The sequence below is a fragment of the Bubalus bubalis genome, chromosome 1 (assembly GCF_019923935.1).
Source record: "Bubalus bubalis isolate 160015118507 breed Murrah chromosome 1, NDDB_SH_1, whole genome shotgun sequence".
Taxonomy (NCBI): Eukaryota; Metazoa; Chordata; class Mammalia; order Artiodactyla; family Bovidae; genus Bubalus; species Bubalus bubalis.
This window is the reverse complement of record NC_059157.1, coordinates 85,426,527-85,498,615: the sequence shown is the minus strand read 5'-3', so window position 1 is coordinate 85,498,615 and position 72,089 is coordinate 85,426,527.

Sequence of the window (72,089 nt, the reverse complement as noted above, 5' to 3'; positions counted from 1 at the left end):
ATATTGTTTTCCATTTTTTCTGTTTTATTCTATAGCAGTACACATATTCTTTCATCACACCATTTTTTTCCGTATAATTTTGCTGAGGATCTGCCTCACTTTATCTCTCTTATCATGGCAAACCAATTAATAATAAACTTCCTGTAATTCAAAGAGGAAGACATTATTAATTTGAAATTTGACCTAATTGATACAGATGTGCTTTTTTAACATCTTCTGAAGGCTGCTAATATTTGTCTTGTGGTCCATGTTAGCCAGAATATAACATTGGTTCACGACAGAGCAATTGGACACTAGTGAATGAGAAGCTGAAGAAATAGAAGGAGGAAGAGGGTAAAGAGAGGAAAAAAGGAGAGAGAAGGAGAGGGGAAGTAGTAGGAGAGAGAGAGGGAAGGGGGAGAGGAAGAAAAGAAACAATGAGGATATTGTCAAGTTCTTGAATAGAAGAGAAGAGATGTCATTTCATTTTAAAAGTTTTGTTTTGTTCCTAAATGAAAGCCATCATAAAACTTTATATAAAGCATAATTTTTACATAATAACTGCGTGTCACAAGATTCCCCCCCCCTTTACAAAAGCAAAAAACTTCAAAGCCCCTTAAACTTGATAAGAAATTTAATTATATTTTGCCATCAGTAATTTATGGTTCCAAATTATACTAAATTGGCAGCTGCTGATGTGAAGTACAAATGAAATCAGACCAATTCTAACCAAATCAGGCATAAAATTATATTTTAATAAACTTTGATTCCACTTCCTGTTACCTTTTTCTCTTTATCATGATAAAGAGAGCTCCATATGTAGTGTACACAGATGTTGCATTTTATTGCTTGGATAATTTAGAAACCTGACTGTTAAAAGGAAGATATTCACATATGGAAGCAGACACCAATGGAAGTTAAAACATACACACACAATGGTGATGCAAATCAACTGCTTAAAAAATAAAAAGCCACTGTAGAAGAAACAATATATTTCTCAACTGTGTTGTATTTCTTTTGTAGGATTAAAAATTTGGCTTATTGGCTAGTTTTGGCATTATTCATATAACAGGAGGAATTATTATGACATAATGGAGACTGTATACTTTTGGGGGAAAAAGCACAATAAATTCAGGGTATCTATTTTTATAAAAAATGGGAATCCAGAAATGCTGACTAGAAATGTTGATCTGAAATAAATAGATTATCAGGTATCTCTCCAGCAAAGACAGGTTTGTTCAGGATTAGCAGAGAATTGCATCTTGGGGTCTGTCACCATGGCAAACCACATGCAAGTCTCCACAAAGCAAGGGAAGGAAAACACTTTTCTGGAGAGGAAAAGGAAGTTGGGAGGACCATACTAAACAGAGTCCATGGCTTTTCCTTGACTGAGTCCTTGCCAGGAAAGTAAATGAGTCTTTCTTCTCCCTATTGGTTTCTGCTACCATCACAGGCAGAGAGAGCCACCCCTTCAGTTCTTCTGGACTCTATTTAACTGAGGTTTCTGTTTATTATTATTATTTTACAATTTTTGCTCATTTTGATCAAATTCTTTCTGTGAAAGCATAGTTGATCGAGTCATGTGTTCTAGTCTCAGTGAACTTTTGTCTCTCCATGCCAAGAAGGATCCTTTCCAGATGAAATGTTTCAAGTTAGAGGGAAAGTACACAGATTGGAAACCTATTGGACTCACAAGAAGGAGTAGCGCTTTTTATCTAATGTCCATATGTTGGGGATTATCTGAATTATTACATTATCATTAAGATTTGGTGAGGAACTTCAAGTAGGACTGGTCCAGATATCTTGAGAAATTAGATGTCATCTGCTTCAATTCCGGGAAATCTTTGTTTTCAGATGATATGCAGATGTAGTCAGTGTTCAGTGTTTCCTTTAGGTTTGTTATGGGAATCCAAGAGACTTGCTTTGAGTTGGGTGGCACAAGGGTTGATTAATAGAACTGAATGGGACCTCTCCAGTGAGGGTGAAGGTATTGCATCTGGAGATGCCTTATCCACTAGAGGAAATCTCCAGGCTGCAAGGTGGGATGATTAAGGACTTTTTCTCCAGAAAGTACACTGTGAAAAGACTGCACAATTAAACTATAGTTATTTTTAATAGAAAAAAATTGGGCCTCTGAAATATTAGAATGTCTCTCCTCAGTTGTAGGTCAAAAGAAGCAGAAGCCAAGTACACTGGGGATTCTGTGACTATCTCAAAAGATGAGAATTGATAAATGTTGCAAGTATGATATTTAGAAGGAAAAATGGCAATGCTTTTGACCAAGGTATTTGGAGGATCCCTACAAAATTTGAAAGTTAAGACTTTTAAATTTTATTTATTTTTAGTGAAGAACAACTGATCTATAGTAGTGACTTCATTTCAGCTATAGAGCAGAGTGATGCAGTTATGTGTGTGTGTTTGTGTGTGTTGCTGCTGTTGTTCAATCACTAAGTCCTGTCCAACTCTTTGCAACCCAGTGAACTGCAGTACACCAGGCTTCCCTGTCCTTCACTATCTCCCTGAGTTTGCTCAAACTCATATTCACTGAGTCAGTGATGCCATCCAACCATCTCATCCTCTGTTGCCCCCTTCTCCTCTTGCCCTCAACCTTTCCCAGAATCAGGGTGGGTCTGTTAAAATAAGTTGACTGTTCACATCAGGTGATCAAGTTACTGGAGCTTCAGCTTCAGCACCGGTCTTTCCAATGAATATCAGGGTTGATTTCCTTTAGGACTGACTAGTTTGATCTCCTTGCTGGCCAAGGGACTCAAGAGTCTTCTCCAGCACCAAGGTTCAAAAACATTATTTTTTTTGGCATTCAACCTTGTTTATGGTCTGACTCTCACATCCATACCTGCATGACAAGTCGCTTCAGGGTGTCTGACTCTTCGCAACCCCATGGACTATAGTTGGTCAGGCTCCTCTGCCCGTGGGATTCTCCAGGCAAGTACACTGGAGTGGGCTTCCATCCCCTTTTTCCTTCTGCAGGGGATCTTCCTGACCCAGGGGTCCCCATCCATACATGACTACTGGGAAAACCAGAGCTTTGACTAGATGGACCTTTGTTGGCAAAGTGATATCTCTGATTTTTAATACAAACTCCAGGAAACAACAGTTAGAACTGGACATGGAACAACAGACTGGTTCCAAATAGGAAAAGGAGTACGTCAAGGCTCTCTATTGTCACCCTGCTTATTTAACTTCTATGCAGAGTACATCATGAGAAACGCTGGTCTGGAAGAAGCACAAGCTGGAATCAAGATTGCCGGGAGAAATATCAATAACCTCAGATATGCAGATGACACCACCCTTATGGCAGAAAGTGAAGAAGAACTAAAGAGCCTCTTGATGAAAGTGAAAGAGGAGAGTGAAAAAGTTGGCTTAAAGCTCAACATTCAGAAAACGAAGATCATGGCATTTGGCTCCATCGCTTAATGATGACTAGATGGGGAAACAGTGAAAACAGTGGCTGACTTTATTTTTCTGAGCTCCAAAATCACTGCAGATGGTGATAGCAGCCATGAAATTAAAAGATCCTTACTCCTTGGAAGGGAAGTTATGACCAACTTAGAAAACATATTAAAAAGCAGAGGCATTACTTTGCCAACAAAGGTCCATCTAGTCAAGGCTATGGTTTTTCCTGTGGTCATGTATGGATGTGAGAGTTGGACTATAAGGAAAGCTGAGCACCAAAGAATTGATGCTTTTGAACTGTGGTGTTGGAGAAGACTCTTGAGAGTCCCTTAGACTGCAAGGAGATCCAACCAGTCCATCCTAAAGGAGATCAGTCCTGAATATTCATTGGAAGGACTGATGTTGAAGTTGAAACTCCAATACTTTGGCCACCTGATGCGAAGAACTGACTCCTTTGAAAGGACCCTGATGTTGGACAAGATTGAAAGCAAGAGGAGAAGGGCACAACAGAAGATGAGATGGTTTGATGGCATCACCAACTCAATGGACATGGGTTTGGGTAAGCTCCAGGAATTGGTGATGGACAGAGAAGCCTGGTGTGTTACAGTCCATGGGGTCACAAAGAGTCAGACATGACTGAGCAACTGAACTGAACTAACTGAACTGAACATACAGAACTTTTGCCACAACAGAAATACTTGGAATCTAATTTCAGCAATAACTAAGTAGCCTGCAAAATCCTCACAGTCAGTACTTAGTTTGGCTTTTGGGAAGCTTAGGACACTGTGGAGCCTATCCAGAGGTAGGTGCAGCCCTTGTTCTGATATTGGCGTTCATAAATATTAAACCTAGATTGGGCAAACTTCAATTTTTCTGTGTCCCTTTAAGGATAAAAGCTTTAGCAAGTAGATGCTGTCTTCCTAGAGAAAGCTCGGGAATGATACAAATTATCCTCATATTGTAACAATAGGGCCCCTAGGAACTTTCTCTCATCCAGAAGAGACTTCATGATTTGCAAAAAAATGAGACTTTTGATCAAACCCTGAAGCATTGCTGTCCAGGTGATTTGTTTTTCTTCCCAAATAAAGGCAAAAAGTTATTGGCTAACTTCATCAACTGGAATATAAATTATGTACTACATAAATTATATTAAATGATTTACTTCTGATGGGAATGGATGCTAATAATTATGAGGTCTAGGAACAATTGGGTATCAAGGGATAACAATATTGTTTATTGTTTGAAAGTCCTGAGAGTACCTTGGACAGCCAGATCAAACCAGTCAATCCTAAAGGAAATCAATCCTGAATATTCATTGGAAGGACTGATGCTGAAGTGCCAATACTTTGGCCAACTGATGCAAAGAGTCAACTCATTGGAAAAGACTCTGATGATGAGAAAGATTGAAGGTGGGAGGAGAAGGGGGCGACAGAGAATGAGATCGTTGGATGACATCATCAACTCAATGGATATGAGTTGGACCAAACTTAGAGACATAGTGAAGTACAGGGAAGCCTGGTGTGCTGCATGCAGTCCATGAGGTCATAAAGAGTTGGAGATGACTCAGTGACTGAACAACCTAATCCTTAGATTTTCTCACCAGTAAAAGGCAAGTGTTACAGGGCCTAGTACAAGGCATAATGAAGCCTTGAGTCTTGCAATCTTTTATTATGGGCTTAAAGAGCATCTTTCAGGGTATTGCTTAATTCTGAGAAGAGTTTTTGAGAGATCTATTTGAATCTTGATGGGATGTACAATGTGAACATTATTGTAAACAGCTGGAGATTTTTTCAATAGGAAGGATACTAGCTAATTCAACAGGGACAAATAAACGGTTTATTCTTCTCCTTTTTCAATGAATCAGCTCTAATACCATCAGAAGCAGAACAAATGGAATATATCAAAGGATCATTTAGTTTAACTAGTTGGTTACTTGGCTGACTACTCTCAAATTAAAAAACTATTTCACCTTTTTCGGAGAAAGGAATTCTGGCATGATACTTCTCTAAGAAGTCTCAGCCTAATAAATGGATAAAGAATTAGATAAGGGAAATAAAAGTTTTCATCTCTCAGAGGGCCTAAACAAAAGGAGATAGGTTCAGAGACATGAACCTCTTGAGGTTCATTAGTGATCTCCACTGTTGGAACTATTTTAGTATACGAAGTCAGGGGTTGTTTATAGTACTGTAGTGGGGTTGAGCACTGAAAGTGTGGCTCCAGTGTCAACTAGGGGTGAAAAAGTATCATCCCCAGTCTGGAGAAATGTTTCTGCAAGCTGATTATGAAGGACGACTGGAGAGAACTCCTATAGTTCCTCAGATTCTCATCTTTGAAAATTTGGAGAATCCTGAAAAGGCTAGTTAGAGGGTTCAGTTCAGTTCAGTTGCTCAGTCGTGTCTGACTCTTTGTGACCCCATGAATCGCAGCACACCAGGCTTCCCTGTCCATCACCAACTCCAGGAGTTCACTCAAACTCATGTCCATCGAATTGGTGATGCCATCCAGCCATCTCATCCTCTGTTGTCCCCTTTTCCTCCTGCCACCAATCCCTCCCAGCATCAGAGTCTTTTCCAATGAGTCAACTCTTCATATGAGGTGGCCAAAGTACTGGAGGCTGATCTGCTTCAGAATGGACTGGTTGGATCTCCTAGCAGTCCAGGGCACTCTCAAGAGTCTTCTCTAGCATCACAGTTCAAAAGCATCAGTTCTTTGGTGCTCAGCTGTCTTCACAGTCCAGCTCTTGCATCCATACATGACCACTGGAAAAAACATAGCCTTGACTAGACAGACCTTTGTTGGCAAAGTAATGTCTCTGCTTTTATATGCTATCTAAGTTGTTCATAACTTTCCTTCCAAGGAGTAAGTGTCTTTTAATTTCATGGCTGCAGTCTCCATCTGCAGTGATTCTGGAGCCCAGAAAAATAAAGTCAGCCACTGTTTCCACTGTTTCCCCATCTATTTGCCATGCAGTGATGGGATCAGATGCCATGATCTTCATTTTCTGAATGTTGAGCTTTAAGCCAACTTTTTCACTCTCCTCTTTCACTTTCATCAAGAGGCTTTTTAGCTCCTTCACTTTCTGCCATAAGGGTGGTGTCATCTGTATATCTGAGGTTATTGATATTTCTCCCAGCAATCTTGATTCCAGCTTGTGTTTAGAGGGTGGACTACATCTAAAGCTTTCAAATTATAACAACCTTTTTCCAGTGTTCCAGCTCTTTGCAATAATAACAGCAACTAAGAGGGTTTCGATTTTGTTTGCTGCTGTTTAGTCATTTCAGTTGTGTCTGACTCTGTGTGACCCTATGGACTGCAGCCTGCCAGGCTCCTCTGTCCATGGGATTCTCTAGGCAAGAATACTAGAGTGGGTTGCCATGCCCTCCTCCAGGTGATCTTCCCAACTCAGGGATCAAACCCAGGTCTCCTGCGTTCCAGGCAGATTCTTTACCACTGAGTTTAGGAAAGTTCATTTGCTAAAGCTGAAGATTAAACATTTTGATAGTCTTCCTTTTATGGGACTCTTCTAGAATATGAGAGAACTGGTTTGCCAGATTGACTCAATCTAGAATGAACATAGCTTACCATTTTATTCTGGTTCTTTTTACTAGAAGGGAAAGGTCCCAGTTCTGTCCATTAATAAACATAGTTAATACCTTTGTGACTCAGGGAACTCAACTGAGGCCCTGTGACAACTTAGAGGGGTGGGAGGTGGGAATGAGGTTCAAGAGGGAGGGGGCATATGTATACTTATGGCTGATTCATGTTGATGTATGGCAGAAACCAACACAATATTGTAAAGCAATTATCGTTCAATTAAAAATAATTTAATATTTTTTTAAAAAGGTATTAGGATGGATACCACATCTGAAGGCCAGAATTTTCTTTAAAAACAATCTGGAGTTGATTGTAATAGTCATGAAAAAGTTCATCAGATTTTTATATGAAAGCTTGAATTGTTTTCCAATCAACAGGCTTTGAAAAAGCCCTAGGAATTTGCTCAGTGAAGTCGCTCAGCGATTGTCCAAGCCTAATCATATAATATGTAAGCAGGCTTATCTCCCAGAGAAGGCAATGGCAACCCACTCCAGTACTTTTGCCTGGCAAATCCCATGGACGGAGAAGCCTGGTAAGCTGCAGTCCATGGAGTCGCTAGGAGTCAGACGCGACTGAATGACTTCACTTTCACTTTTCCCTTTCAAGCATTGGAGAAGGAAATGGCAACCCACTCCAGTGTTCTTTCCTGGAGAATCCTAGGGACAGGGGAGCCTGGTGGGCTGCCGTCTCTGGGGTCGCACAGAGTTGGACACGACTGAAGCGACTTAGCAGCAGCAGCAGGCTTGTCTCCTAGTTGCAATTCAAGAGAGCTTTCAGGATTTCCCAATAGTATTTTTTATCTGATGGTGGGCCTGGCCTTCATTTACAAGCATATGAACTAGCTGATAAAAGTCAGAGAAACTAGGCTGATAAGAGTTTGAATGTCTATATTAAATTTCTCAGCAAATCTGTGAGGAACTAGATTACTTTGAGAAAAATCTTCAACTTTCTCACAGTTCATATTCAGGAAATATGGGAAAGTAAAGGTTTAGTTTCTGTATCCTCACAAGGCTTAATTTTAAAAGGATAGATTCTGACAAATCCAGAGGAAAGAGTAGTAAGGAGAATCTCAGGAAAAAAGGTAAGATTGGTGAGAGAATTATCATGGGGGTATTGAGTATATAAAGGAAGTGTAGGTGGTATAGTTGTTGTTTTAGTCACTAAGACATGTCTGACCCTTTTGTTACCTCATGGACTGTAGCCTGCTAGACTCCTCTGTCCATGGGATTTGCCAGGCAGGAATACTGGAGTGGTTGCCATTTACTTCTCCAGGGGATCTTCCCCACCCAGGGAATGAATTCTCATCTCTTGAATTGCAGGTGGATTCTTTAGCACAGAACCACCTGGAAGCTATAGACAGTGTAGGGGAGGAGAAAGATGATGCCATAAGTGGAATCTGACCTTGGGGAACCAAGTAAGAGAGACAAAATGGTGCCAGATATGCAGTCTGAGACAAAGAAGTCAAGGTCATTGCTATTCTAAAATGCCTTTGGTCAGGTTGGTTCATTTAGTTAGAAATCTCTGTGAGGAAGGACCACAGCTTTTAAGTGTAAAATAAGCCAGGGTCACTGTAAAGAGGGTGCCCTTAAAATATTTAGAAAGCTAGGATCCCATTTATCAGTGTTTTTTTTTGTTGTTGTTGTTGTTGTTTTCCTCTAAAGTGAAGGAAAATTTTCAGAGAACTCAACAACTCAATTCAAATAATGTAAAAGCTAAAACCAGCCAATTCTTAGAAAACAGCTTGGCCCTAGAGGAGCAAGGCCAAAGACTTTTTCAGCCACTTTCCAGAGAATAGACCCATCCCAAAGGAACAGGTTGATGGCTGAACCAGCACAATTCAGCAAAGCATCCTCTGTTCCTGAAGGAATGGGCTGCTGATTTCTCAGCCAGTTTGGTTGAAATAGTACATCCACCAGATCAAACCAAAGTGACAAGTGAGTAATCGCATATAGAACCAGGCTTTAACCAAAAACTTGAACCTTAAAATAAATCTCACATAAAGCCTGGAGAACTTCAGATCCAAAAGGGATGTAAGCTCACATCCAGGAGAAAGAATTACCTCAATTTCCAGGGATATCAAGAAAAGAAATTTCAATGAGGTCAACTGTGGGTACCACATCTATTTACTCAAAGACCTGAACCATTTAGAGATATTCTGTTGTCCACATATGGGTCACCAAATGTTGATCTAATTATAGACTGCCAGTTATTTTCTCCAGCAAAAATGAGTTTATTTGGGATAGGCCAAAAATTAGAGTCTGTAGCCATGGTGAGTCATGTGTAAGTCCCTTCACAGAAAGGGAAGAGGAATGTTATTATAGCAAGGAAAAGAAAGTCAGCAGGGCTGTAGTGAACAAAGAGTTCATAACTTTTCATTGGCTGAGTCTTCATTAAGAAAGAAGAGGAGTCATTCTTCTTTCTGTTGGGCCCTGCAATGGTCATAAGGCATGATGACCATAGTTCCCTCTTTTTATCTCCAAATCTGTTTAATTGAGGTTTCTACTTATTAATTTTTTTATAGAACTAATGTCAGAGAACTGTAAAGCCATCTTTTAAAAATGTGCATACTGTTTGCTTTTTTATTGAAGTATAGTTTATTTTCAATGTTGTGTTAGTTTCAAGTGTACAGCAAAATGACTCACAAACATATACTTTTCTTTAATTATTTTTAATTGAAGGATAATTGCTTTACAGTATTGTATTGGTTTCCAACAAATATCAATGTGAATCAGTCATAGGTTTACCCATGTCCCCACCCACTTGAGCATCCCTCCCACCTCCTTCCCTATCCCACCCCTCTAGGTTGTTACTGAGCCTCGGTTTGAGTTCCCTGAGTCATACATCAAATTCCCATTGGCTATCTATTTTGCACATGGTAATGTATATTTCATGTTACTCTCTCCATACCTCCCACCCTCTCCTTCCTCCCCCCAGCCAGCTGTGCCCATAAGTCTGTTCTCAATGTCTGTGTCTCCACTGATGCTCTGCAGATAGTTGTTTCATCAATACCATCTTTGTAGATTCCATATATATGAGTTAGTATATAATATTTATTTTTCTCTTTCTGACTTGCTTCACTCTGTATAATAGGATCTATGTTCATCCACCTGATTCAAATGCATTACTTTTTATGACTGAGTAATATTCCATTGTATATATGTATCACAGCTTCTTTATCCATTAATCTCTCAATGGACATCTAGGCTGCTTCAACATCCTAATTATTATAAATAGAGCTGAAATTAAAATTGGGGTACATGTATGTTTTTCAATTTTGGTTTCATCAGGGTATATGCCTAGTAGTGGGATTGCTAGGTCATATGGTGGTTTTATTCCTAGTCTTTTTAAGGAATCTCCATACTATACTCTATAGTGGCTCTCTCAATTTACATTCCCATCAACAGTGCAAGAGAGTTCCTTTTTCTCCATGCGCTCTCCAGCATTTATTGTTTATAGAGTTTTTGATGATGGTCATTCTGACTGGTATGAAGTGATATCTCATTGTACTTTTGATTTGTATTTCTCTAAAAATGAGTGATGTTGAGCATCTTTTCATGTCATACACATATATATTCTTTTTCAGATTTTTTCTATTATAGGTTATTACAATATATTGGATATAGTTCCCTGTGTTTTCCAACAGGCCCTTGCTGTTTATCTATTTTTTGTGTCATAGCATATATTTGTTCATCCCCAAATCTTAATTTATCCCCTATGACTTTTTTACATTCCATATATAAGTGATATCATATGATAGTCTACTCTTTACATCATTTACATTCACTAGTTCCATAAAGGAAGTTTATCCCATCTATATTGTAAATTACACCAACTGTCCAGGATTCTGGTAGTTTCCATTTCCTAGAGAAACATATAAAGTTAAAGTGTTTGTTAGTTGTTCATTAGTGTCTGACTCTTTGCAACTCCATGGACTGTAGCCCTCCAGGATCCTCTGTCCATGGGATTCTCCAGGCAAGAAAACTAAAGTGGGTTGTCATTCCTTTCTCCAAGAGATTTTCCCAACCCAGGGAAAGAATCCAGGTCTCCTGCATTGCAGGCAGATTCTTTACCATCTGAGCTACAGGGAGAAACTTGTAAGGGGCAGTTTAAAAAAATACTGCCCAGGAACTAGAGCTTCACTATCTCCTTCACAAGTATTATAAATTATCATCACCTTGACATAGCATCTTTCCTCATTGAAGTGATTTAGATGGAGGGGTAACTCAGACCTTTATCTCTGAGGGATCTGCTTTCCTGGTGGCACTTGGTCACTATGCTTTTCATAGGCTCAGACTGCTGTACTTGTTAAATTTAAGGAGGAGAACATCAAAACGGTCCTAGTAAATTATCTGGAAACAAATATGCTTTCTGCTCTGTTTTATGGTAGTGATCCTACCTCTTTCTGAAGAACAGAATCCTTTGACCCACCAAGATATATTTTATTTCTTTTCCAGCTTATCTCTTAGCATAAGGGGTCAAGGCGAAAGGACAGTAGCCATGGCTCGATGTTTACTGGAACTCTTTATATTTTTCCTGGTGAAAGTGTTATCTGCCTGTCAATAGAACTTCTAGACCCATATAACCTTAAACTGTATAGACAGAAAACACGAATTGTCTGAGTTGGTCATTAGGAATGATAGTAAGTAGGCCCATTCCTACTTTAACCGTTTGATTCCCAGACTCATGTTGCATTTCTATGGAGAAAAGTAATAGTAGAAAGTTTATTGGTGTTTTTAACATTTCAGTTTTGAAACAGCAAAATAAGTATGGTTGTAGTATGTATAATGGGCCACATAGTTTTCTAATTGATTTACCTATAAAATCTTTAATATTCAAAGCTACCTGTGAGTATCCATATCTTCATTTGTTGGCTGAGAAACTTAATTTTCACAGCTAGTAAACAGTTGAATGTGACATTTGAAAAGTTTAGCTTCTGAGTTCATGAACCAAATTCCTATGTTACACTATCTCTTAGAAAGTTTTTTATACTATTGTATTAACTAACAATGTTACCTATATTGTGTTTATAAGGGCATAAATTATATAAATCTTGTTATTGTTAATTTCTCCTTTCATACTTGTTAGCATTTGTCTTACATACTGCGGTGCTCCCGTGTTGGGTGCATATATAATTATAATTGTTATATCTTCTTCTTGGATTGATCCTTTGATCATTATGTAGTGACCATCTTTGTCTCTTTTCACAGTCTTTGTTTTAAAGTCTATTTTATCTGATATGAGTATTGCTACTCCTGCTTTCTTTTGGTCCCTATTTGCATGGAAAATCTTTTTCCAGCCCTTCACTTTCAGTCTGTATGTGTCCCCTGTTTTGAGGTGGGTCTCTTGTAGTTAAAAAGAATACATTTGAATCAGTTCTAATGAGGTGGATGAAACTGGAGCCTATTATACAGAGTGAAGTAAGCCAGAAAGAAAAACACCAATACAGTATACTAACGCATATATATGGAATTTAGAAAGATGGTAACAATAACCCTGTGTACGAGACAGCAAAAGAGACACTGATGTATAGAACAGTCTTATGGACTCTGTGGGAGAGGGAGAGGGTGGGAAGATTTGGGAGAATGGCATTGAAACATGTAAAATATCATGTATGAAACGAGTTGCCAGTCCAGGTTCGATGCACGATACTGGATGCTTGGGGCTGGTGCACTGGGAAGACCCAGAGGGATGGAATGGGGAGGGAGGAGGGAGGAAGGTTCAGGATGGGGAGCACATGTACACCTGTGGCGGATTCATTTTGATATTTGGCAAAACTAATACAATTATGTAAAGTTTAAAAATAAAATAAAATTGAAGAACAACAAAAAAAAATTATATAAATCTCAAATATGTCTATAAAGGAATTGGTAACATTTTTACAAATACAACTAATAATATTTTTAAATTCACATTTTGGAATATCAATGAATAGTATTTCCATTTTTATGAGGGAATATAATAGCAGATATGCTTTATAAAAATTGAGAAAGATTATCCTATTAATTACTTGTGTTTTATTACAAAACAATGATTTTATGTTTCTTTACCAGATTTAGGAAATCCATCAAATATGTAGGACAGAAAAACTAAATAAGACACTATTTAGAGTTTTTTATTTTTTTTAATAAATTTTAATGTACAGAGGATAATATGGTAGAGTTATCAATAATTTAAAAGAAAATCCTAATCTGTATTTCATGCAAAGTCATGAAATTTCCAGTTCTCAAATCTTATTGTTCTTAGAATCAAATGTGAGTATTGTAAATATACCCATGCTTGGGCCCTACTACTAGAGGTTCTGAATCGATTGTTCTGGAATTAAGGACAAGGCAATCAATGTTTTTAAATGGTTCCCAGATGATTCTAATATGCAGCTGAAGTTGAGAATTCCTGGATTATGATAAAGTCCATACATCAGATCTAAAATTTTAATATATTTCATGTGATTATATAAAAATATTTCATTGTAATAATAAATTAACTGCTGAGTTGAATATCAAAAGGTGCAGTGTTGCTAATTTGAATATTTTTTACATAGGAGCAAAAACTGTGATTCTACACTAGTTGAGGCTTTAACTTGAGCAACACTGCTGGGTGGCACTCCTTTCAGATGAAAATGAAAAACAAGATGAAGCACTGAAAGAAATATGATTAACATAAAGCAATCACAACATAGTAAAAACCATTGTGAGGTTACAAAGAGTTAAAGGATATGAAGAAAATGACAAAAAATAATCCCCTAAATGAGTAATAACTAGATACACTAAGTAAATATGCCTGAATTTGGTGAAAATTATGACACAGTAATTATGAGACATTCTCCTAAAAGTACATATTTATGTTAACTGTTATTGGTTTCCTATTCCATTTGAGGAAATAAATAGGAACCTTCAATTTTTGGTAAACTTAGAATTGCACATATCTGCTGACCATTTCATGTAGCTCTATTAAACATTCCTAATTCTATGTGTTGACCAGAATATCTAGAAATTAAAGTTTCATAGCTAATAGAATTGGAAACACCCAACTAGGTGAAGTGCAGGAACTATCTATGTAATGACATTAAAGCATTTTGAAGAGAGTAGTTCATTTGAGCATAAGGGACCTGATAATAGAGACAGCAACAATAACTAGATTTTGAGAGTTAGACACATTAGATTAGCTCTAGTCATGTAAATCTCAAATTTTAACTTATAAAGTTCTCTTTTGTTCAGTCATTTAACTTTTTCTCTAGGGACATTTCTATCTAAGGCCAACATTTTGATGTTTTCTATTATGCACCATATCTCAGCCATAGAAAACCTTTTTCTAAAACTAAAAAATAAAGTCCCAAATTATTATTTTTAAAGATAAAAATTTAACAAAAATTTTAAAAACACTAACTTTGAGCATGCCATATTTTTAGGGGATAGTACTCAAAACTAACACATATGCTTTAAAAAAAAAACATAAAAAATGAATGTTTAAGTAATGTTTAATATTTCTGAACTTGTTTCCTTATCTGTAAAGCAAAATATCTACCTCATATAACTATTTTGACATTTTAATTAAGCAATAATTTTAAGTGTTTAGTACAGTGTCTGAAATATGTTTATTATATATTTAATGTATTATGACTATTATTCATTTTGTCATTATTGATTATAATTGTTTACCACCATATAGACATTTGGTTGGTAAGTAGGAGTCAAGCATTAATATATCAAAAGGTTTCTATGTAGTAGAGAATTTACCAGCCACTTGAGTTACTGATAAGTTTAGGATTTTAAACATTTCAGATGCCTTTAATATTAGCTTTATAATTATAATTCATATACTTCTATAAGTTGTTGCTCAATGTGCTCAACTCTTGCTTATAAACCTAAAATAAAATAACTTTAGGAAGTGTAGTGTTTTTTTTTAATTTTATTTTATTTTTAAACTTTACAATATTGTATTAGTTTTGCCAAACATTGAAATGAATCCACCACAGGTATACCCGTGCTCCCCATCCTGAACCCTCCTCCCTCTTCCCTCCCCATACCCTCCCTCTGGTCGTCCCAGTGCACCAGCCCCAAGCATCCAGTATGGTGCATCGAACCTGGACTGGCGACTTGTTTCATACATGATATTATACATGTTTCAATGCCATTCTCCCAAATCTCCCCACCCTCTCCCTCTCCCACAGAGTCCACAAGACTGATTTATACATCAGTGTCTCTTTTGCTGCCTCGTACACAGGGCTATTGTTACCATCTTTCTAAATTCCATATATATGCGTTAGTATACTGTATTGGTGTTTTTCTTTCTGGCTTACTTCACTCTGTATAATAGGTTCCAGTTTCATCCACCTCATTAGAATGGATTCAAATGTATTCTTTTTAATGGCCGAGTAATACTCCATTGTGTATAGGTACCACAGCTTTCTTATCCATTCATCTGCTGATGGGCATCTAGGTTGCTTCCAAGTCCTGGCTATTATAAACAGTGCTGCGATGAACATTGGGGTACATGTGTCTCTTTCCCTTCTGGTTTCCTCAGTGTGTATGCCCAGCAGTGGGATTGCTGGATCATAAGGCAGTTCTATTTCCAGTTTTTTAAGGAATCTCCACACTGTTCTCCATAGTGGCTGTACTAGTTTACATTCCCAACAGTGTAAGAGGGTTCCCTTTTCTCCACACCCTCTCTAGCATTTATTGCTTGTAGACTTTTGGATCGCAGCCATTCTGACTGGTGTGAAATGGTACCTCATAGTGGTTTTGATTTGCATTTCTTTGATAATGAGTGATGCTGAGCATCTTTTCATGTAATTGTTAGCCATCTGTATGTCTTCTTTGGAGAAATGTCTATTTAGGAAGTGTAATTTTAAGAGTTGGTTTCTTATATTCTTAAGAATATATTCTTAGGCTAGTTTTAGGGTATTCAAAGTAGCTTTCAATTTTTAAAAATTAATTATTTCAAGAAAGCTACTGTAGATTCAGATTATAACACTGCACTATAATCATGGTTCAGATGGTACTGTTATTCTTAGCTTATACTTTCATTTGTGTATAACTTCATGTCAAGTACCTTTCCGGGCTAGAATTTCTCACTCTCCAAGCAAAAAATAGTTGTTGTTTTTTTTTTTCCTGTAGTTTGTTTCAATAAGCAACAATTCACCAACTGCTAAGATAAAAAAGGGTGTTTAGAAATCTGTGAAAAAAATTTTTAACTTGTTTTTTTTTTCTGTTAATAGTCCTTTCAGCTTATATTTGGTTTATACTTTCATATATAAACTTTTCATAATTTACCATGAAAGTAATATAGTATATTTAAAAAATAGTATAGCAGGAAGTCAGTGAGGTTTTGGTAAAAATTGATGAGGATTTTATATGATATTTGTATCTTTAAAGAAGAATAAATAAAGCAAACTACTTATAGAATTTTTTTTTTGTGAACCAATCTGAAATTAAATCCTATATTGGATTTTATTGTTATAAGGTGTCACCTGGACTGTTGATCTCTGGAGAATTAATTCATTTGTGGACAGACTCCATGAATAGTTCAGCCTGATAGTAGCAGTGGAAGAAATCCGGAACTATGTCTTATCGGGGCTTTCCAGGTGGCTTAGTGGTAAAGAATTCACCTTCAATTCAGGAGGCACAGGCTCAATCCTTGGGTTGGGAAGATACCCTGGAGAATAAAATGGCTACCCATTCCAGTGTTCTTGCCTGGGAAATCCCATGAACAGACAAGCCTTGCAGGCAACAGTCCATAGGGTTCTCAAAAGAGTCGGACACAATTTAAAGACTAAACAACAACAGCATGGCATATAGATAAAACCAGAGGTTTCTGTTTACAAACTGAACACTAAACTGAGAGAGAAAGTTGTGCCTCAGAATTTCCACAGACCCTATGGGCACCATAATGCATGCCTGATAAGCAGCCACCAGGCATGCAGACAGTTGAGCATTCTGCAGACAGGCATTCTGACAGTTGAGCCCTCAATTCTGTGATGGAGTAATGGTGAAAACCATGTTAGTGAAATTGAGTCTGCTGATGCACTTTCTACCTTCATGAGCATTTCTGTGGTATTTGTGACGGAACTTCAAGACTCCCCCATGCTAAAACTGCCCTATAAATAGTAGTTGCTATTTGAAGACTCTGCTTATATTTGCTCTTCTACATATTTGTCTGCAGTGAAACATTTGCTTAAAAATTCAGACCATCTTAAATTTCTTACAAGCTGAAATACCCTGTCCAGATGCTGCTTCCCTGTTTTACAAAGACATGTAGCTGACTGGGAATGGTAATGACTCTATCATGACCTTCTCACCAATTTTGAATGCCTTGTCAAATCTCTACAATGTACTATTGGTTCACTCATAATAATGATAATGAAAATAAAATATTGATAATAGTGCCCAATTGTAAGTATTTTCATTTTAGTTACTATCTTAATTGTGTCTCAACATAGGATATATAGTCAGTTCTTGGTCCATAGCCTGTAACAGGTAAAACAATCTCCACTTCCACTCCCAAGGAGGTCTATGCCCTAATTCCCAAAACGTTTGAATATGTTACACTGCATGTAAAGAGAAAATGAAATGAGAGCCAGAATTAAAGTTGCTAATCATCTGACTTTTCCCTGGTGAGATTTTCCTGAATTATCTGGGTTGGCTCTGAGAAAGACTCAGCAGGCCTGTGCTCAATTTGAAGATGGAAGGAGAACAGGCAACTCCTAGAAAATGGAAAAGGCAAGGACACAGATTCTCCCCTATAAAGTGAAGAAGAAGTACAATCCTGATGATACCTTGATTTTAATCCGGTGAGATGCATTTTGGACTGCTGACTTTGAGACCTGTGAAAAAATAATTTTTTGTTATTTTCAATCACAAAGTCTATGAAAAAATTTTACAGTAGCAACAGGAAACGAATACAGCTCATCTTTACTGAGTCTATTAATGTGCACTATAGGGGAAAGAACAAAAATTATAGAAAAACATAATATTTCCTTAAAATGATTATTTGATAAACCATCAAATATTTTATATGAATTGCATGCAGCCTGACAAATGATTGATGGCTGTTTTAGGTTTGTTTGTTTGTTTTTTTTTTGGAAAGGTGGGCAAAGTACAACTTTGTTCTGAACTGAGCAAATAAAATTTAAAGAAAACACTTGAGACTGTGAATAGCTAAAAGCAGAAGATCCCTAAGAAGTAGATTATCACCTGACTCCTAAAGAACAAGGCTCCCCAAAGCATGGCATATTCTAAGAGATGACACCTTTTATGTAATTAGGAAAGCATTTCTATGGCACAGATTATCTGTTGAATTGATTGATTAATATTTTAGCAACATGGCTTCATTGTTAAGAGTGTGTGTAGGTATCAAAAGTCTGATCATTAGATAAAAATATTTAAGCTTTAGATTACATTTATTAAGTCACACTAAACTTTCCCTTTAATACCTTGTTTCTTTTTCATGGTAGAAACTTTGTCACTAAAACTAGAACCCAGGTATTATAGGCTGAATTCTGACTACACCAAAATTCATATGTTGAAATCCTAAACCTGAGTACTTCAGAATGTGACAGTGTTTGATGATAGGCTTTTTAAAGAGATAATTAAGTTGGCCCTGATCCAGTGTGAATTATGTTATTAAAATAATAAAAAATTTGGATATAAGCATATTGATAGAAGGCCACATGCAGACACAGAGAAAACAACCATCTATAGGCCAAACAGAGAAGTCTGAAACATATACTTCCTTCATGGCCTTCAGAAGAAACCGATGTTGTTAACACTTTGCTGTTGACTTCTAGCTTGAAGAACTATAAGAAAATACACTTCTGTGATTTAAATCACCCAATTTGTGGCAACCTTAGCAAGCTAATATATCAGGTCAAATTGATCATATTCTTTTTAAAATTTATTGTTGCAAAGTGACCAGAGCAAATTGTGCCATTAATGGACTTTATTATAACAGATAGCTGCCTAATTAAGTGAACCTCAGGATCTGGGATATTAAAAAAAGTTACAACAAGGTCACACCAATAGTAGAAATTGAAAGGAAAGCAAGACAAAAATACTTAAGAATGAGAATATTGTAAGCCTAGGGGTAAATTATATCTTTCAGCACTTTCTGGACAACTTATTTGGAAGAAGATAGCAGTAGCATTGAAAACAGAAGGGAAAGTTTAGTTTAGTCAACTCAGTCGTGTCCGACTCTTTGCGACCCCATGAACTGTAGCCTACCAGGCTCCTCCATCCATGGGATTTTCCAGGCAAAAGTAGTGGAGTGGGGTGCCATTTCCTTCTCCAGAAAATCTTCCCAACTCAGGAATTGAACCAGGGTCTCCCACCTTGTAGGCAGATGATTTACCATCTGAGCCACCAGGGAAGAAGGGAAGGTGAGTATAAACTGCCAGCCTGAAATAAGAAACTATAAGTGTGGAACTGGTGGAAAAGTTAGAAGTAGCCCAGAAAAGAGCTAGTGACAGATGCAGCACCTCATCATGAAGGGAAATTTCTGTTAAGTACTTTATTAAAAAATATAATTTTATTCTAGATATCTCCAGTGGGCAGCCAGTGCACAAAGTTTAAGACAAAACATATGCTACATTCACTGCATGTAGTAGCGACCAGACTTTATACATTATGAGCAAATAAAATATTGATTGGTTTTATTTCACTTTCACTCTAGATTATGGTTTTCATAGTGCATTTTCCAGGATCAACACTCCAACCCTTGTATTTTCTATGATGCTACTTAAAGTTTATGCTCATTGAAATCAGTACTCATTTCTAAGATGATCATTGGTTTCCTGCTTACCACTATGAGTTTTGTTTGTACAATAAGGTCACTGTTTACAGATGACATAATACATAAAAAACCCCAATGATGCTGCCAGAAAACTATTAGAGTGCATCATGAATCTGGTAATGCTCACAGAAATCTCTTGCATTTCTATACACTAACAACAAAATATCAGAAAGAGAAATGAAAGAAACAATTCCACTTACCATTACATCAAAAAAAAAAAAAAAAAAAAAGGGACCACAGTATAGAATGGGGAATACAATGCAATATTCTGTAATGGGGAAAAGAATCTAAAAAAAGAGAGGATATATGTATATGCATAATTGATTCACTTTGCTTTACACCTGAAACTAATACAACTATTCCTCCAAGAAAAACTATTACTATTGTAAGTCAACTGTATTGCAAAAAAAAAAAAAAAAAAAAAATCCTGTTAATTTTAAGCAGATTATAGGGTTCAACTATTCTAGAATTTTCGTTTGTAAAGATGCTTTCTTCATTTTTCAAGTTAACACCACTGACATTTTTTTATTGATTGTTGAATTTTAATTAATAGTTCTAGCAGAATTTTAAAAATATACATCTTTTGGTAGCACTAAGCTATTTCCAATTTTCTATTACTAAACATTTAGTGCATATCATTTTACATACATTTCATTCACTTTTGTATAGATATTTGTAAAATAAATTTAGAGAAAAAAAATTGCTGCTTTCTGTTGCTTTAAAGTATAAGCAGACTGTGCTGTACGTAGTTGCTCAGTCATGTCCAACTTTTTGCAAACCCATAGATTATAGCCTGCCCCAAGGTTCCTCTGTCCATGGGGATTCTCCAAGCAAGAATACCAGAGTGGGATGCCATGCCCTCTTTCAGGGGTTCTTCCCAACCAGGTATCGAAACCCAGGTCTCCCACATTGCAGACAGATTCTTTACCATCTGAGCCACCAGGGAATATCTAGGTTACATATCTTTTAAACACTCTCATGGTTTCTGATCTCCAAGCTGCCACCTCTCTTACCAAGATAATTGCTATAGCCTCCTAAACAGTGTCTAGCTCCCCAACTCTTTCTCCACTATAATCTAGCCTCACTCCAGTGGCCGAGATACAAAAGCCTTTGCTTAAAATCTTCTAAATTATATTGTTTTATTCAAAGAAATTTATGCCTATTAATTCCCCCTTCATTCACCCCATGTCCTGTATAGGAGTTTTCTTGATGTTTCTTGAGCACACCAGGACACAGTGCATTTGTATTAGTTGTTTCCTCAGTAACAAATTTATTTCCCTGTAAACTGTGGAAGGTCAATCTCTCACCCTTTCTATTTTAAATGTCAGCTTCTCAGTCCTGGCTTGATCATACACATGATGAATATCTAGCCCTTCAGTCAACAGTTATTACCTATATTTTCCTATTCTTTTTTTTTTTTTCACATTGCCTTTATTTCTTCTTTAATCATTTTATCACACTGAGATGATTCTATTGGACTACATGTTAAGGAAGCACTGATAAGGGTTGTAGACAGAAACAGAACCAAGCCTGTCATTCTGCAAAAGGGGTTCTCATGTAATTTCTTTTTTTAAATATAAATTTATTTATTTTAATTGGAGGCTAATTACTTTACAATATTGTATTGGTTTTGACATATACCAACATCATGGGTCGCAGAGTCAGACATGACTGAGCGACTGATCTGATCTGAACATGAATTCACCAAGGGTGTACACGTGTTCCCCATCCTGAACCCCCCTCCCACCTCCCTCCCCATACCATCCCTCTGGGTCATCCCAGTGCACCAGCCCAGAGCATCCTGTATCATGCATCGAACCTGGACTGGCTATTCATTTCACATATGATATTATATATGTTTCAATGCCATTCTCCCAAATCATCCCACCCTCGCCCTCTCCCACAGAGTCCAAAAGACTGTTCTATACATCTGTGTCTCTTTTGCTGTTTTGTATAGAGGGTTATCATTACCATATTTCTAAATTCCATATATATGCATTAGTATACTGTATTGGTGTTTTTCTTTCTAGCTTACGTCACTCTGTATAATAGGCTCCAGTTTCATCTACCATATTAGAACTGATTCAAATGTATTCTTTTTAATGGCTGAATAATAGTCAAATGTGTATATGTGCCACAGCTTTCTTATCCATTCATCTGCTGATGGACATCTAGGTTGCTTCCATGTCCTGGCTATTATAAACAGTGCTGCGATGAACATTGGGGTACACGTGCCTCTTTCAATTCTGGTTTCCTCAGTGTGTATGCCCAGCAGTGGGATTGCTGGGTTGTATGGCAGTTCTATTTCCTTTTTTTTTTTAAAGGAATCTCCACACTGTTCTCCATAGTGGCTGTACTAGTTTGCATTCCCAATAACAGTGTAAGAAGGTTCCCTTTTCTCCAGACCCTCTCCAGCATTTATTACTTGTAGAGTTTTAGATCGCAGCCATTCTGACTGGCGTGAAATGGTACTTCATTGTGGTTTTGATTTGCATTTCTCTGAGAATGAGTGATGTTGAGCATCTTTTCCTGTGTTTGTTAGCCATCTGTTTGTCTTCTTTGGAGAAATGTCTGTTTAGTTCTTTGGCCCAGTTTTTGATTAGATCATTTATTTTTCTGGAATTGAGCTGCAGGAGTTGCTTGTATATTTTTGAGATTAATTATTTGTTAGTTGCTTCATTTGCTATTATTTTCTCCCATTCTGAAGGCTGTCTTTTCCCCTTGTTTATAGTTCCCTTTGTTGTTCAGAAGCTTTTAATTTTAATTAGACCCCATTTGTTTATTTTTGCTTTTATTTCCAATATTCTGGGAGGTGGGTCATAGAGGATCCTGCTGTGAAGTATGTCGGAGAGTGTTTTGCCTATGTTCTCCTCTAGGAGTTCTATAGTTTCCTGTCTTACATTTTGATCTTTAATCCATTTTGAGTTTATTTTTGTGTATGGTGTTAGAAAATGTTCTAGTTTCATTCTTTTACAAGTGGTTGACCAGTTTTCCCAGCACCACTTGTTAAAGAGATTGTCTTTAATCCATTGTATATCCTTGCCTCCTTTGTAAAAGATAAGGTGTCCATAGGTTCGTGGATTTATCTCTGGGCTTTCTATTTTCTTCCATTGATCTATATTTCTGTCTTTGTGCCAGTACCATACTGTCTTGATGACTGTGGCTTTGTAGTAGAGCCTGAAGTCAGGCAGATTGATTCCTCCAGTTCCATTCTTCTTTCTGAATATTGCTTTGGCTATTCCAGGTTTTTTGTATTTCCATACAAATTGTGAAATTATTTGCTCTAGCTCTACGAAAAAATACCATTGGTAGCTTGATAGGGATTGCATTGAATCTATAGATTGCTTTGGATAGTATACTCATTTTCACTATATTGATTCTTCCAATCCATGAACACAGTATATTTCTCCATCTATTAGTGTCCTCTTTGATTTCTTTCACCAGTGTTTTATAGTTTTCTATATATAGGTCTTTTGTTTCTTTAGGTAGATATATTTCTAAGTATTTTATTCTTTTCATTGCAATGGTGAATGAAATTGTTTCCTTAATTTCTCTTTTTATTTTCTCATTATTAGTGTATAGGAATGCAAGGGATTTCTGTGTGTTGATTTTATGTTCTGCAACTTTACTATATTCATTGATTACCTCTAGTAATTTTCTGGTGGAGTCTTTAGGATTTTCTATGTAGAGGATCATGTCATCTGCAAACAGTGAGAGTTTTACTTCTTCTTTTCCAATCTGGATTAGTTTTATTTCTTTTTCTGCTCTGACTGCTGTGGCCAAAACTTCCAAAACTATGTTGAATAGTAGTGGTGAAAGTGGGTACCCTTGTCTTCTTCCTGACTTTAGGGGAAATGCTTTCAATTTTTAACCACTGAGGATGATGTTTGCTGTGGGTTTGTCATATATAGCTTTTATTATGTTGAGGTATGTTCCTTCTATTCCTGCTTTCTGTAGAGTTTTTTATCATAAATGGATGTTGACTTTTGTCAAAGGCTTTTTCTGCATCTATTGAGATAATCATATGGATTTTCTTTTTCAATTTGTTAATGTGGTGTATTACATTGATTGATTTGTGGATATTGAAGAATCCTTATATCCCTGGGATAAAGCCCACTTGGTCATGATGTATGATCTTTTGAATGTGTTGTTGGATTCTGATTGCTAGAATTTTGTTAAAGATTTTTCATCTATGTTTATCAGTGATATTGGCCTATAGTTTTCTTTTTTTGTGGCATCTTTGTTCAGGTTTTGGTATTAGGGTGATGGTGGCCTTATAAAATGAGTTTGGAAGTTTACCTTCCTCTGCAATTTTCGGGAAGAGTTTGAGTACGATAGGTGTTAGGTCTTCTCTAAATTTTGGTAGAATTCAGCTGTGAAGCCATCTGGACCTGGGCTTTTGTTTGTTGGAAGATTTCTGATTATAGTTTCAATTTCCATGCTTGTGATGGGTCTACTAAGATTTTCTATTTCTTCCTGGTTCAGTTTTGAAGAGTTGTACTTGTCTAAGAATTTGTCCATTTCTTCCACGTTGTCCATTTTATTGGCATATAATTGCTGATAGTAGTCTCTTATGATCCTTTGTATTTCTGTGTTGTCTTTTGTGATCTCTCCATTTTCATTTCTAATTTTACTGATTTTATTTTTCTCCCTTTGTTTCTTGTTGAGTCTGGCTAATGGTCTGTCAATTTTATTGATCCTCTCAAAGAACAAACTTTTGGCTTTGTTGATTTTTGCTATGGTCTCTTTTGTTTCTTTTACATTTATTTCTGCCCTAATTTTTAAGATGTTTTTCCTTCTACTAACCCTGGGGTTCTTCATTTCTTCCTTTTTTAGTTGTTTTAGGTGTCAGATCAGATCAGTCGCTCAGTCGTGTCCGACTGTTTTTACAGTGTCCCACAGGTTTTGAGTTGTTGTGTTTACATTTTCATTCATTTCTATGCATATTTTGATTTCTTTTTTGATTTCTTCTGTGATTTGGTTATTCAGCAGAGTGTTGTTCAGCCTCCATATGTTGGAATTTTTAATAGTTTTTCTCCTGTTCAGTTCAGTTCAGTTCAGTCTCTCAGTCGTGTCCGACTCTTTGCGATCCCATGAGTTGCAGCACGCCAGGCCTCCCTGTCCATCACCAACTCCTGGAGTTCACCCAGACTCATGTCCATCGAGTCAGTGATGCCATCCAGCCATCTCATCCTCTGTCGTCCCCTTCTCCTCCTGCCCCCAATCCCTCCCAGCATCAGAGTCAATTGACATCTAATCTTATTGCATTGTGGTCAGAAAAGATGCTTGGAATGATTTCAATTTTTCTGAATTTACCAAGGCTAGATTTATGGCCCAGGATGTGATCTATCCTGGAGAAGGTTCCGTGTGAGCTTGAGAAAAAGGTCAATTTCATTGTTTTGGGGTGAAATGTCCTATAGATATCAATTAGGTTTAATTGGTCTATTGTTCATTTAAAGTTTGTGTTTCCTTGTTAATTTTCTGTTTAGTTGATCTATCCATAGGTGTGAGTGGGGTGTTAAAGTCTCCCACTATAATTGTGCTATTGTTAATTTCCCCTTTCATACTTGTTAACATTTGTCTTACATACTGTGGTGCTCTATGATGGGTGCATATATATTTATAATTGTTATATCTTCTTCTTGGATTTATCCTTTGATCATTATGTAGTATCCTTCTTTGTCTCTTTTCACAGCCTTTGTTTTAAAGTCTATTTCATCTGACATGAGTATTGCTACTCCTGCTTTATTTTGGTCTCTATTTGCGTGGAATATCTTTTCCCAGCCCTTCACTTTCAGTCTGTATGTGTCCCTTGTTTTGAAGTGGGTCTCTTGTAGACAACATATATGCTGCTGCTGCTGCTAAGTTGCTTCAGTCATGTCCGACTCTGTGCAACCCCAGAGATGGCAGCCCACCAGGCTCTGCCATCCCTGGGATTCTCCAGGAAAGAACACTGGAGTGGGTTGCCATTTCCTTCTCCAATGCATGAAAGTGAAAAGTGAAAGGGAAGTCACTCAGTTGTGTCCGACTCTTAGCGACCCCATGGACTGCAGCCCACCAGACTTCTCCATCCATGGGATTTTCCAGGCAAGAGTACTGGAGTCGGGTGCCATTGCCTTCTCCATGTAGATAACATATAGGGTCTTGTTTTTGTATCCATTCAGCCAGTCTGTGTCTTTTGGTTGGGGCATTCAACCCATTTATGTTTAAGGTAATTATTGATAAGTATGATTCTATTGCCATTTACTTTATTGTTTTGGGTTTTAGTTTATACTGCTTTTTTGTGTTTCCTGTCTAGGGAAGATACTTTAGCATTTGTTGGAGAGCTGATTTGGTGGTGCTGAATTCTCTCAGCTTTTGCTTGTCTGTAAAGCTTTTGAGATCCTTGCTGGGTACAGTAATCTGGGCTGTAGGTTATTTTCTTTCATCACTTTAAGTATGTCCTGCCATTTCCTCCTGTCCTAAAGAGTTTCTATTGAAAGAGCAGCTGTTATCCTTATGGGAATCCCCTTGTGGGTTATTTGTTGTTTTTCCCTTGCTGCTTTTAATATTTGTTCTTTGTGTTTGATCTTTGTTAATTTGGTTAATATGTGTCTTGGGGTGTTTCTCCTTTGGTTCATCTTGTTTGGGACTCTCTGGGTTTCTTGGACTTGGGTGATTATTTCCTTCTCCATCTTAGGGAAGTTTTCAACTATTATCTTAAGTATTTTCTCATGATCTTTCTTTTTGTCTTCTTCTTATGGGACTCCTATAAGTCAAATGTTGGGGCGTTTAACATTGTCCCAGAGGTCTCTGAGATTGCCCTCATTTCTTTAAATTCATTTTTTTTCCCTCTCTGATTCATTTATTTCTACCATTCTATCTTCTACTTCACTCATCCTATCTTCTGCCTGCATTATTCTACTATTTGTTCCCTCCAGAGTGTTTTTGATCTCATTTATTGCATTATTCATTATCTATTGACTCTTTTTTATTTCTTCTAGGTCTCTGTTAAACCTTTCTTGCATCTTCTCAATCCTTGTGTCCAGGCTATTTATCTGTGATTCTATTTTGTTTTCAAGATTTTGGATCATTTTCACTATCATTTGGAATCTTTATCAGATAGATTCCCTATCTCTCCCTCTTTTGTTTGGTTTGGTGGGCATTTATCATGTTCCTTTACCTGCTGGGTATTCCTCTGTCTCTTCATTGTGTTTATATTGCTGTGTTTAGAGTGGCCTTTCTGTATTCTAGCAGTGTGTGGAGTTCTCTTTATTGTGGAGTTTCCTTGCTGTGGGTGGAGTTGTATGGATGGCTTGTCAAGGTTTCTTGGTTAGGGAAGCTTGTGTCTGTGTTCTGGTGGGTGGAGTTGGATTTCTTCTCTCCAGAGTGCAATGATGTGGCCAGTAATGAGTTATGAGATGTCAATGGGTTTGGAGTGACTTTGGGCAGCCTGTATGTTGAAGCTCAGGGCTATGTTCCTGTGTTGCTGGAGAATTTGCATGGTATGTATTGCTCTGGAACTTGTTGGCCTTTGGGTGACGCTTGGTTTCAGTGTAGGTATGGAGGCGTTTGATGAGCTCCTGTCGATTAATGTTCCCTGGAGTCAGGAGTTCTCTGGTGTTCTCAGGATTTGGACTTAATCCTCCTGCTTCTGGTTTTCAGTCTTATTTTTACAGTAGCCTCAAGACTTCTCCATCTATATAGCACCGTTGATAAAGCATCTGGGTTAAAGATGAAAAGTTTCTCCACAGTGAGGCACACCCAGAGAGGTTCACAGAGTTACATGGAGATGAGAAGAGGGAGGAGGGAGATAGAGGTGACCAGGATGAGATGAGGTGAAATCAAAAGAGGAGAGAGCAAGCTAGCCAGTAATCACTTCCTTATGTGCACTCCACAGTCTGGACTGCTCAAAGATGTTCACGGAGTTATACAGAGAAGAGGGAGGAAGGAGACAGAGGTGGCCAGGAGGATAAAGGGGGGAATCAAAAGGAGCGAGACAGATCCAGTAATCAGTTCGCTAATTGTTCTCCACCATCTGGAACACACAAAGAGATTCACAGAGTTGGGTAGACAAGAGAAGGGGGACGGAGGAGATAGAGGAGACCTGGTGGAGAAAAAGGAGAGTCCAAAGAGGGAGAGAGCAGTCAAGCCAGTAATCTTTCTCCCAAGTAAAAATTGGTACTGAAGATTGGGTTCTTAAAGGTACAAAATTGATAACAAATACCAAAAAGCAAAGATTAAAAATCTAGAGTAGAGGTTGGGTTTTCAAAAATTCAATATTAAAGGAAAAAAACAAAAATGAAGTCACAAAAATTATAATATATGTGTGTATATATATATATATATATATATATATATATATATATGAAGTTTGCTTTAAAAATAGGGTCTCTCTCTCTCTCTTTTTTTTTTTTTTTTGCAAAGTAATAGTAGGTTATAAAAATTAAAATTAAAGGAGCAATAGAGGACTTAAAATTTAAAAAAATTAAACAATGATAGTAAAAATAATAAATATATATCTAGGACTTTCTCTGGTGGTGTTGTGGGCAGTGTGGGGGTCAGTTCATTTTTGGATAGTTCCTTGATATGGCTTATATTTCTCAAGATCTATAGGCCCCTTCCTATGTAGTCAGTACTAATCACAGGGTTTTAAATTATTGCACCTGTCACTTTCAAGGAGGTTCCCTCTGTTTTAGCTTCTTCTGTTTGCTGGTCTCTTCAGTGTCTAATTTCCACCCTGACACAAGGGGGCATTGGTGGACACTTTTTTAGGCTCACTTGTTCAGTTGTGCAGAGAAGGCAATGACACCCCACTCCAGTACTCTTGCCTGGAAAATCCCATGGATGGAGGAGCCTGGAAGGCTGCAGTCCATGGGGTCGCTGAGGGTTGGACATGACTGAGCGACTTCACTTTCACTTTCATGCATTGAAGAAGGAAATGGCCACCCACTCCAGTGTTCTTGCCTGGAGAATCCCAGGGAAGGATGAGCCTGGTGGGCTGCCATCTATGGGGTCGCACAGAGTCAGACACAACTGAAGCGACTTAGCAGCAGTAGCAGCAGTTTAGTCGTGCTGTGGGGAGGGAGGTATGGTGAAAACAACACTGGTGTATGCTCGCAGTGTCTCAGCCACACTGGATTTGCCCCCGCTCACGGCATGTATGCTTTCCCTGTCTACAGTGCTTAGGCTCTAGATTGCTCTGCCAGAAACTGTCTGAGGCTGGCCCTGGGTTGTATGCACTTCCCAGGTCTAAGCCGCTCAGTTTCAGGCACTTACTGCTAAGTCGTTTCAGTCGTGTCCGACTCTGTGCGACCTCACTGACGGCAGCCCACCAGGCTTCCCCGACTCTGGGATTCTCCAGGCAAGAACACTGGAGTGGGTTGCCATTTCCTTCTCCAATGCATGAAAGTGAAAAGTGAAAGTGAAGACGCTCAGTCGTGTCCGACTCTTCGCAACCCCATGGACTGCAGCCCACCAGGCTCCTCCATCCATGGGATTTTCCAGGCACTTGGGTACTCCTCAAAGGCCCAGACTCGGTTGGGCCTGAGTTTTGTGCCCTTCCCAGGTCTGAGCAGCTCAGGTGACCAGGTGTTTGGCAAGCACAGTCGCTGTGACTTATCACCTCCCCCGTCCCTGCCTCTCAGTTTTCTGGGTATACAACCGGCGTACCTTCTCAGGCAGATGTTGACTGTCCAGAATCCCAAGAAGTCTTGGTTAGCAACGAGGCCTGCTTGCAGTTTGGTAGATAATGCCTCTCTGAGGCCGCGATTGCCCTCTTCCGGCTCTGGCTGCCCCTGACTGCCTGTCACCGGATGGGGATGGGCTGGCCTGCAGCAGGCTAGCTCTGCTCAGTCCTTTGTTCTGTGAGCGGGCCTGGTGGTGTCTTAGGTTAAGGCTTTTCGCGTGATAGCTATCCCAGAGTCTGGTTTGCTATCCCAAGTTAGTTCCCTCAGATTGCTCTCGGGCCATTCGGGCTGGGTCCTTACTCTAAGCAATGCAGCCTGCGCCTCCCTGCCCAGCCCCCGATTGCTAGTGGCAGATGCAGGCATCTGTGCTGCTTCTCCACTGGGGGAGTGACCATTGGGCATGTATTCTGTGGGTTTTAATTATTTATTTGTTTTTCCTCCCAGTTATGTTGCCCTCTGTGGTTCCAAGGCTTGCCAAAGACTCGGCAGTGAGAGTGTTTCCTGGTGTTTGGAAACTTCTCTCTTTTTTGACTCCTTTCCTGGGACAGAGCTCCATCCCTACCTCTTTTATCTCTCTTTTTATCTTTTGTATTTTTTCCTACTTCCTTTCGAAGACAATGGGCTGCTTTTCTGGGTGCCTGATGTCCTCTGCTGTCATTCAGAAGTTGTTTTGTGGAATTTACTCAGTATTCAAATGTTCTTTTGATGAATTTGTGGGGGAGAAAGTGGTCTCCCTGTACTATTCCTCTGCCATCTTGGGACTGCCCCCTCTCTTATTCTTTAAAAAAAAAAAAAATTTCATGGAGTCTTTATCACCTTCTATTTAATTTATAATTTATTACAATTTTCTCTCTCATTACAAGATTCATCATAACAGGAACTTTGGTCTGTTGTGTTTACTGACTTATCCTAAGCACCAAAACACTGTAATTTATGTACTTAAAAAATACAATGAATAATTAATAGGTCGAGTGTTGTGTTCATTTTAAAAGATAATTTTTGAACATTTGTCCTCTACTAAGTCAGGGGTGGGGGGTGGCGGCCGAGAAGAGATACCCAGCTTCCAAGGTTGGGGGCGGCAACGAGAGGAGTTACCCCGCGTCCGAGGTCCGGGGCGGTGACCGGGAGGAGATACCCCATGCCCCAAGCCCGAGGCCAGGGGAGGCGGGCAGGAGGAGCTACCCCACACCCCTACGCCCGAGGCCAAGGGAGGACCAACCCCAAGTCCAAAGATCCGTGGCTGCGTGGGCGCAGGAGGGCCTAGAGGAGCTAGCCCATATGGAAGATCAGGAAGGGCTGTGGTGAGGAGATACCCCTCGCCCAAGGTAAGGAGCAATGGCTGTGTTTTGCTGGAGCAGCCATGAAGCGATACCCCACGCCCAAGGTAAGAGAAACCCAAGTAAGATGGTAGGTGTTGCAAGAGGGCATCAGAGGGCAAACACACTGAAACCATACTCAAAGAAAACTAGTCAATCTAATCACACTAGGACCACAGCCTGGTCTAACTCAATGAAACTAAGCCATGCCCGTGAGGCAACCCAAGATGGGCGGGTCATGGTGGAGAGATCTGACAGAATGTGGTCCACTGGAGAAGGGAATGACAAACCACTTCAGTATTCTTGCCTTGAGAACCCCATGAACAGTGTGAAAAGGCAAAATGATAAGATACTGAAAGAGAAACTCCCCAGGTCAGTAGGTGCCCAATATGCTACTGGAGATCAGTGGTGAAATAACTCCAGAAAGAATGAAGGGATGGAGCCAAAGCAAAAAGAATACCCAGCTGTGGATGTGACTGGTGATAGAAGCAAGGTCTGATGCTGTAAAGAGCAATATTGCATGGGGACCTGGAATGTCAGGTCCATGAATCAAGGCAAATTGGAAGTGGTCAAACAGGAGATGGCAAGAGTGAATGTCGACATTCTAGGAATCAGCGAACTGAAATGGACTGGAATGGGTGAATTTAACTCCGATGACCATTATATCTACTACTGCGGGCAGGAATCCCTCAGAAGAAATGGAGTGGCCATCATGGTCAACAAAAGAGGCCGAAATGCAGTACTTGGATGCAATCTCAAAAACGACAGAATGATCTCTGTTCGTTTCCAAGGCAAACCATTCAATATCACAGTAATCCAAGTCTATGCCCCAACCAGTAACGCTGAAGAAGCTGAAGTTGAACGGTTCTATGAACACCTACAAGACCTTTTAGAACTAACACCCAAAAAAGATGTCCTTTTCATTATAGGGGACTGGAATGCAAAAGTAGGAAGTCAAGAAACACCTGGAGTGGCCTTGGAGTACAGAATGAAGCAGGGCAAAGACTAATAGAGTTTTGCCAAGAAAATGCACTGGTCATAACAAACACCCTCTTCCAACAACACAAGAGAAGACGACACATGGACATCACCAGATGGTCAACACCGAAATCAGATTGATTATAGTCTTTGCAGTCAAAGATGGAGAAGCTCTATACAGTCAGCAAAAACAAGACCAGGAGTTGACTGTGACTCAGACCATGAACTCCTTATTGCCAAATTCAGACTGAAATTGAAGAAAGTAGGGAAAACCACTAGACCATTCAGGTATGACCTAAATCAAATCCCTTATGATTATACAGTGGAAGTGAGAAATAGATTTAAGGGCCTAGATCTGATAGATAGAGTGCCTGATGAACTATGGAATGAGGTTCATGACATTGTACAGGAGACAGGGATCAAGACCATCCCCATGGAAAAGAAATGCAAAAAAGCTAAATGGCTGTCTGGGGAGGCCTTACAAATAGCTGTGAAAAGAAGAGAAGTGAAAAGCAAAGGAGAAAAGGAAAGATATAAGCATCTGAATGCAGAGTTCCAAAGAATAGCAAGAAGAGATAAGAAAGCCTTCTAAAGCGATCAATGCAAAGAAATAGAGGAAAACAACAGAATGGGAAAGACTAGGGATCTCTTCAAGAAAAGGACAGAAATGGTATGCACCTAACAGAAGTAGAAGATATTAAGAAGAGATGGCAAGAATACACAGAAGAACTGTACAAAAAAGATCTTCACGACCCAGATAATCACGATGCTGTGATCACTCACCTAGAGCCAGACATCCTGGAATGTGAAGTCAAGTGGACCTTAGAAAGCATCACTATGAAGAAAGCTAGTGGAGGTGATGAAATTCTAGTGGAGCTCTTTCAAATTCTGAAAGATTGTGCTGTGAAAGTGCTGCACTCAATATGCCAGCAAATTTGGAAAACTCAGCAGTGGCCACAGGACTGGAAAATGTCAGTTTTCATTCCAATCCCAAAGAAAGGCAATGCCAAAGAATGCTCAAACTACTGCACAATTGCACTCATCTCACACGCTAGTAAAGTAATGCTCAAAATTCTCCAAGCCAGGCTTCAGCAACACGTGAACCGTGAACTTCCAGATGTTCAAGCTGGTTTTAGAAAAGGCAGAGGAACCAGAGATCAAATTGACAACATCCGCTGGATCATTGAAAAGGCAAGAGAGTTCCAGAAAAACATCTATTTCTGCTTTATTGACTATGTCAAAGCCTTTGACTGTGTAGATCACAAGAAACTGTGGAAAATTCTGAAATAGATGGGAATATCAGACCACCTACTTGCCTCTTGAGAAACCTATATGCTGGTCAGGAAACAACAGTTAGAACTGGACATGGAACGACGGACTGGTTCCAAATAGGAAAAGGAGTACTTCAAGACTGTATATTGTCACCCTGCTTATTTAACTCATATGCAAAGTACATCATGAGAAATGCTGGGCTGGAAGAAACACAAGCTGGAATCAAGATTGCCAGGAGAAATATCAATAACCTCAGATATGCAGATGACACGACTTTTATGACAGAAAGTAAAGAGGAACTAAAAAGCCTCTTGGTGAAAGTGAAAGTGAAGAGTGAAAAAGTTGGCTGAAAGCTCAACATTCAGAAGATGAAGATCATGGAATCTGGTCCCATCACTCTATGGGAAATAGATGGGGAAACAGTGGAAACAGTGTCAGACTTTATTTTTCTGGGCTCCAAAATCACTGCAGATGGTGACTGCTGCCATGAAATTAAAAGATGCTTACTCCTTGGAAGAAAAGTTATGACCAACCTCGATAGCATATTGAAAAGCAGAGACATTACTTTGCCAACAAAGGTTTGTCTAGTCAAGGCTATGGTTTTTCCTGTGGTCCTGTATGGATGTGAGAGTCGGAAGAAAGCTGTGTGAAGAAAGCTGAGCACCAAAGAATTAATGCTTTTGAACTGTGGTGTTGGAGAAGAGTCTTGAGAGTCCCTTGGACTACAAGGAGATCCAACCAGTGCATTCTGAAGGAGATCAGCCCTGGGATTTCTTTGGAAGGAATGATTCTAAAGCTGAAATTCCAGTACTTTGGCCACCTCATGTGAAGAGTTGACTCATTGGAAAAGACTCTGATGCTGGGAGGGATTGGGTGCAGGCGGAGATGGGGACGATAGAGGATGAGATGGCTGGATGGCATCATTGACTCAATGGACGTGAGTCTGAGTGTACTCCAGGAGGTGGTGATGGACAGGGAGGCCTGGCGTGCTGCGATTCATGGGGTCGCAAAGAGTTGGACACGACTGAGGGACTGAACAGAACTGAACTGAACTGAATAGCTTTCTAATTGATTTCACTGCCCTATTCTCACTACTTTTGATTCCTTTTGTCAACCTTTCTCACTCAAGTCTCTCCTGGCCATTATATAGTATGGATGGAGTTTGAGGGCTTCCAGTGCTCCAAGGCAGAATTTATATATTCTTTTCCCTTCACCAAAGTTCCTCCCTAATACCATTTTAAATCTGACTCTGCCAGTACTTCTATAGATTAAAAAAAATATTGTATATGAAGAATTTTGAAAAATAATTTCAAGCTTGGAAGATAATTTTGCCCCCTCCCCTTTTTTTTTAAGTGAGTGAAAGTCGCTCAGTCATGTCCTACTTTTTGGGACCCCATGGACTATACAGTCCATAGAATTCTCTAGGCCAGAATGCTGGAGTGGGTAACCTTTCTCTTCTCCAGAGCATCTTCCAACCCAGGGATCAAACCCAGGCCTCATGTATTGCAGGTGGATTCTTTACCAGCTGAGCCACAGGGAAGGCCAAGAATATTGAAGTGGGTAGCCTATCCCTTCTCCAGCAAATCTTTCCAACCCAGGAATCGAACCAGGGTCTCCTGCATTGTAGGCTGATTCTTCACTAACTTAGCTATCAGGGAAGCCCCACCCCCCCTTTTTTAACTGGAGTATAATTGCTTTAAAATGGTGTTTGTTTCTACTGTACAACAATGTGAATCAGCTATATGTAGACATTTATCCCCTAATCATGCCTCAATAATCTTTTTAAATTTTTTATTTTTACTTGAAATACTAACTTTTTAAATATTATTTACAGTGTTTTCTTTTTATGTATATGTGTTTATATATATATATATGATTTTAAATTCAGTTACTTTGTTAAGGGATTTCAATGCTTAATAGACTACTGTAAGCTATGGGTTAGTTTAGAGCTAGAACTGAAATAAAGTTAAGACTTGAAAATTACAGCCCAACTTGTCAGCATGGAACAAATGTGAATGGCAGAGCAGAAAAAAGACTCAGACCTATAAATAACTATATTTGGATACTTTACCGCTTTTCATCTATTTCATACTTTTTATTAAAGAGGATCAACTAGTATCAGTTTATAAATTCAGTGACTATGATCTTTATTTTTTAATCTTCAGTGGGTTCTGTCTCCCCCATATCATGCTGAGTTTTTAGAGCTGCTTTATGGGCTGTAGAGACATCAAGATAAAATTCTCAATAGGATTATTTTTAGGTGATTATTTACTTGTTGTAAGTAAGAGGGGAAGGTGCGATGTCATAGTCTTCACAATGTCTAACCAACACAGGCTGTGTTTTTAAATTAGATGAGCTGTGGATGGTGATTTAATCATTATATCTTTGTAAAAATTTTGTTAATATTAAGGTAGCATAAGAAGTATTGATTGAGGCATTATCTGTAACAAAAATGAATCTAATCCCTACACATTCTGTTATCTTAGGGTATGTTATTTTTCTCTGAATGCTTCCAAGCTACCCAGGGATGTCAGACTTTGAAACTCACCAGTGTTTAACATCCTTCTTGATTTCTTACACTGGAGATACTATGAAATATTTTTTAAATCCCATGAATATTAAAAACCTATTTGGTGTATTAAATAATGTTATGAATTTATGTAGTACTTCATATACAGTGTCTAAGAATTTGATGTGGATTGGTACATGGTTTCCACATAAATTACCTACTTTTAATTTTCCATTAATTTTGTTAATTTCTTTCATATTATCATTTATTGGGTCAAATATTGTTTTTACTGGATTTCAACTTCCAAAAGTCTATGTTAAAGTTCTGAAATTAATATAAAAATAAATATTATGTAAGTATGACAGCTATATCTTTGGGTGGCAGTGTTGATTCAACTTATTTTAATTCTAAAGATATAAGATTGTAAAAATATCTACAGCTACATAAATAACATATGTTAAATTTATAACATATAGAGAGAATTTCAATATAATGGCTTTCACTTTGGAAATATAGCAAGTAGAAAATAAACTGGGTAGTGATAAACAAATGTGTGCTTATTTTCAAATATTTTAATGTTATCACATTAAAAAAAATTATTAACAGAGAAAAATGAACTTCTTAAAAGAAAAATGACCCATTATGAGACATAAAGGATAATAAGAATATGAAAATAATGCTTTAAATAGAAATGAAAAAAATTTATGTTCATTATAAGTGATAGAAACAATATTAAAATACCATTTATCTGATTAGAAATGTTTGGCGCTGATCATATTAAGCCCTTATTTAGCTTTATTTGTACAATTTACTTTGTATTTGATCAGTCTGTCATGTGGTATTTTGGTGAAATATTTCAAGTAAAAATGATTTTAACTGATTATTTTATAGTGACTAACAAACTTTAAGAGAATGCTACTAAAATAAAATAGATCTTTAGATTACAGTTATACAATTACACTTTCATAACTATTTCTTCTGTAGCAAATTATTCTTTGATGTACTTTTTATGAAAATGATCAGGGAGTCTGTAAGGCAAAAGGGTAAAAAATGCATCATGATTCAATGAAGCGGATAAATATATGAACAAATTTAGTGATGTTACAACACAGGACCCACGTATAAGGCTATTAATGATTATAGGTTTTAGGATTGCAGACATTAAGTATTCATGAAAACATTTCAAGTACACATTGCCAGAAGGTCACCTCCCTTGAGGTCCAGCTCCCTTTCCACTTATGGGAAATAAATGACTCAGTTAGACCAAAGTTGATCTAACTAAGTTAAATAAATACTAAATTAAATTTTTAACATAAACATAACAGCATATTGTGTGAAGGAAAGATGACATTAAAATTTCAGAACAAAATGATTTAAAAGTTATCTTATTGAATTAGTACGTTTGATTCTTTCATCTTTTGGCAAAATGTTCAAGAACTTATATTTTGAAATGAATTTCATAAATATTAAACCTGGTTAAATTGTTATTAAACCTACTTCCTGAAAAGGAAAGTCTCTCAGTTGTGTCCCACTCTTTGTGGCCCCATGGACTATACAATACATGGAATTCTCCAGGCCAGAATACTGGAATGGGTAGCCTTTCCTTTCCTGGTGGGTCTTCCCAACCCAGGGAATGAACCTAGGTCTCCCACATTGCAGGCAGATTCTTTACCAGCTGAGCCACAAGGGAATCCAAAATGTATCTCCTAAATATTCCTAAGTCTTGTTACTATTTAAGGAGTATATCTTACACAGACACTCATCTGCAACTAGCTTCTCCAGTAACTTTTGATTATTGATATATCTAAACTCTAAGGGAAAAACTTGTCATTCTGAGAGGTTTTTGTAAGTTTTAATGCAACAACAACTTCATTAAAAGCCATAGATGGAATATCTCTTGTAGTAGAAAAGGTTAAGCTGTATTTCTAGTGCCTGTTTACTTTTATCATATTAACATTAATTGATACTCATCCTTAGATGGAGTATATATTGTTTAACATATCCCAGAGGCCTGAATTCAAATATTGTAATGTTTTCTCTCTTATATTACCAGTAACTCATGAACTTTAGTTCACTAATATTTCCTACAGTTAAAAGTTATTGAGCACTAACTGTTCACAAAACAGTGTTATTATACTCAGAATCAAAAATATAACTTCAAACTAACTATCTGGTATTTCATTAATCCTTAAAGATTATTTTTGTATATATAACTTTAAAAACAACTTTTCACTGGGAAATTTGAACAATTGTAACATTTGAAAGCAATTTTGATATTCAGTTCAGTTCAGTCACTCAGTCGTATCTGACTCTTTGAAATCCCATGGACTGCAGCACGCCAGGCCTCCCTGTCCCTTACAAACTCCCAGAGTTTATGCAAACTCATGTCTGTTGAATTGGTGATGCCATCCAGCCATCTCATCCTCTGTTGTCCCCTTCTCTTCCTGCCTTCAACCTTTCCCAGCATCAGGGTCATTTCAAATGAGTCAATTCTTTGCATGAGGTGGCTAAACTATTGGAGTTTCAGCTTCAGCATCAGTCCTTGCAATGAACATTCAGGACTGATCCCTTTTAGCATGGACTGGTTTGATTTCCTTGCAATTCAAGGGACTCTCAAAAGTCTTCTCCAACACCACAGTTCAAAAGCATTAATTCTTCAGGGATCAGCTTTCTTTATAGTCCAATTCCCATATTCACAATGACTACTGGAAAAACCATAGCAGTGACTAGACAGATCTTTGATGGCAAAGTAATGTCTCTGCTTTTTAATATGCTGTATAGGTTAGTCATAACTTTTCTTCCAAGGAGCAAGTGTAATTCTATGGCTGCAGTCAACATCTGCAGTGATTTCAGAGCCCCCAAAAATAAAGTCTGTCACCATTTTCACTGTTTCCCCATCTATTTGCCATGAAGTGATGGGACCAGATGCCATGAATTTAGTCTTCTGAATGTTGAGCTTTAAGCCAACTTTTTCACTCTCCTCTTTCACTTTCATCAAGAAAATCTTCTTCTTTACCTTCTGCCATTAGGCTGGTCTCATCTGCATATCTGAAGTTGTTGATATTTCTCCCAGCAATCTTGATTCCAGTTTGTGCTTCATCAAGCCCAGAATTTCTCATGATGTACTCTACATACAAGTTAAAAGTACAGGGTGACAATATAAAGCCTTGATATATTCCTTTCCCGATTTGGAACCAGTCTGTTGTTCCATGTACAGTTCTAACTGTTGCTTCTTGACCTGCATATAGATTTCTCAAGAAACATAAAATAATATAATTTTGATGTTAATTAAGCATATTTAGAGATTTTATTTTGTTTTGGTTTTTTAATTGAAATAAGATTTATAATGAATTTTACCTACAGCCTGGGCAATGTAGGTATTTCTCTTCTACCACACTATTTTAAAATGAAAAAAGTTAATTAAATATTGTCATTCATTAAAATTTACAGGTCATAAAAGATAGTGCCAAATATCCTATTTATGTAATAAGTTTATTAGGAATTTTACCTCTAGTGATTTGATTCATATGTAAATTGCCTCAAAGTAAAATTAACCTGTCACTTCTATAATTATTAATTATGTGATTATTTTATAGGCAAGCAGCAAGAGATAAAAAACTAAATATATATAACACCAGAAATCAATTATAATATTATTTGCTATACAAGTAATTATGGTCTTAGTTTGCATTTATTTTATCATATTACTATATTAACATAATATATAATTAAATTTATTAATCATCCATTACATAAAGGAGAGAAGCATGGAACAGCTAAATTAAGGAAACCACAGATCATGGCAGTATTAATTTTGTAATATAATAACTTCAGTGTCAAATCATGGTCTCTGCATTCCTTTGCACCTCCTTTATAGTTTTATTTATCATAATTCACCATCTAAATTAGGACTTCAACAACACGACAATTCTTGTTTAGTGGAGAAATTTAAGGATTGCAAATAATATACTTTAAAATATATTATCTTTTTCTTTCCTTTAAAGTGCTCACTGTCTTTATGAATGAAATAAAGTGTAATTAGAATTAATTTTTTGATCATTTAGTATTCTGTTTCTTTTTTATTGAAGTATAATTAATTTACAATCTTGTACTAGTCTAGCGGATACAACAAAGTGATTCAGTTTTACATAAACATATTTTTTCAGATTATTTTCCATTATAAGTTTCAATATACAAGACTGAATATATTGATCCCAAAATAGTGGAAACAGTGTCAGACTTTATTTGTTGGGGATCCAAAATCACTGCAGTTGGTGATTGCAGCCATGAAATTAAAAGACGCTTACTCCTTGGAAGGAAAGTTATCACCAACCTAGATAGCATATTCAAAAGCAGAGACATTACTTTGCCAACAAAGTTCCGTCTAGTCAAGGTTATGATTTTTCCAGTAGTCATGTATGGATGTGAGAGTTGGACTGTGAAGAAGCCTGAGTGCAGAAGAATTGATGCTTTTGAACTGTGGTGTTGGAGAAGACTCTTGAGTGTCCCTTGGACTGCAAGGAGATCCAACCAGTCCATCCTAAAGGAGATCAGTCCTGGGTGTTCATTGGAAGTGAAAATGAAGTCACTCAGTCGTGTCCGACTCTTTCCGACCCCATGGACTGTAGCCCACCAGGCTCCTCCGTCCATGGGATTCTCCAGGCAAGAATATTGGAGTGGGTTGCCATTTCCTTCTCCAGGGGATCTTTCTGACCCAGGGATTAAACCCAGGTCTCCCGCATTGCAGGCAGACGCTTTAACTTCTGAGCCTCCAGGGAAGCTGAAACTCATTGGGAAAGACTCTGATGCTGGGAGGGATTGGGGGCAGGAGGAGAAGGGGACGACAGAGGATGAGATGGCTGGACGGCATCACGGACTCCATGGACGTGAGTCTGGGTGAACTCCAGGAGTTGGTGATGGACAGGGAGGCCTGGCCTGCTGCAATTCATGGGGTCGCAAAGAGTCGGACATCACTGAGCGACTGAACTGAACTGAATGTTATATAGTAAAGCTTCATTGCTTTTCTATTTTATATATAATAAAATAGAAATAATAATAATAATCTGTTAATCATACACACCTAATTTATCACTTCTCCAACTTTCCCTTTTGTACCTGTAAGTTTCTTTTCTATGTCTAAAAGTCTATTTCTGTTTTTTAAACAAAATCATTTGTAGTATTTTTTTTAGATTCCACATATAAGTGATACCATATAATGTATTTCTCTCTCTGTGTAACTTACTTCACTTATTATGTTAATCTCTAGATCAATCCATGTTGCCGCATATTGCAATATTTAATTCATTTTATGACTGATTAATATAGACATAATTTTAATCACCCATATCGGATTCTGAACTACTACATTAGTGTGGCATGTGGAAGAGTTACTTATGACTTTATTGAAAATCATAAAATATTCAAGTGCCCAAGTCTAAAAATGTATTTCTAAAATGAAGCTGAAAAATCATGGGATAGTCAAACAGGCTTGATTTCAACATAGGAACCTTTTGATTATTAGCTGAATATTAGTTAATTTACCAGCTGAGCCAATTTGATCTTAAAGTTTCACAGATGTAATAATAACTTTAAAATTTTCTGCAAAAATTAGAGATAAAGTATGGGATTCATTTGGGGCATCCATGGTGGCTTAGAAAGCAAGGAATCTGCCTGCAGTGCAGGAGACTCAGGTTCAATAACTGGGTGGGGAAAATTCCCTAGAAGAGCAAATGGCAATCCACTCTCCTATTCTTGCCCAGAGAATCCCATGGACAGAGGAGCTTGGCAGGCTACATGGGGTCACAAAGCATCAGACATGACTGAACAACTTACATTTTCACACTTTCATGGAAGTCATTTATAGTTGGAAAATAATAACTCATAGCTACTCTTAATATATTAAACCTGAAGTGTGTAAGTATTAAATTTAGCTGGAGTGATATTGAATGTACTACTGGGAAACTAAAATTTTATGTATAATAATTATGTTCTTCTTGCTTTTGTAATAAAATGTATATATACAACATGTAAATAAAGCACAGATATAGCAAAGAACGTAAGTTGTAATTAACTCTGGAGATGAAGATACATGATCTATTCTAGTTTGTACTAATAGATTCTGAATATCTTTGAAGTGAAAATATTTTTCTTAATATTAAATAGAAATTAAATAGGTTTCATTTCTATATATGTCTATCACATATATATATATATATTGCCTAATTTTTCTTAAAATAATTCTTTCAGAATCCACTACCCATATGCTAATGTGGAAATTAATAAACAGAATATCATCCTTAAAGATTTATTGATAAAATTAACATGTCAGATTATGTTTCAGATGATTTAGATTACTCAATTTTAAACTTTTGTTGTTTGGTCAAGATAATGCAATGAATATAATCTTAAACTTTCAAAGTCATACAGTGAATAATTGTGCCAAGGGAAAAGTTTTCTTAAACTTTAGTTTCCTAGGATCAATTAGTTGTGGGTATGTTACACAATTTGCAGACATTATTGGACACAGTTATCATGCTGATTAATTTTCCTGGTCTGCTTCTGTGATCAGTGTCATCAACGGAGAAGGTAGATTGTAACTAAAACAAAATTGTTGTCCTCATTTAGTCAATAAAGAAAGCATAACATGTTGCAAAATAGTATCGCTTATTTTTGGTCTTCCCAGGTGGCTCAATGGTACAGATATCAACTGCCAAGCAAGAGATGCGGGTTTGATCCCTGGGTCTGGTAGATTCTCTGGAGAAGGACAACCCTCCAGAATTCTTGCCTGGAGAATCCCCCCAGAGAAGCCTGGAGGGCTACAGTCCATGGGGTCACAAAGCATCAGGCACAACCAAGTGACTAAGCATGCATGTGTTGCTTATTCCCAGAGGAAAATAAACACTTTCTTTTTCAGGATACTATTACTTGATTTTCTTTTTGATTCTTTATTCTGAAAGATGACACCCTGCACCAACTGTAGCTCAGCTCGTCTTCCTAAAAATATGCTTGGCTTTCTCAGAAGAATCAAAAATATGTTGCTATTTAAGATCATTTTGTGGTACATTCACTAATTTAAAGACTGTGCATAATGGAAAATGCATTATTTTTACTTTTTAATTTAATATATTTATAATTGGAGACTGTGTGCTTAAAATATTCATGCCAATTGACATGTAATATGGTCATAAGAGATTATAGAGTAGCTAGATATAACAAATAAATTATTGAATATATTTTTTTGATTTCATTCTTAAAGCCAGCGACTTAATTGGAATTGACTTAATGAAAAGTATTACTTAATTTAGTACATAATTTAGAGATGCCAAATAGATTCAAGGGATTGGATCTGATACACAGAGTGCCTGAAGAACTATGGACAGAGGTTTGTGAAATTGTACAAGAGGCAGTGATAAAGACCACCTCCAAGAAAAAGAAATGCAAAAAGACAAAATAGTTGTCTGAAGAGGCCTTACAAATAGCTGAGAAAAGAAGAGAAGATAAAGGCAAAGGAGAAAAGGAAAGATAAACTCATTTGAATACAGAGTTCCAAAGAATAGGAAGGAGGGATAAGAGAGCCTTCCTTAGTGATCAGTGCAAAGAAATAGAGGAAAACAATAGAATGGGAAAGATTAGAGATCTTTTAAAGAAAATTAGATATACCGAGGGAATATTTCATGCAAAGATGGGCACAATAAAGGGCAGAAATGGTATGGACCTAACAGAGTCAAAAGATATATACAAGAATACAGAGAAGAACTATACAAAAAAGATCTTCATGACTCAGATAACCACGATGATGTGGTCACTCACCAAGAGACAGACATACTGTAATGCAAAGTCAAGTGGGACTCGGGAAGCATCACCACAAACAAAGCTAGTGGAGGTGATGGAATCCCAGTTGAGCTATTTCAAATCCTGAAAGATGATGCTGTGCAAGTGCTGCACTCAATATGCCAGCAAATTTGGAAAACTCAGCAGTGGCCACAGGACTGGAAAAGGTGAGTTTTCCTTCCAATCCCAAAGAAAGGCAATGCCAAAGAATGTACAAGCTACAGCATAATTGCATGCCTCCCACATGCTAGCAAAGTATTGCTCAAAATTCTCCAAGCCAGGCTTCAATAGTACATGAAACGTGAATTTCCAGATGTTCAAGTTGGATTTAGAAAAGCAAGAGGTACCAAAGATCAAATTGCCAACATCTGTTGGATCATAGCAAAAGCAAGAGATTTCCAGAAAAACATCTACTGTGCTTTATTAGCTACTCTAAAGCCTTTGACAGTGTGGGTCACAACAAACTGGAAAATTCTTCAAGAGATGGGAATACCAGACCACCTGACCTGCCGCCTGAGAAAACTATGTAGAGGTTAAGAAGCAATAGTTAGAACCAGACGTGGAACAGCAGACTGGTTCCAAGTTGGGAAAGGAGTATGTCAAGGCTGTATATTGTCACCTTGCTTATTTAACTTATATGCAGAGTACATCATGTGAAATGCCAGGCTGGATGAAGCACAAGCTAGAATCAAGAGCAGAAAGAAAGATCAATAATCACAGATATGCAGATTACATCACCCTTATGGTAGAAAGTGAAGAAGAACTAAAGAGCTTCTTTATGAAAGTGAAAAAGGAAAGTGAAAAAGTTGGCTTAAAATTCAACATTCAGAAAACTAAGATCATGGCATCTGATCCTGTCACTTCATAGCAAATAGATGGGGAAATAATGAAAACAGTGACACACTTTATTATTTATTTATTTTGGCTCCAAGATCACTGCAGATGGTCACTGCAGCCATGGAATTAAAAGACTCTTGCCCCTTGGAAGCAAAGTTATGACTAACCTAGACAGCATATTAAAATGTAAAGACATTACTTTGCCAACAAAAGTCCATCTAGTCAAAGCTATGTTTTTTCCAGTAGTCGTGTATGGATGTGAGAGTCAAACTATAAACAAAGCTAAGTCCCAAAGAATTGATGCCTTTGAACTATGGTGTTGGAGAAGACTCTCGAGAGTCCCTTGGACTGTGTGGAGATTCAACCAGTCCATCCTCAAGGAAGTCAGTCCTGAATTTCATTTGAAGGACTGATGCTGAAGCTGACACTCCAGTACTTTGGCCACCTGATAGGAGGAACTGACTCATTGGAAAAGACCCTGTTGCTGGGAAAGATTGAAGGCAGGAAGAGAAGGGGATGACAGAGGATGAGATGGTTGGATGGTATCACCGACTCAATGGACATGAGTTTGAGTAAGCTCTGGGAGTTGATAATGGACAGGGAGGCCTGACGTGCTTCAGTCCATGGAGTCACAAAGAGTCAGACATGACTGAGTGATTGAACTGAACTGAATTTAGAGATGCCAATAATTTATATTTCTTTACCCAACTAGTCACCTTGATATATAAAAGAAAAAGTACATTGCTCCGCATTTTAAACAGCAAGTACTATTTTGTTGAACAAATACATAATACAAATTGTGAACATGTGTATATCACTATCTTTGTATTCTAATGAAGCAATAAATAGATAAGATATTTTACCACATGTAAAAATCTTAAGTGTAATCAAGTAACCAATACTATGAATGCTACATTTTATTACATAAATCTATTTTAAAATTTGCCCTATAATTAAAATTTATACTATTTTAATCATAGTAGTGAATGTTTTTATTTACTCTAAATTTATTTAATGAAAACTAGAAGTAAGAAAGTATTTTTAGAATTCTCATTCCATGAGTTCAAGAGCAATGATAACCTTAGTACATAAATGGAAGTATAAATATTCCTAGTTATTGGTGATAAGAGTATTAATTACATTATAAGAGCAGCAGCATTGAATGGTAAATAAATCCTGGGTATGGCAGTTATGAAGACTGATACTTACTGTGAATCTATCACTAAATTATTCCAGTTTCTAAAATAAAGATGGGGAACAAAATAATATGTATAGTCTTTTCTGGATCTAAATTTCTATGATTTTGAGGTTCGCTCATTAAAAAAATAGCAACAGCTTATTTGTTTTAAATATAAAATATGCAGATAGAGGTTATCCTAAATAAATGAGTTTAGTCCTCATTCTTGGGTGCTGATAATGGGTTGGCCATTAAGAGACAGTAAAGTAATTAGCCTCCAATTAAAATAAATAAAATTATAATAAAAAAGAGACAGTAGAACATGTTTTAATGCAAAATTAGCTTCCTGTTTGTGTTTACCTGTTATTTCTTTTGAAATGATTTTGTATAGTAGGAATTATATTGTACACTTATAAATAATTCAATGTTTATCATATTTCTCTATGCCAATGTATGTACTGTAGAAGCATTTAATGTCAATTTTATATTAATTACGAACAAAGGTACCAGATTGACTACTAAACACTTTTATTGCAATTATCTTACATGGATGGGTACATTATAATTAGTTAAAAATTTACTGTCAGAAGTTAATTGTGCTTATATGTGAAATACAGAACCTAAAACCTTATTTGAATACTGTAGCCAGAAAATCCCTGCAGTTATACTGAAAGGGTACACTTTTAAAAATCTGGGATATGCGATTCCTTCCTGTATAATCTCGCCTGTGTGAATGACATCTTAACTTTATTCTACATTTTTAGACAAATCTAGGCATAGTGAAGAGTCTGATAGAGTAACCATCATATAAAACCAGAATAAAAGCAACCACAACACACACACATATAGAAGAAAAAATATCTGAAGAATAAAAATGAAGCAAGGGCTAGAAGCACTTAAAATGGGAACTGTTCATACTTAGTCCACAAATAGATCAATCGCATTGTCCTCCAGACAATTTTTATCAAATTCAGACCTCAGGAGAAAAAAAAAAAAATGGTTGATCTTTTTTATCATAAAGTCTTGCAGGATATGTGAATGCATTTTAATTAGCACTGGTTCTAAAATTCTTGGTAATTTTGGTATTATAATTATGGTCAGAATATGTTTCCTTTATTCAACCAGATCCGCAGACATGTTCCACCCATTGTGAAGTTTTGGTAGCTCCTCTTTGAGTTGTAAGAACAATCAATGTTAATGATTTTTGGTTGGCATAAACAAAGCTAGAATCAAGTCTATTGATGGAATCATGATGTACTTTGTTTTTGGTGTTTTTGTTTTGTTTTGTTTAATATCAGAAGCAATAGAAATTATTTTCAGAAAAAGAATTATTCTTATAAAAAAAAGTATAGCTAATGGATCAAAATGTAGGTGAGAAACATCACCACCACAATCCCTTAAAGGTAAAGCTGCCTTACATGGAGAATTGGAGGTAACACCAGAAATACTATTCTAAGACAGCAGTAAAACTGTTTTTAAGCCTGCTGCTGCTGCTACTAAGTCGCTTCAGTCGTGTCCGACTCTGTGCGACCCCATAGAGGGCAGCTCACCAGGCTCCCCCGTCCCTGGGATTCTCCAGGCAAGAAAAGCCTAGGCTAATGTGAATTTTGGAGGGAACCACTCATTAAGAGGGCTTCCCAGGTGGCACTAGTGGTAAAGAAGCCGCATGCCAATACAGGAGATGTTAAGAGATGTGGGTTTGATCCCTGGGTGGAGAAGATTCTCTGGATTAGGAAAGGGCAACCCACTCCAGTATTCTTGCCTGGAAAACTCCATGGACAGAGGAGTCTGGTGGGCTACAGTCCAGGGGGCTGCAAAGAGTTGGACAGTACTGAGCATAAGCACAGATAAAGTATGGCAGCAGACCAAGATAAGACTAAATAGAAATGATTTGGAAAGTTGAATTAAAAACAAAAGTTATACTAAAATAACTAAGAGTTCAGAACATATGTTTGTGTGTATATGTGTTTGTTTAATATATGGGTGTAATTACTATATTATTTCTAATAGGGGATTTTCACATTTAGGTGCTTCAAAGTCCTTTTGGAGTCTTAAACCGATATTGCACTACATAAGAATGTAATATGAAATTATTTAGGTTTGCATGTACTTGTTTAGCCACACTTTCAAATTAGATTATATACAATTGACTAGATTAAGGCATTAGAATAAAAATAACATTTATTGTCCCCTAATATCAAAAAGAAAGTCTTCCTTGCAGAATAGATTATTCTCATGGAATAAGCACCCATGTCTGAGTTTCCAGGAATAGCAGATGCTTTATGTTTTTCCTATATTAGTCCAAAAATTAAAATAAAAAAAAACAGAAAAATAAGCATTTGTGTATATTTTCAGATAATAGAATATAATTAAAACCTGAGAGATAAAACATAAATAAATATAATATACTTTTAAATTTTCTTGATGAACTGTTTGAAAATATTAGGAGATAAAATCAAGAAATTTTCCTCTCCTTTTTCTTTCAGTTCAGTTTAATTTTTTCTAAAAGTCGCCACAGAAAAAATGCTCTTTAGTTTTTCTTGTGGAGAAAATTAAATATAAGATTGAATTATGCACATTCTGCTATATTTTATTTTCTTGATAGTAAAATTGAATAGTGCTTCTTGGTTCATTTCATCTCTCAATGATCTCTCCTGAGGAATTTTAGCATAGATTAAATACAGGATTTTTTGAGGGAAAAGAGAACTCTTTTTGCTTATTATGTTTGCCCTAGTTTCTGTGTATATCTGCTCCTGTTTGTGTCTTCTTTTTCCTTGGAAATATTTTTTAATAAAAGAGAAAAATTGCATGTATGAGCAAGACTGAACCAAATTCATTTTGTCCAATGTAAGGGAATGTTGGTGGTATCTCACTAATGCAGGTGAGGAAGTTAAAGCAGATATATATATGAAGTGACAGAAACATATTAAATTCTTTCCCACAATGAAAATTTAAGTCAGATGACTAGCCTATGCACACATATTAAAAATTTGAAATATTTGCATAACCTTAAAAAGTCTAGACTCCTGTCAGGTAACATTAAGTAGATTACAGATGAGCTTTCATGTGAGATTCCTTAAAATGTTTGTTTTCTTTCATTGTTTTTTAAATCTTGCAGGCAAATTTAAGTCTTAACATTTTCAGAAAGACCTGACTAAAGCCAAATCTATACAACCATAATACTTTTCAAACAATGTATTCCTGTGCATGCTAAGTCGCTTTAGTTTTGTCCGATTCTGTGTGACCCCGTGGACTGTAGGCCGCCAGGCTCCTCTGCCATGGGATTCTCCAGGCAAGAATACTGGAGTGGGTTGCCATTTACTCCTCCAGGGGATCTTCACAACCTAGGGATGGAACCTGGGTCTCCTGCACTGGCAGGCAGATTCTTTACCAATAGCATCACCAATGTATACCTACAACTCTACAATTTAATGGTTCAGTTAATAACTGAAAATATAGAGACAACAGGACTTTTGGATTATGTAGGGAATGATATCAATATCTTTGATTTGGGAAGAAGATTGGGGGATGACAGCAAACAGTAGTCTCCTAATTTGATTGAAATATTTTCATACTGTATAAAATGTGTATTGTCTGAGGACTAAAATGCAATTTCATCTAGATAACTAAAATAATTTGTCATTTTTTAATAAATATGCTTTAAAAGAGTCACTTGTTTAAAAAGAATATATGTTTTCTTAATATAGATAGATATTCTTTGTAATAAATCTAGTGATATATCCATATATATTATGGATATATATGATATATTATTGTATATTGTTATATATTATTATATATATTATATGTTATATATATTAAATATATATATATATATATAATGGATATGCATTTCAGAAGATGCAGATTCAATCTCTGGGTGGGGAAGATCCCCTGGAGGAGTAAATGGCAACCCACACAACTATTCTTGCTGGGAAAATCTCGCAAGGGCATCCCAGGCAGGACAGAGGAGCCTGGTGGGTGACTTTCTGTGGAGTCACAAAGAGTTAGACAGGACTGAGTGACTGAGCACACACACACACACATACGTAAGAATCATTTTCTTATCTTCAAAGTCCTAAGAGGTGGAGTGTTTCATAAAACATAAGGTTACCTTAGATTTAATGTTAGTGTGTATATGTATCAGAGTGTATGTGTGCACAAATAGCAAATGTCACTGACATGTATAGTGTATTCCTTAAGGGGAGATCCATATATTTTAAAAATAGTATTTCTTTTCAAATAGCAAAAATTCACTATATTAGTCATTGCAATCTAAAGTATCTTTGAAGGAAACAATTCTAAGCATAAAGACTCAATTGTTTAATTCTGTTTCCATTTTAACATTTTCTTTACCTTTATATTTGTGACATCTTGCACCAACCTTACTAATGGTATAAAAGATTGAAAACCAAATGCTTATAAAATCTTATAAAATAATTCTACCACTTAGTGGCTATATTTCACCCTTAAAAACATAACAGAAAATGATAATTTTCTTAGGTTGTATGCTTGCTGTAACTTTTAGTGGGTGTGTTGCCATTTTTTCTGGATGAAGGGAAACATTGACAAATATAAGAGTTGTTATACTGTTGCAATGCCCATGACCCTAAATATGAAATAAGATTAGTTTTAATAATACCTCAAGTTTAATAGAACCATTTAATTTTATTTTTGCCAGTCTTTTGAAGAGAATTCCTACTTAGGGAATATAATACTGTAATTATTCTATTGGAGAAATAACATTTGAGCTACAACTTGGGGAAATTGGCAAAAAGACCTCATATAGTTTTGAGTAGGCAATTGTGGAACCTAAAAAAAATGATCTGTTTAGATCCCATATTTGGATAATCTTGACGATAACTCAAGTAGAACTCTCAAATGTGGATACATCAACAAACAGAATGCTAATTTATTTTAAAATGAAACTGTAAAAATGAAGGGAAACTGATTTTCATAACATCTGACAAAACATTTTTTTTTTTTTATAAGCTACATGGATTTTGAAGGTTGCTTGGTAACAAATCAAAACATGTAAATTGATATATGGTTTAGACCAGTAGGTCTCAAATTAGAACCTGGAGACTTGCAAGGAAATCAAATTTTCAGACTTCATCAATCTAGATGGATCAAAATAAGATAGATACTGAATTAAAACTGAGCCAAAAACTCTAGTTCTTCTTCCGAGTTCTTTATAGTTGAAGATCTATGGATGGAGGTTCGTGACATTCCACAGGAGGAAATGATCAAGACTAACCCCAAGCAAGAGAAATTCAAAAAGGCAAAATGGCTGTCTGAGGAGGCCTTACAAATAGCTGAGGGAAAAAAAAAAAAAAAAAGACATGAAAGGTAAAGGAGAAAAGGAAATATATACCTGTTTGAATGCAGAGTTCTAAAGAATAGCAAGGAGAGATAAGAAAGACTTCCTCAGTGATCAATGCAAAGAAATAGAGGAAAATGATAGAATGGGAAAAACTAGAGATCTCTTCAAGAAAATAGGAGATACTAAGGGAACAGTTCATGCAAAGAGGGCCACAATAAAGGACAGAAATGGTATAGACCTAACAGGAGCAGAAGATATTAAGAGGTGGCAAGAATATAAAGAAGAGCTATACAAAAAAGACCCAAGTGACCCAGATAACCACTATGGTATGATCACTCTCCTAGAGCCCGACTTCCTGGAATGCTAAGTCAAGTGGATCTTAGGAAACATCACTACAAACACAGCTAGTGGATGTGATGGAATTCCAGTTGAGCTGTTTCAAATCCTGAAAGATGATGCTGTGAAAGTGCTGCACTCAGTATGCCAGCAAATTTGGAAAACTCAGCAGTAGCCATAGGACTGGAAAAGGTCAGTTGTCATTCCAATCCCAAAGAAAGGCAATGCCAAAGAATGTTCAAACTACCACACAATTGCACTCATCTCACGTGCTAGCAAAGAAAGAAAGTGAAGTCGTTCAGTCGTGCCCGACTCTTTGCAAGCCCATGGATAGTAGCCTGCACCACGCTCCTCCGTCCATGGAATTTTCAAGGCAAGAAGTACTGGAGTGGGTTGCCATTTCCTTCTCCAGGGAATCTTACCAACCCAGGTATCAAACCCAGGTCTCTGACATTGTAGACAGACGCTTTATCATCTGAGCCACCAAGGAAGTCCAATAATGACTAGCAAAGTAATGCTCAAAATACTCCAAGCCAGGCTTCAACACTACATGAACCATGAACTTCCAGATGTTCAAGCTGCATTTAGAAAAGGCAGAGGAACCAGAGATGAAATTGCCAACATCTGCTGGATCATCAAAAAAGCAAGAGAGTTCCAGAAAAACATCTACTTTTGCTTGATTGACTCTGCCAAACCCTTTGACTGTATGGATCACAACAAACTGTGCACAATTCTTAAAGAGATGGGAATACCAGACCACCTGACCTGCCTCCTGAGAAATCTGTCTGTAGGTCAAGAAGCAACAGTTAGAACTGGACATGGAACAACAGACTGGTTCCAAATCGGGAAAGGAGTACATAAAGGTTATATATTGTCACCTTGATTATTTAACTTATATGCAGAGTACATCATGAGAAACGTTGCACTGGTTGAAGCACAAGCTGGAATCAAGAATGCTGAGAGAAATATCAATAACCTCAGATATGCAGATGACACCACCCTTATGGCAGAAAGCAAAGAAGAACTCAGGTGCCTCTTGATGAAAGTGAAAGAGGAGAGTGAAAAAGTTGGCTTAACACTCAACATTCAGAAAACTAAGACCATGGCATCCAGTCCCATCACATCCTGGCAAATAGATGGGGAAACAGTGGAAACAGTGACAGACTATTTTTTGGGGCTCCAAAATCACTGCAGATGGTGATTGCAGCCATGAAATTAAAAGACACTTACTCCTTGGAAGAAAAGTTATGACCAACCTATACAGCATATTAAAAAGCAGAGACATTATTTTGCCAACAAAGGTCGGTCTAGTCAAAGTTACAGTTTTTCCAGTAGTGATGTATGGATGTGAGAGTTGGAGTATAAAGAAAGCTAAATGCTAAAGAATTGATGCTTTTGAACTGTGGTGTTGGAGAGGAGTCTTGAGAGTGCCTTGGATTGCAGGGAGATCAACCAGTCCATGCTAAAGGAAATCAGTCCTGAATATTCATTGGAAGGAACTGATGCTGAAACTGAAACTCCAACAGTTTGGCCACCTCATGTGAAGAATTGACTCATTTGAAATGACCCTGATGCTGGAAACGATTGAAGAAGGGAGAAGAAGGGGAAGAGATAGGATAAGATAGTTAGATGGCATCAGTGACTGGATGGACATGAGTTTTCATAAGCTCTGGAAGTTGGTAATGGACAGGCAAGCCTGGCGTGCTGCAGTCCATGGAGTCGCAAAGAGTCTGAACATGACTGAGCAACTGAACTGATAAACTCTGGTTAGGTTCTTGGAACCTGTGTTTTAAGAAGTACTCCAATTATTCTTATATATGCTAAGGCTCAGAACGACAGATTTCAATAGTAAATAATGCAGATCATATGGATCTGTCAGGCGAGTGTATGCTCCTTGGTTCTGTTTCATCACAACAAAGATTTGGAGTGAGGGACATTAAAGCCCTCAATGTGTCACAGCTGTCAGGTCTTGGACAGACCGCGTTATATCTCTTGGACAAGTCAGTGTTACAGCTCCATGTTTCAGCTCTATTTTATTTAGATAATAGCAGGAAAATCCATCCTCGAGGCATGAGGGCATGTCTACCCAAAGACGCGAACAGAAGAGTGCCCCAGTGTGCAGAAGAGAAAGAGACCCCCAGCCCTTTGGCTCCTCTTTTTATATGTATTTTCTCCCCCTGGGCCTGCCCTATGTAAATTGGGCTAGCCAGGAGTGCTGTTTGTTCTACCTGAGGTCCTCACTCCGGTCCTCAGACCTTCCTTTGTTCTATTTTCTCGGGCTTTTCTCTTCCTTGTTTTTTAGCCCCCTCCATTCTGGACTCCTGTTTCCTATTCTAACTACCTAAGAGATCTAAGAGTCCATCTTCACTCCATGGTGATATCAGTAATAACGGGCTTATTTATAACTCATCCAAGTCCTTGTTTGCCTTTGATTGACACATTAGCTGTTTGAATAATAGGCAAAGGTAGCCTTTATTTTGTTATTAAATGTGTTAATAGATTCACTGTATTTGAAGTGAAGATTTGATATAATAACATATATTTTACACCTTTGTGCTTTGTCACTTGAATTGTATCTGACTCTTGTGACCCTATGGACTGTAGCCCACCAGGCTCTTCTGTCCAAGTGATTCTCTAGGCAAGAATACTAGAATGGGTTTGCCATGCCTTTCTCCAGGGAATATTCCTGACCCAGGGTTCGAGCCTGCATCTCTTACATCTTCTGCATTGGTAGGCAGTTTCTTTACCACTAGAGTCACTTGGGAAGTCCATTTTACACCTTTAGGTGACTGAATATCTTGGTCATGCCCACTAAGTCTTGTTTTGTAGATGACTCTCAGGCTAATTTATATTCACTATATCTAATAAATTATGTAAGCATGTCAGTGGTAATCTCTTTGTTCTCTCTTTCTCTTTCGCTCTTTCTCATTTACTGCAATGTGGGGTTTTGGAGAATCTCACAGTCTATGGTTATGAACTTTCTTTTTTTACAAAATATATTAACAGAAAAGATATTTTATAATTTTTAATGAAAAGGACCTGAAGCATGTCAAAGCATGGAAAGGCATTCTGTAATAATCACAGAGTCTTATGTAGAAGATTTTTTAAAAAGCAATCACAACCTTTGACTTTGACCATAAATACATCCTTAATAGGGTGCCAGGAAAAATTCATTTTTAATTTAAACTGAGAATGTTAGTAGGTGAGATGGACAAAGATTATCCCTTCAAATTCAACATTGCGAGCTTTCTTCTTTATATCAAATTTGTATTGTTCATAAGAGTTAAAAATTCATCAAATGTATTTAACTGATTTATCAATATGATATGCAAGTAAAAGAGGTGTCTCAACAGTCTGACTTTATAAACTTTATAGCACCTGCCTTCGTAGTTCTTAATTTGGCATTGGTATTATGGTAATACTGTTGTAGCCACCTGTTCTGGGAAACAAACTCACTCAGAAGGACAATGCAGATAGTGGAGTGCAGTTTATTACATGGGCAGGCCCAAGGCAGAGTCTCCTCTTAGCCAAGAACCCCGACCAGTTTTTGTGAAAACCTTATATACCTTAAGTGTATGTGCTCAAATTCACCTCCCCAAATTCCTTGAAACTAGTTTGGACAACAGAGAAGACAATGGCAACCCACTCCAGTATTCTTGCCTGGAAAATCCCATGGGCGGAGGAGCCTGGTAGGCTGCAGTCCATGGGGTTGCAAAGAGTTGGACATGACTGAAGTGACTTAGTAGCAGCAGCAGCAGCAGTCTGGACAAGTTAAAAGAGAGATAGGCTCAAAGTTAACCCATGATTCATGTGTCATAAACCTAGACAATTAAACAGTGGACATTTATCAATAGGCCTGTGGTCATATCCTGATAAGCATAATGGGATTTATGACTTTGTTCTGTTACAGAGATAATTAGCATATTCTTTAGGCGAAGGCGGGTCTGGGTACAAGTCCTGAGGCTCCTTCATCCAGGGGGTTTGGTTTTCCAGTTTGTGCATTGTTTCCATAGATACAGGGCACATAGATCAAATTCCACAGTCCAGCCCAAGATGGAGTCCGGCTTTCAAGATGGAACCTGTTCTGTCTGTTTCCTCCTTCAATACCAGTTTTGAAAAAAAAAAATAAATAAATAAGAATTTATAATTTGAAAGCATAACATTATCAAATAGGTTATGTGCAATTACGAAGACCAGTTACGTTTTAATATTCAGCCAAATTTGATTTTCTGAAACCATTTTCTTGGTGAAATTCAATTGGATCTGCTAATTAGTTTAGATACAGCTGTTCTAAAACATGCAACTCATTGCATATATAGTATATGAAGCTGCAGATTCAGGTCTCTGACTCATAAAAGTGTCAGTGAAGTGTTTTAAAGGGATATCCAGGAAAATAAAGAATTTATTCTTGGGAGATAACATAGGGTTTCCCCTTTGAAGAAAAGTAGATTGTACTTTGAGCCTACCCTTTGGGATGTTTGTTTGAAATGTTAATTAGAATAACTGGTTTAGGAAGGATTAGGACAAAAGCTAAATGTTGCTGACAGTAAGATATTTTCTCCTGGGAATCTTTCTGTTTTAGTAACTACTGTGGTGTTTAAAGTGGATAAAGCTACTGCATCAGTGCCTGGAAAAAATGTTCCAAAGACCACACCATTTCTGAATGTACCATGATATTCACTATTGAACCAGAAACATTTCATTTTTAAAATTATTAATGTTTCACAACGTTCCAAAATGTAGTATGTGAAAGAGTACTTTACACTAAAACCTTTTAATTAATGATGTGTTTGTTTATCTGACAGTTTCTTTACATAAGCAGTGGTATTACTTTATAAAGTGTGCTTTTCCTAAAATGTATCTGCAGAGACAATACTTTTTAGTTGCTGAAATTCAAATGTACACACTCTAAATGCAACACCGAATATTTAATGATTCAGTGATTCATTCAAAAATTATTGAGACCTTAATATGGCCAATGTATTAAAAAAATACAAATATGGACTCTGACCTTATGGGATTTATATTTCAGTGACAACAATGATATAGTCATAATACTGTACAATTCACGTTTTAATGGAAATAAGTGGAGTAGTGCCATTTATGTAGCTAGAAGGATTTCTAACACTACTTGGGAGGCATCAGAAAAATTTTTCTGAAAAAGGTGTAATCATGAATAAAATATAAAATCTGAGTAAGAATAAGGCAAAGGGTGAAACAAACTGGGACATTGAGAAGAGTCATCTTACAAAGGATCTTTATAATAATAATCTACAACTTTGAGGAGTTTCCCTGGTGGCTCAGTGATAAAGAATCTGCTGCTAATGCAGGAGATGTGGGTTCAATCCCTGGAAGATTCCCTGAAGAGCTAAATGCAACCCACTCGAGTATTCTTGCCTGGAAAATCCCATGGACAGAGTAGCCTGGAAGGCTACAGTCTCAGTTCAGTTCAGTTCAGTCGCTCAGTCGTGTCCGACTCTTTGCAACCCCATGAATCGCAGCATGCCAGGCCTCCCTGTCCATCACCAACTCTCGGAGTTCACTCAGACTCATGTCCATTGAGTCAGTGATGTCATCCAGCCATCTCATCCTCTGTCGTCCCCTTCTCCTCCTGCCCCCAACCCCTCCCAGCATCAGAGTCTTTTCCAATGAGTCAACTCTTCGCATGAGGTGGCCAAAGCACTGGAGTTTCAGCCTTAGCATCATTCCTTCCAAAGAAATCCCAGGGCTGATCTTCAGAATGGACTGGTTGGATCTCCTTGCAGTCCAAGGGACTCTCAAGAGTCTTCTCCAACACCACAGTTCAAAAACTTCAATTCTTCGGCACTCAGCCTTCTTCACAGTCCAACTCTCACATCCATACATGACCACAGGAAAAACCATAGCCTTGACTAGATGGACCTTTGTTGGCAAAGTAATGTCTCTGCTTTTGAATACGCTATCTAGGTTGGTCATAACCTTTCTTCCAAGGAGTAAGCATCTTTTAATTTCATGGCTGCAATCACCATCTGCACTGATTTTGGAGCCCCCAAAAATAAAGTCTGACACTGTTTTCCACTGTTTCCCCATCTATTTCCCATGAAGTGACGGGACCAGATGCCATGATCTTCGTCTTCTGAATGTTGAGCTTTAAGCCAACTTTTTCACTCTCCACTTTCACTTTCATCAAGAGGCTTTTTAGTTCCTCTTCACTTTCTGCCATAAGGGTGGTGTCATCTGCATATCTGAGGTTATTGATATTTCTCCCGGCAATCTTGATTCCAGCTTGCGCTTCTTCCAGCCCAGCATTTCTCATGATGTACTATGCATATAAGTTAAATAAGCAGGGTGACAATATACAGCCTTGATGTATTCCTTTTCCTATTTGGAACCAGTCTGTTGTTCCATGTCCAATTCGAACTGTTGCTTCCTGACCTGCATACAGATTTCTCAAGAGGCAGGTCAGGTGGTCTGGTATTTCCATCTCTTTCAGAATTTTCCACAGTTTATTGTGATCCACACAGTCAAAGGCTTTTGCATAGTCAATAAAGCAAAAATAGATGGTTTTCTGGAACTCTCTTGCTTTTTTGATGATCCTGCAAATATTGGCAATTTGATATCATGTTCCTCTGCCTTTTCTAAAACCAGCTTGAGCATCAGGAAGTTCACAGTTCACGTATTGCTGAAGCCTGGCTTGGAGAATTTTGAGCATTACTTTACTAGCTTGTGAGACGAGTGCAATTGTGTGGTAGTTTGAGCATTCTTTGGCATTGCCTTTCTTTGGGATTGGAATGAAAACTGACCTTTTCCAGTCCTGTGGCCACTGCTGAGTTTTCAAATTTGCCGGCATATTAAGTGCAGCACTTGCAAAAGAGACATAACTTAGTTACTAAACAACAGCAAGAACTTTGAGACAGGCTCTAGGCACACTAGTGCCTTTTTCCCATCTGTCCTTTTATACATCCCAAAATGAAAATCTCCCACATTATTAGAAACCATGTTAGACTTTTTCTCATTAAGTTAACTAAGTATTCAATGAACCCAATAAAAACGGAAACTCGAGAAGTGAAGAAAGTAGATTAGATGGGGCTGTTAAAAAAAAAAAAAAAAAAAGAAAGAAAGAAAGAAAAGAAAAAGAAGGAGTTCATGATTAGAGTCCATATTTGATGTGAGCCTCTAAGCATGTCCTCGTGGTATCTGCTGAAATAAGAAAATAGAAGGATGGACAATTTCAGTGGGTATGATTAGTATCATTGTGGAAATGCTAAACTTTAAAAGATTGCTCAATACTTATTGGGAGTAAGCAGTAAAAACAGTAACAAATAAGAACCTGGAAGTCAGGGAAAAAATTAGATTCTTCAGGAAAAAAATTAGACTTTTCTTGAGAATCATCATCATTAATATGATCATTTAAATACTAATGAAATAATCCAATAATTTGTGGGACAATATCAAATATGGACAGATATTACTGAACAATATGTTACCAAACCAAATATACCAATGTTAGGAAAGAGAATATTGTATAGAAGAGTCAGAGAAAGGAGACTGAAACTGAATCCTGAGTTTTGCCATCTTCATATGGTAAGGCTTAGGCTGAGTTGACTAAACAATGAGTGCAAGAGTGAATACATGAATAGCCTATACAAACTAATGGTTTGCAACTCACCTAATTAGTTTGACAAATGAGGCTTGATTATTGACCAAGGGGACTATTGACCAAAGGTCTCCCACTGAGAACTCCCTGGAACTCTTTTAGAGTCAATATTCCTGGCAAATGTCTTGGAGGGTTGAAGACAGAAAGTCAGAAGAGTGCACAAAGTTAGAGATTCACCTGAGATTCCTGATGCTTGTTTGTATTTTCTTTCTTTTCTTACTCTGTATTGATTATCCTTAAATAAAAGCTTCATGTTAGAATGCACTATAGAGTCTAGTAAATCCTTTCAAATTCCAAACTGGGGGAAAACACATTCATTCTTAATATCTTTGCTGTTAGGTATGGCTATGAAACACTTGCTGGGTCAATAATTTCATCGCAGATACAGGAAGTGAGATGACTTTTTTTTTACAATTGTTAACAAATCCAATACAATTATAATCAAACAAGGATAAACACCAGAACCTGACTAAATTTGTACTATCTAGAGTTTTTCTCCACAATCTGGCTTTTGCTTTGCCAAGCAGAAATAAACATATATCATGGGAATTCATATTTTTTTAGCTTTCAAGTATTTGATGGCAGCACTAATCTCTGTTATATTTCAAGGAATGCATCATTCTTTTGTTACTGAGGTATAATTGGCATGTAACATACTGACTTCAGGTATATGACATAATGATTTGGTATTTGAATATATTACAAAATGAGCTCCATGGTAAATGTAGTTAACATTCATCACGAAACTACATACAAAAATTTTTCATATGATGGGGACTTTTAAGGTCTACTCTCTCAGCAAATTTCAAATATGCAATAATGTTATTAGCTATAGTCATCATGATGGCTATAGTTGAGTGAAGGGGGTCAAAAAGTACAAATTCCTAGGTATAAAATAAATTATGCTTTCTTAAAAGTATTTACCCTAATAGAACACACTGTGTTAGATGTTAAATTTGGTAACTTCTGTGGAATCAACCTTCTTATGCTTAGTGATTTTCAAGGTAAAATATTAACTTTTTGAACACATAATAGGAAGATTACTTCATGTTTAGTTAAGTAAAAAATTAAAAAAAAAAATACTTGTACAACTTCATGACCAAACACAAGCAATAAAACAACAAAGAGATTTACACTTTGAATTAGTTGGTTATTTTAAATCCTTTAAATCCTATAAGAAAATATTTTAATTTGATATATAGTAGTAGAAAGGATTTTCTAAAGTTGAACAATCTGCATATAACATTGGAATGATCTTTTTCACTCTGATGAAATATAATTGTCAATGCACGTGTATGCTCAGTCCTGTCTGACTCCTTTCAGCCCTTTGGACTGTAGCCTGCCAGGCTCCTCTGTTCATGGAGTTTATCAGGCAAGGATACTGCTGTGGGTTGCCATTTCCTTCTCTAGGGAATCTTCCTGATCCACGGATCGACCTGCATGTCCTGTGTCTCTTGTATTGCAGGCAGAGTCTTTACCTATTGAGCCTTCAGGGAAACCATAATTGTCAATATGATTATCTAAAAAGTATCTTGAATGATTACTAGGAAATTAAATGTGTGTAATTTTTTTTCTTTAGATAAATTAACATTAAAATTTAGAATCCATGTATTTAAATATTGTCACTATTAAAAGAGAAAATAAATAATATATAGTTAAATATATCTACCAGATTTGTAAAAGTTTAAAAAAAATAGGGAATTTATTTTCTTTTTGTTAGAAATGTTGTAGCATGATCCCTACATATTTATTCTAAAAATATCTATTTGTGAACCCATGAACTCTTTATTATTAACACTAAATTTTGAAAAATGAAAAGAAGCAACATAGGAAGAGAAAGAGATGCTGAAACAAAAACTAAAGTGTTTCTGCTTTATGAACATAATTACAATATATTATATAAAGCCATTTTTAAAAAAAACACATTAGTATCGATTTCCTTACAGTTTTAATTCTAACATGAGAGTCACTCAACTTTGACATAGGCCTAATTTCTAAAGAAATATTTACTGCCATTGCATTTTTACAACTACAGCATTAATTTATGACTATTTTAAGTAAAGCTCTATTGTATAGAACTTCAGAGGTACTCCAGAATCTGCTTTGTACCTAAGTTAACTAAGAAACTGCAAAAGATCTAAGATGTTACACTACATGCACAGTTATATATTTATATAAATATTGATAACATAAAACTACAGATATGGAGATAGATATATTTGTAGATCTATGTGGATACTAGCAGAGATGCCAAGTCTGTAGTCAGAGGCCAGACTTTACTTACAGTAATAGCAATGGGTGGAGTAACATGGCAGCATGGATCTCCCTGTGTTAAGCACCCTGCCCATGTTATGTGTGAGTGTGTTTGTGCTCAGTTGTGTCTGACTCTTTGCAATCCTATGGACTGTCACCCATCAGCTTCCTCTGTACATAGTATTTCCCAGGCAAGAGTACTGGAGTGGGTTGCCATTTCTCTTTGCAGGGGATCTTAATGACCAAGGGATGGAAACTGCATCTCCCACTTGGCAGGCAGATTGTTTACCACTGAGTTACCTAAGCCTGTACTTACAACAGGGTTTTCTTATAGGAGAATAATATGGAAAAATAAATTGCTGTGCTTACAAAGAAAAGATGACTCTCATTCTCCTCCTGAGAGAGAAAAATAATTATAATCTTCTCAGTATAAACAAATTCTCTCCTCTAACAGAGAGGACACAAAAAATTACTTTGCTAACAAAGGTCTGTCTAGTCTAGGCTATGATTTTTCCAGTAGTCATGTATGGATGTGAGAATTGGACTGTAAAGAAAGCTGAGAGCCAAAGAATTGATGCTTTTGAACTGTGTTGTTGGAGAAGACTCTTGAGAGTCCCTTGGATAGCATGAAGATCAAATCAGTCATTCCTACAGGAAATCAGTCCTAAATATTCATTGGGAGGACTGATGCTGAAGCTGAAGCTCTAATACTTTGGTCACCTGATGCAAAGAACTGACTCATTTGTAAAGACCCTGATGCTGGGAAAGATTGAAGGTAGGGAGTGAAGGGGATGACAGAGGATGAGATGGTTGGATGGCATCACTGGCTCGATGGACATGAGTTTGAGCAGATTCTAGAAGTTAATGAAGGACAGGGAGGCCTGTTGTCTGTTGTGTCCATGGGGTCGCAAAGAGTGTGTTGTGTGTTGTGTGATGTGTCCATGGGGTCGCAAAGAGTCAGACAGGACTGAGCTACTGAGCTGAACTGAACAAAAATGAAATGATCCTCGCTCTTAATCCTTTGAAATTTAAATAAATCTTTCCAGGAAGAAGATAAGGTAAATGTCTACATTTTACAACCCAGGGTTTCATCCCTTTGGAATATAAATGCATAGGAAGATAACTTTCTAAATTGCCCTGGAGGTCTACAGGCCATTCAGTCACCCTTTCTGTTAGTCTAGGTCACTACCCTAGAATGCAACCATTTAGTTGTTGGGAGCATAAAGGAAGGTTTATTGTCCTTTGGATGATATAATAAGGAGACAAATGACATCAAATCTGATACTCAAGGCATGTAAAAAGCAAATGTTTTTGAGGGTAGTTAAACCAAATATTCTCTGTCTTTGTAGCATATCAATCTCCATGTCTCAGGAGGCCAGGGCTTTGCAGAAACACCGAGAAATCCAGGGAAGATTTATCTTCCCACGTTAAGCACTTTTTATGCTTTGTGTAATAGCCCTATTTGTATTGATCTGTGAATTCATGAGCATGTAAAAAGCATAAAATGTCTCAAGTCAAACATAATCTCTCATGACTTTCCAAGAATTGGCTTGATAGAATGTTTGCATTGAGAAAGGTTGCAATGAGTTATTTAGACACAGTTTTATTCAGTCCAGATTGTTTTCTATCAGCAATGATGGGGAGATATCATACTAATTTCTCAATAGCTATAACCTATCATAGCAATTTACTTCTCACATTATTTTGAAGATTGCTTTTAAGATTTTTGTTTATTATGACAAGTTAATCATTCAGGTTGATTGCTAGGAATGAGATATTATCTTTTAGAAGGAATAAAGGGAGAAAAGTAGGAAGGAAGGAAAGAAAGGAGAAAAACTGCCTGGCAATTTACAGCTGACAGCTAAAATTAAGAGCTAGGCTATAATATTCTCAAAGAAACATAAGCTGTCTTCACAGAATATCAACAATAATCAAGTAAAGGCACTAATCATTTTAGGTTTTACTTCCCATAAAGACAATTTTCAAAATGTCAATATTAAAGCTAAAATTATCAATAACATTGATCAAAAAGGTTTTAAAAGATGAAACTATTACAAGTTGATGAGAAATAATTAAATTGTTCAGAATCTTTTAAATGTGAATCATCTATCCTTATTTCTGTTAACCACACTAAGAAAAATATATTAAAAAAATATGGTCTTCCCTGGTAACTCAGGTCGTAAAGAATCTGCCTGCAATGTGGGAGACCTGGGTTGATCCCTGGATCTAGAAGATGCCCTGGAGAAGTGAATGGCTACCCACTCCAATCTACATACATATATCTCATGAGGTTCATAAATCTTATGTGTACACATCATTATAATTTTACAAAGTGGACATAATTGTATAACCTGTACTCTGATCATGTTATAGATGATCAACACCTTAGAAGCCTCATTTATGCCACATCTCAGTCTATTTATCCCTCAACCCCCATCAAATGTAGCCACTATTCTTATGCATATTAGCTTTTATGGAAGTAAATACACACTTGTTGACTATTTAGCTACATATATATCATAAGCACGTGGAGAACAACTCTCTGATTAAACAGAACCAAGCCACTAGGTTGGCCAAAAAGTTTGTTAGAGTTTTTCGAAAACATCACACAGGAAAAAAAAAAAAAAATTGGCCAAACCAATATGTAAATATAAGAGTCCTTGTACTCTTCAAAAAAGAACCAACCACTGTAACCAACTCTTGTCACTTTTTAGTTCTTTCAGCAAAAATGAGTATTCTAGATGTAACTCTTATTCATGGCTTTCTTTTATTGCTAATAAAAGTAAAGTTATCCAAAGACAAATACTGTGTGATATCACTTATATATGGAGCCAAAAAGATGCACAAACACAGCAAAATGAAAACAGACTCATTTTGCTGTCATTACCATCTTTGGTAATGTCATCTTTGTTGTCATTACCATCTTTCTAAATTCCATATATATGTGTTAGTATACTCTATGGGTGTTTTTCTTTCTGGCTTACTTCACTCTGTATAATAGGCTCCAGTTTCATCCACCTCATTAGAACTGATTCAAATGTATTCTTTTTAATGGCTAAGTAATACTCCATTGTGTATATGTACCACAGCTTTCTTATCCATTCATCTGCTGATGGACATCTAGGTTGCTTCCATGGGAGAAGGGGCAGGGATGATTTGGGATAATGGCATTAAAACATGTATAATATGATATAAGAAATGAATCGCCAGTCCAGGTTCAATGCAGGATACAGGAAGCTTGGGGCTGGTGCACTGGGATGACCCAGAGGGATGGGATGGGGAGGGATGTGGGAAGGGGGTTCAGGATTGGGAACACGTGTTCACCTGTGGTGGATTCATGTTGATGTATGGCAAAACCAATACAATATTGTAAAGTAAAAATAAATAAATAAAAGGTGAAAAAAAGAAAAGAAAAGAAAACAGACTCAGAGGTATAGAGGACAAACTGGAGTTTCCTAAAGGAGAAAGGGATGAATGAAATAAGTAAAAGGAAACCAAGAGGTCCAATCCTCCGGTTGTAATTAGTCACAGGAATGTAATATACAGCATAAGAAATATGATCAATAACATAATTAATAACTTTTTGGGAAACTGATGATTACTAGACTTATCATGGTGAACCATATCATAATATATGCAAATGTAAAATCACTATGTCATACACCAGAAACTAACATAACCTTGTATACCAACTATGTATTGGGTTGGCCAAACAGTTCATTCAGGCTTTTCTGTAACGCAGTATGGAATTTTTTGATCAACCTAATCTATATGACATGAGGGAATAAAAAAAGTAAATCTATCCATCTCCCTTTCTTGGTGGCATTTAGAATGCAGCATTCTGATCTAACTCTGTGCAGGTGACTATTTTGTCCTTAAAAACCATTATTATTGTTTAGTTAAAACAGGTTTCTTGTAATTCTCAGAATGTCTTTTTAAATTTACTAGATGGCTTAAAGAAATTACACCTAGTGAAAGTTTTGTAACTGTTTTATATGTGTGTGTGTTACTTTATTTGTCAGCTTAGCTTGTGAAAAAAAGTTTGACATTTAAGTTTGTCCATTCAAATAGTTACAGCTACTTAAGGAAAATTTTGAGTATAAACCTGACTCTGAATTGACCCTGAAGGTCAATTGATCTGGAATGTGTTAAATCAACAACTGGATTCCATATACAACATTTAAAAATCCTTAACAAAATATCAAAACAGCTGATTCCAGAAATAGAGTATTACATAGAAAATACTTTTATTTCAAATGTGAATTTAATTTCTATGTAATACATTTACTTTGTTTCTTATCATATATGTTTTCTTTTGTGTATTAATATAAAGGACTGATTAGCAAAATGAGAAAAATTAAAACATCCATTAATTTTTTAACTATCTCTGATATTTTCATCTTGGGTGTATTTCCTTATTTGACAAATTTATTATATATAATGTGACTGCTATGCTGTTCACCTTTATGATAGAGGTTGTTGATCTTATAGTAAAAACTATTTCCTGTAAATTTATGAATTTGGACTTCAAGAAATAATAATACATAAATATAAGTGGTATTTATAATATACATAGTAACAGAAAATTGCAAGTTTCTATGAAAAATTATGATATTGAAACTTATCCTCTTTGTTTACTATATAGTTTTTATTAATAAGCCATGATTCTAAACCTATATGAAAGACTTATGAAAAAAAATCAAAGTAAATAAGGAGAGGCAATGAAATACAAAATAAAAACTGTAGACTAACAGACATATTTTCTATATTCTAGTTTTAAGGTTAACACTTGCTGGCCAGGATAATCTGAAGAAGTTATTTAATGGTCTGAGATCTAATTTCTAAATTTGTAAAATGGAGATTGATGAAAGTTGTGAATAATCAAGTAAAATAATGTATCTATAACTACTCTGTATATGATAAGTGATTAAAAAATATGTTAAAAGTTTGTTTTCAGAATTGCAGTGTTAATATTATAACCATCATGAGCTTCATTCACTTAAAAAAATATTCTTCCTCTTCTAGTACATCATTCATTTCCACATATAGTACTTTGAGTTTTCCTCCCTAATTGCAAACTAAAATATCACTGATATCAGTATTAGTTGTACACTTTTATTCTTATACATGAAAGTTATTTTCAATTTCCATTTTGATTCACATATTCTCAAAACTGATAATGTACAAAGCCCAGTGATATTATTACTGGTGACAGTGTATTGTCAGATAGAGGACATGTCAGTTTTCATTTATATTTCTGAATGCCTGGCAAAGACTGACAGCTGCACAGAGCTTATAATTTGGTGTCACATTATCTCAATGAATGGAGCAATTTCCATAGGAAAATACATTTGAAATTAAACATCGAACATTCAGATAATGCTTTTACTGATTTAAAGAGAGACTAAGTATTACAGAGATATAGTTCATAGTTCTGACAGTGTTTAAAGAAACAGGGAATGTCAACTTAAAACAATTCAAAGAGATGGTAAGCACCCCATTTTCCTGTGTTAAAGCATTAGATATAGAAATATATTTGAACAACACAGCAGTTATTAAAGAACATTAATCTGGAAAACCAAAGACATTTCTCTAGGCTAATTTTCTGGGAATGATTTTATATACCTCCTATTAGAACTAGGTTGCCAAGTTTGCTAAAGACTCTGCTAAAAACTGGAAGCTCCAAAAAGGCAATGCATCACCTAAGCTCTCCGGGACCATGGGACTTGCCACTGTTAGGAAATTACCAAATTAGGATAAGTGCTGGGTCAGAAGACTACTGCAAAACTGTTGCATAATAGCTGATTTTTATATTGTGGCAGTTTGGGTATAAAAGGTAAACAACCAAAGAAATGGACACAGTGTGTCCTGCTTCTCTTAGCACACAATGCAGATCAAAATTAACATATTGTATAGAGAGTTTTGATAGTAGGGATCTAAACTGCATCTGAATTCCAGGTTGTAAGGAAATTTAGAAATTAAGATGTATAGCTTCTTTTTTATATATTGTATCAGTTTGGTTCAGTCCTCAGTCTGTCCAACTCTTTGTGACCCCATGGACTGCAGCACAACAGGCTTCCCTGTCTATCACCAACTCCGGGAGCCTATTCAAACTCATGTCCATTGAGTCGGTGATGCCATCCAAATATCTCATCCTCTGTCATCCCATTCTCCTCCTGCCTTCAATCTTTCCCATCATCAGGGTCTTTTCAAATGAGTCAGTTCTTCACATCAGGTGGCCAAAGTATTGAAGTTTCAGCATCAGTCCTTCCAATGAATATTCAGGACTGATTTCCTTTAGCATGGACTGGTTGGATCTCCTCGCTGTCCAAGGGACTCACAAGACTCTTCTCCAACACCACAGTTCAAAAGCATCAATTCTTCAGTGCTCAGCTTTCTTTATAGTCCAAATCTCACATGCATACATGACTACTGGAAAAACCATAGCTTTGACTAGACAGCCCTTTGTTGGCAAAGTAACGTCTGTGCTTTTTAATATGCCGTCTAGGTTCATAATAGCTTTTCTCTGAAGGAGCAACTGTCTTTTAATTTCATGGCTGCAGTCACCATCTCCAGTGATTTTGGAGCCCCAAAAAATGAAGTCTGTCACTGTTTACATTGTTTCCCGATCTATTTGCCATGAAGTGATTGGACCTGATGCCATAATCTTAGTTTTCTGAATGTTGAGTTTTAAGCCAGCTTTTTCACTCTGCTCTTTCACTTTCATCAAGAGGCCCTTTAGTTCTTCTTCACTTTCTGCCATAAGAGTGGTGTCATCTGCATATCTGAGGTTATTGATATTTCTCCTGGGAATCTTCATTACAGCTTGCGCTTCATCCAGCCCAGAATTTCACATAATGCACTCTGCATAAGTGAAATAAGCGGGGTGACAATAGACAGCCTTGATATACTCCTTTCCCAATTTGGAACCAGTCTGTTGTTCCATGTCCACCTCTTGACCTGCTTCTTGACCTGCATTCAGATTTCTTAGGAGGCAGGTCAGGTAGTCTGGTATTCCCATTTCTTGAAGAATTTTCCACAGTTTGTTGTGCTCCACACAGTCAAAGGCTGTGTTGTTTTTGGCATAGTCAATAAAGGAGTTGTTGTTTTTCTGGAACGCTCTTGCTTTTTCAATGATGCAGCAGATGTTGGCAATTTGATTTCTGGTTCCTCTGCCTTTTCTAAATACAGCTTGAACATCTGGAAGTTCATAGTTCATGTACTGTTGAAACCTGCCTTTGAGAATTGTGAGCATTACTTTGCTAGCATGTGAGATGAGTCATATATATTTATATATATGATATGAGTTTGGAAAAGCTACTTGAGCAATCCAGTCCAATTATAGTATCTACTACTACTTTTTTGATGGGATGGTAAATGGATTTATTTTTTAATTTCAATTTATGATATTTCATTGTTAGTATAAAGTACTATAACTAAATTATGTATATTAATTTTGTATTCAACTAGTTGGCCAAATTCATTAATGAACTCTAATAGTTTTCTGATAGTGTCCTTAGGGTTTTCTGTGTATAGCATCATGTTATCTGCAAACTGTGGTAGTTTTACTTATTCTCTTCCAATTTGGATTCTTTTTCTTCTCTGATTGCCATGGTTAGACTTTCCAAACTGTGATGAATAAAAGTGATGAGAGTGAACATCTTTATCTTGTTTCTGATTTTAGAAGAAATGCTTTCAGCTTTTCACTTTCAAGAATGATGTTAACTGTGGGTTTGTCATGTATGACTTTTATTATGTTGAGGTATATTCCCTCTATGCCCACTTTCTGGAGAATTTTTATCATCAATGGATATTGAATTTCATCAAAAAAATTGTATGCACTTATTGAGGTAATCATATGTTTTTTAATTCTTGAAATTGTTAATGTTGTATCACACTGATTGATTTGGGGGGTATTAAAAAATCCTTGGTAAATCCTTGAAAAATCTGAGATAAATCCCACTTGGTTATGGTATATGATTCTTTTACTGTATTTTTGGTTTCAGTTTGCTAGTATTTTTGTATCTATATTTATCAGTGATATCAGCCCTTAATTTTCTTTACTGTTTTATTTTTGTCTCATTTTGGTATTAAGCTGATGGTGGCCTAAGAGAATGAGTTCGGAAGTTTTTCTTCACTGCAGTTTTTTTTTTTTCAATTAGTGAAGGACAGGTGTAAAACCTTCTTTAAATGTTGCATAGAATTTACCTATGAAGCCATCTGGTCCTGAACTTTTGGTTATTTGGAGTTTTTAATCACAGATTCAATTTCATTACTTGTAGTTGGACTGTTCATATTTTCTATTTCTCCCTGGTTTAATCTTGAGAGATTGTGCATTTCTCAGAATTTGCTCATTTCTTTTAGATCTTCCATTTTATTGGCATAGAGTTACTTATAGTAGTCTCTTATGGTCCTTTGTATTTCTGTGGTGTCACTTGTAACTAATCCCTTTTCATTTATAATTTTATTGACTTGGATTCTCTCCCTTTTTTTTTTCCTGATAAATCTAGCTAAAGGTTTATCAATTTTGCTTATCTTTTCAAAGAACCAGATTTTAGTTTCATTGATCTAAAATTCCACTTCATTGATCTAAAATTCCATTTTATTTATTTATGCTCTGATCCTCATGATGTTTTTCCTTCTACTAATTTTGGGTTATGTTTGTTTCTCTAGTTGCTTTAAGTGTAACATTAGGTTTTTTATTTGAAATTTGTCTTATTTCCTAAGCTAAAATTTTATTGTTATAAATGTCCCTATAAGCACTGCTTTTTCTGTGTCCTATACATTTTGGACCATTGTGTTTTAGTTATCATTTGTCACTAGTTTTTTTTTTTCTTTTTTTTCCCCTTCTCTTTGGCTTCATCAGTGATCCATTGATCGTTTAGTAACATATTGTTTAGCTTCCACATCTTTGTGATTTTTTTTAATATAATTTACTTATTTTAATTAGAGGTTTATTACTTTACAATATTGTATTGGTTTTGCCATACATCAATATGAATCCGCCACAGGCATACATGTGTTCCCCATCCTGAACCTTCCTCCCACTTCCCTCCCCATCCCATCCCTCTGGGTCATCCCAGTGCACCAGCCCCAAGCATCCAGTATCATGCATCGAACCTGGACTGGCAATTCGTTTCATATATGATATTATACATGTTTCAATGCCATTCTCCCTAATCATCCCACCCTCTCCCTCTCCCACAGAGTCCAAAAGACTGTTCTATACATCTGTGTCTTTTTTGCTGTCTCACTTAAAGGGTTATCGTTACCATCTTTCTAATTCCATATATATGCGTTAGTATACTGTATTGGTGTTTTTCTTTCTGGCTTACTTCACTCTGTATAATAGGCTCCAGTTTCATCCACCTCATTAGAACTGATTCAAATGTATTCTTTTTAATGGCTGAGTAATACTCCATTGTGTATATGTACCACAGCTTTCTTATCCATTCATCTGCTGATGGACATCTAGGCTGCTTCCATGTCCTGGCTATTATAAACAGTGCTGTGATGAACATATTTTTCTAATCTCAAAGCATTGTAGTTAGAAAAGATGCTTGATCTTGTTTCAATTTTCTTAAATTAATTGAGGCTTCCTTTCTGGCACAAGATATGATCTATCCTGGAGAATGTTACGTGTGAACTTGAGAAAAAATATATTCTGCTGCATTTAGATAGAATGTTCTATAAGTATCAAGTAAGTCCATTGGTTTCACATGTAATTTAAGGCCGGTGTTTATTGATTTTCTGTCTGGATGATCTGTCCATTGATGTAACTGGGGTGTTAAAGTTCCCATTACTTTTGTGTTATTGTCAGTTTTCTTTTTTATGGTTGTTAGTATTCACCTTATATATTGATGTGCACCTATGTTGGGTGATGTGTATTTATGACTGTTATATATTCTCCTAGGACTGATCCCTTGATCATTAGGTCATGATCTTCTTTGTCTCTTGTAACAATCTTTATTTTAAACTCTATTTTATCTAATAGAGATCAGCTACTCCAGTTTTCTTTTGATTTCCATTTGCATAGAATGCCACTTTTCATCCCCTCACTTTCAACCTTTGTGTGTCTCTAGATATGAATTAGGTCTCTTGTAGACAGTATATATATGGGTCTTATTTTTGTATTCATTCAGCCAGTCTATGTCTTTTGGTTGGCATATTTGATCCATTTACATTTAAGGTGATTATAAATATGTATGTTCTTATTGCCATTTTTTTAATTGTTTTGGATTTGTTTTGTAGGTCTTTTTCTTCTTTTGTTCTCTTGTCAAGTTAATTTTTTTTAGATGGAAGACAAGATTAATTAACTAGCCTAAGATCAATTTCTTTCCATTATAAAGTACACACTGAGAATAAAAGAAGGTAGATGGTGAGGTTTATTTATTTATTTTTTTATTATTTTTTTAATTTTATTTTATTTTTTAATTTTACATAATTGTATTAGTTTTGCCAAATATCAAAATGATGGTGAGGTTTAAATGCTTTGTAAACCTGATGATATGGACTAATATGAAGACTAATGATATTTGTTAAAAGGAGATTCTTTAACTATGGAATGCTTTTGATATGATTGTCCTAGCTTACAATTTTTTTTGGTAAAAACAAAACAAAACTAGAAACTATGTAATCTTGGAAAATACTACTTATCATAAGAAACTGCTTGAACATAAAATGCAGATATGTCACATCCTCAAATTCTCCTTGTTGCATGAAGTAACCTCATTTATCTTAGAAAACTTCTATTAATGTTGGCTAGAAAGCACATCTGATGTGGAAAAGAAGACCTGATAGATCACACTCAGAACACCTGGCATCTTTATACTTTGCCTGGGCCTCTTAATTTCTTGTGTTCTTGAATTATTAGTAACATTTGATATTGATTTGTGAGTCTGATTTAGCAAGTCTATCCTTTATTTTCTTAATAGCTCTGTATAGAAAATCTTAAATCCTAAACAAACTATGAAACATAAATATTATATTTGTTTTGTAAACCTCCTTCAGTTTTAAAACAACAAAAAGCTATTTTTGTTCTAAAACATAAGACTGGCTATTACAGTAAAATAGGTTTTTAGTCACTACATCTGTTTTGTGAGCCCATGGACTGTAGCCCACCAGACTCCTCTGTCCATGGGATTTTCCAGGCAAGAATACTAGAGTGGGCTGCCATTTCCTTAT